General features: G+C 45.7%; 3 protein-coding genes and 1 pseudogene across 3 annotated transcripts; 2 read left to right on the plus strand and 2 right to left on the minus strand.

Moving 5' to 3' along the window:
* Positions 1–11,180: 11,180 nt before the first annotated feature.
* On the minus strand, positions 11,181–14,705 carry LOC146178384 (uncharacterized). Its single transcript, XM_084578217.1, has one exon. It carries the CDS (start codon positions 14,594–14,596, stop codon positions 13,163–13,165), a length of 1,434 nt encoding a protein of 477 aa, XP_084434343.1. The 5' UTR covers positions 14,597–14,705; the 3' UTR covers positions 11,181–13,162.
* A 1,227-nt stretch (positions 14,706–15,932) lies between these two features.
* On the plus strand, positions 15,933–38,204 carry LOC146178385 (uncharacterized). Its single transcript, XM_084579745.1, has 2 exons — positions 15,933–16,143; positions 37,012–38,204. The coding sequence occupies exons 1-2, from the start codon at positions 16,061–16,063 to the stop codon at positions 37,982–37,984; spliced, it is 1,056 nt and encodes a 351-aa protein (XP_084435871.1). The 5' UTR covers positions 15,933–16,060; the 3' UTR covers positions 37,985–38,204.
* On the plus strand, positions 16,025–16,095 carry LOC146178386 (U6 spliceosomal RNA; annotated as a pseudogene).
* A 5,307-nt stretch (positions 38,205–43,511) lies between the features above and the next one.
* Positions 43,512–50,961, minus strand: LOC146178387 (regucalcin-like). Its single transcript, XM_084579746.1, has 5 exons — positions 50,751–50,961; positions 49,001–49,195; positions 48,128–48,340; positions 45,576–45,722; positions 43,512–44,814 (listed from the first exon to the last, which is right to left on the minus strand). The coding sequence occupies exons 1-5, from the start codon at positions 50,905–50,907 to the stop codon at positions 44,621–44,623; spliced, it is 906 nt and encodes a 301-aa protein (XP_084435872.1). The 5' UTR covers positions 50,908–50,961; the 3' UTR covers positions 43,512–44,620.
* Positions 50,962–55,032: the final 4,071 nt, after the last annotated feature.

Consider the following 55,032-nt stretch of genomic DNA (forward strand, 5'->3'; position numbering starts at 1 on the left):
ATTCCACTCATCCACTCTCGCGTCTCCGTCTTTTGCACCTGCTCCCGGATTTTCGCGTTCGTTGCGTTGCTGGGCTTAGCAGGCGCCGACGCCATGGAGGAGGGTGCCACCTTGAAACGACGCTGTAAATTAGCCGTCCGTCTGGTCCATCGCGTCGATAGTCCCGCGTATATGATGTGCACCAACGTTTGGTGCGCCAGATTCGTCTCCGGCAACCGAAGGAGCCTAGCCTCATAGTTCAGCTTCGCTACAGCTTCACGAGCTGCAAATGAGGACCAGCCAAGATCTCCCTGTACACCCTCCACCGGTGAGCTCCTGTGGACTCCCAGCGCCATTCGCCCTGCGTCCCTCTGCCGTCTTTCCAAGAACTCCCTTGTGCCGGCAGATAAACACAGTGTTGCGTTGGCGTACGTGAGCCCTGGCACAGCCACCATCTTCCACAGTGCACGTACCACCTCATACTTGTTGTACGCCCACAGCGCCTGTCGGCCCAGGGTCCCTCTATCTCGCGCCGCTTTGGCTTTGAGGGCCTTTTCCTGCGCTTTCATGTAGTCAGAGTCACAGCATAGGCGCACTCCCAAGTATTTAGCGGCTGAAGCGATGCTCACCGCACCTCCCTGGAGAGTCCACGTCTGTGCCTGGTCGAGCTCTTCCGCACCCCACACCAGCACAGAGCACTTCGCAGGACTAAACCTCAGTTGAAGCCTAGACATCCCCCTGCCGCAGATGTCCAGCAAGCTCTGCAGTTCAGCGGGTGAGTCCGCCATGACCGCAAAATCATCCGCATACACAAGCGCAGGTATACGCCGAACAACTCGCAGGCCAGCCTCCCGATGTTCCATGCTGAAACCCAGTCCTGACACTTCCAACAGGCGCGTCACGTTTGCCACGTAAATCATAAACAGGAGCGGCGAAAGGGGGCAACCCTGTCGGAGACCTCGCGGAACTCCTATCCTGGACCCTCCTATCGGTGCCGTACTCCCCCCGTCCCATTCGACACATGCCACTACTCCTGTGTACAGCTGTCGTCCACGTCTTGATCGGTCAGCCCGTACTCCTGGAGTAGTTTCCATAGCAGCTCGCGATTTACGCGGTCATATGCTTTCGAGATGTCCAGAAAAGCCACATATAACGGGCTCCGCGTCTGCAGGGCTATCTCGATGCATTGAGTGAGGACAAATAAATTGTCCTCAATGCGTCGGCCGACTCGGAAACCCGTCTGCAGCTCCCCGAGAATCTTCCTTTCTGCCCGGCTCTGGAGTCGCGTCCTGACAATTTGCATCGCCATCCGGTAAAGGACGGGCGTGACGGCAATGGGCCTGTAGTTGGTCAGATCTCGTTTGTCCCCACTCCCTTTGTAGAGTGGGCGGACTCTGCTCAACTTCCAATCTGCAGGAATCCGGGCTTCCGTCATCACCTCGGATAGCATATCTCCCACACGTTCGCGTGCTCTCGGCCCGAGCACCTTGATTAGACTCATGGGAATGCCGTTGCAGCCCGCCGCTGTCCCAGCGTCCACTCTGCCAGCCGCTCGTATCAGCTCTCCGTCTGACGGCGCCTGACGCAGATTGGCTCCAGCGTCGGTGTCGTCCATGGCAGAGGTGTCCGCCGTTTGCCACACGACCTGCCCATCCAGAGCACTCCCACAGCTCCCGTCATCAACCTCTAAGATCGCCTTCCACCACGCCTCCAGCAGCTGCAGGCAGGCTGGACCCTCCACTGGGCCTGTATCTTCAGATGCGCGGAGCTGTCTCTGAGGGGCCGTTCTTCTTCCCTTCTGTATGTAGCGCCAGAAACGCCGAGGGGCCTGCCTGCCCGCTTTCTGTAGGCCCTCCATAAAACGCTGATCGAGGTTCCTGATCTTTGTCTGGACCATGGCAGCCGCCTCTCTTTTGCAAGCCAGGTACTGCTCCCAGGCTACCGTCACTGCTCCTTGATCACCGCTCTGGCAGATATGGCGATGCCTCCGGCTGGCCGCCCGTCTCTTTTGGATGGCCGCTGCTACCTCCGCCGTCCACCAGCCTTTCGCTCCGTGTCGGCCGGCTTTCCGTGCGGGATCGCTCGTAGGAGTCAAACTCGTCCACCCGTAGCTCCAGAAGCATTGCCATCCTTTGCAGTTCGTCTTCCGTAGGGTGCCGGGCTCCCTGTCCCTCAAGCCGTCTGCTGTGCGACTTTACCCGGCCAAACACCAAGCGTATCCGGTTGTGGTCACTGGCCAGGTTCCCACTCCCGTCTTCGTCGATGGTCATGTTATCCAGCGCCTCGTACAGTCCATCTGACATGAGGCAGTAGTCAATGCAGGAGGATCTGTCTCGGGCCGCCCATGTAACCGTCCCCCCGCATTTCTCCGTGAGGTTGACGATAATCAAACTTTGATTCTTCGCCACATCCAGAAGATGTTTGCCATTGGCGTCCGTGCGACCATCAAGCTCCTCCAAGTGCGCATTAAAGTCACCTACTATCAAAATGTCATACTGACTCCGGAGATCACGCACATCCGCACACAAGCAGGCACTGAAAACCTCATTCTGGCCTGCTGGCGCCCCCGACCACCAGTACACTATCGCCAACGCCACAGGCCTATTTGCCACACTACCCGTGAGCCACATATGCTCTCGGCACGACGGTCTTTCCCGAGTCCACTGTTGGGAATCCATCCACAGGCACCCTAGTCCTCCCCCTCGCCTTTCATTTGCTTCTCGGTTGCAGCCTTCCCACCGCAAACCTGGCTCCGTGGGAGGTGTTTCCGCAGCCCTAAGGTGGGTTTCTGCCACCGCGAACAACGCGAACTCGTTGTCCCGCATTTCCTTCGCCAACTCTGCCCACTTCTGCTGCCTTCTGGCTCCTTGCATATTCAGGAAACCGATCCTGAACTCGCTGCTTTGCCGTTTGCGACGAGGGCCTCTGCGTCGTTTGCGGTGATGACATTTCATGCCAGGGTTGCCTATTTTGGCCAAAAACAGCCGTCAAGCTTGGTGGGCCGCCATGTTGGTCCCCAGCTTATGAGTGGCAGGCTTTGTGTATGTAGAACCACGGCTGGTCTCGAGGGGGAGCGCGCGCGCTCTCCCTCGAGACCGGCCGTGGTAGAACCAGGCTAAGGTGAAAGGAGAATTTGGTCGCATTAGCTGATTAGGAACTTTAGGTGCTTTTTTTTTTAAATATCCCAGCTTTGTAATTAAACCAAAATGGCATTTCTTAACAGGACGTATCGTTCGCTGGCGCATTGTTTTAATGCGTAGCATTAGGCGACCGATGAGCGTCGTGTACACATATGTATACAGTATCGGCAGTAGCTGCATAGCTGTTATATTTTAGCTACAATACCACATTTATTATATCAATGGAAAACTTATGTCAAGTATATTTGCACTAACGTTGTTATTGGTACTAATTATAAATAGTTAATTAGTTGACTGATTAAAAATTGAACTGCAGGTTATAGCATTGTCTTAATTGTTGGCTGGCCTACGTCGAGTATAATTGCACTTGACAATGGGCAAGTCCTAATTAATTACCATTATTTAATTACCTGTGATGAAAAATTGAACTTTAGGCTTTTCAAGTCATATATCACAGGATAACTTATATCTAGTATGATTGCAATATACAAATTGCCGGTCTTTGCTGATAGCTGTCGATCAGTTAATTGTGATTAAGAATTGAACTTTAAGCTATAATGTGAAGTCATATATCACGCAATGGCTTATATCTGGTACTATTGCAATACCACTATAGCAATACACTAATTGACGGTCTTCGTTAATAGTCGTAGGTTAGTTAATTGTGATTAACACTTGAACTTTGGTCTACACTGTCTCATCACGGGATGGCTTATGTCGAGTATGAGCACCTGTCCTTGTGTTTGCCTCTTCTTTGTGGATCGTCTTTCGTTTGCGCTTCAATTTACCTTAGGAACTGTGCAAAGTAGTCCCACATAATTGGCGCATCAACGTTTGGTAGTTGCTGCCTGCGCAGATAGCTGTATTCATTCTTCTTGATTTCCACTAGAATGTTATTAACTCAAGTTATTTCTCTGACCCACTCTGAGCGCTTCCTAACTGTTAACGTTACACCTAGCATTTTTCAATCCATAGCCCTCTGCATTGTCCTCAACTCTTAAGCAGAACCATTTTCGTTAGCCTCCACATTTTAGCACCATAAGTGAGTACAGGTAAGATGTAACTGTTGCAACTTTCCTCTTGAGCCATACTGTAAGCTGCTAGGCATAATCTGTGAATACTTGCCAAATGCGCTCCATCCCAATTTTATTCTCCTAGTTATTTGATTTCCCTTTTATGGTCTACCTGCCCTAAGTAGACATCGCCGACCACTTGTGCTTCGCTACCTATTGTGAACTGCTATTACTTAAACATTACCTTAGTCTTCTGCATATTGATTTTAAAGCCTTCCTTCCTGCTATTCCTGTCCAGATCCTGTCTAGTGCAGAAAAACAGAGAGTCTGCTGTGCGCTGGAGCATCTAGATGGACACCCGTTGACTGAAACCAAGATTCTAGATCACTGGCCGTGGCGATCGTCACGGTGAAGGCCTCCCGGGCGCAATGCTCTGCTTCATGAAAACCATGGGCCTGATCGATAGGCTGTGATTTTGCTGTGACGTGACTATAATGACTTCACCCATCCCTCTCTTTCCCATCACTGTAAATATACACTCACCCCCTTCCCCTAGTGCACGGTAGCAAACTCGTTTCTTCTACTGGCTAAACTCTCTGCCTTTCCTCTTCCTTCCTTCCTGTCTAGGTCATCAATCATTCTTTGCAGTTCATCCCTTGAGCTACTTAGCAGGGCAATATCATCAGCAAATTGCAGATTGCTGAGGTATTCTCCATAAATCCTCATTCATAATTGCTCCCATTCCAAGTCTCTGAATACTTCCTGTAAGCAAGCTGTGTATAGTACTGTGGAAATAGTATATCTAAAAGGAAGATAATCTAGCTAAAAGGAAGATAAAATGCATCTTTGGCAACAATTTATTAGGTTGGATGAGACTGCAGGTCTAAAACTAATAATCAGGTCAGTTGACATCTTCAATACTCTGTGCAGTAAGTAGGAGCAGAATTCATAGGATAACAGTTAAAGTACTTAGGTGTAGACTTCACATCAATTAGAAAAATGTGGCCCACCATACCCAGGAAATATATCAATCATCTCACAAATTAAAATATTTGCTGTCTCTACAACATTCCCATCCTTTGCTTGGCATGCTGTCACCATTAAAAAACATTATGTATGTTTTGTGTATTACAGATTTTGCCACAATTTATTTTATGTTAGTCTTATGCAGCTTTTTCTCGTTTATGCAACCCTAATTTGTTTTCCAGCATAATTTCTATCATTTTTCTTTTCAACATTTTAGGTGCTGTGGCTGTCAGTGCTGAGGTTTTACTGGGATCAATAGATGAGCTGTATATTGAGTGTAAAATTTGGCGCTCCGTGCCATTAACACTAAATGGGCTTGTTGCTCATCTCTATAGTATTCGAAATCTCATAGATAGCAGATATCATCCTCACACTCCTCTAGCTTACCTATTTGTATACTCCAGTATTGCTTCCAGGAGCCTCGTTACAGGGCTTAGAAGCGAACCCCTTGGGCCATATATTTTTCACAAAGACTGTACTATGCATGCTTGGTGACATGACAGGTGCAGTAGGCCAGAATCTAAAGGTGTTCAAAACCTTTTACTACTATGGTTGAATGCGAAACTGATGCAAATTGAGCCAACTAAGGAAAGGACGAGAAAATACAATTGACTTGGTTATAATTACATGTGTGCTATGAATACCCCCCCCCCCCCCTCCCTCCCCTCGCCCCACCCGCCGTCACTTCTGTCACCTATAGGAACCACCGCATCTAGAGAAAGAATTCATCAAGGTACTCAAACATACACATTACCTATGTGTCACAGACCCATAACCATGTTGTGAGTGTTTTACTTTAAAAGTTTTTCTGCGTGCTAGCGGAGCAGGCAGGAGCACTCCTTTTTTTCATTCCTAATTTTCAATCTAACCAACACCTGCTAACCAGTGCATAAGCATGCAGCCATTAAGGGCAGCATATGTTGCATGCTATTTTCGCAACGAACACATACTTCACATACTTTCTAGTTTAGATTTCTGCCTCTTGTGTGGTAGTCAATGGCAAAATAAATTTCAATGACAAAAGGGCAGTTTTGGTGAAAAAGTGCCAAGGCATCAAGCATTTTTTGTCTGCACAAGGTGTCTTCAAAAACTCATTTGCTATGCACTCCACCTCAAAAAAGCCAAACACCAGTCTGCAAACTCACTGGAATCCTGAGCGTGGCTAGGAGCACAGGGGATTAATCCCTGCAACCGACATACGCAAGGCCAATGCTCAGACCATTATAGGCCACAACTGCAGTCGTGGAAGTCAGCAATAGCGCTGATCAAAGTGGCCAATCACTGGTGCCGTCAAGCCTTAATTATGTGCCACAAAATAATGATAGTGCTAAGGGCTGTCTGAATGCTACTATTGTAATCCTGAAACAGACTAAAGCTTGCTTTGCTAGATGATACTAGTGCGTCCACTGTATGCAGCTATCAAAGTAGAGATCATAATGAGTTTATATAATTTGAAATATGTGAATTTCCACACTGCTTGAAACCTAGTGCATCACAAAGGTATGCATGTACTATAAGGTTTTGCGTATTTCCAACCTTGAATGCTAGTTATTAGAGCCCTTCAATATTTTGAAGGACTCTGCTAGACTAAGCTAACGGCCTCGTAAGGAAAACCTCATTATCAATTCAGGTACTGTGGGTGTGCATGAAGTCGCGCGCTGCTACATGCCTCCCATTTTTATTGTGGAAGTACTTACTTAGCCATGCCGCCGCTTTTATGTTCAAAGGAACAAGAATGCAGCCATTGCTCCTATCCTTCAGTTTGCCAGAGAAAAAGAACTGTCAGCAAAAATGGCTAAACAGTGAATAGCATCAAAACATGCAAAGGTATGAAGTGTTTGATAAAATGAATGGCAGTGAAACAAGAATACAAACAAGAAAGGGACACCACATTGCTTCTGTCAAGCTTGTTGCATAGCCGTTCATTTCATCATGCACCAACTCGCCCCCAGTCCGTTAGTATGAAGTGTTTCTTTGTCAGGCAGTGTTGGTCATGACTGCAAGAGCATATCTTTGTGATCCTTGTCTCATAACAAATTACCTCTACTACTGAAGAACAAGTCGGTTAATATGCTAATGTTCTGGACAACCGAAAATCACAACTTTCATGTTGTGCTAATAGAAATTTAAGGGCTGGGTGGAAGGCAAGCAACGTTTCCCTCCCAAATGAGAAATTTTCAATAAATAAGCTATAATGGCTGCCACACCACTTTTCCAACAATAAAGGTTTCTTTTTAAAGAAGCACATCATGTAGAAAGGACTGTGCATTTTTTGCAGTTTCCCATAATTTCACTACTGGCTTTGTTTTGAAGTACAGCCACCCACAGACAAGATGAATGACGGAACGCGTGGCCTGGACTGCTGTCAGTGCTACGAAGCAGTGAGAGATAATGCTCTTGGTAGGTTTACGGTGGCTGACGATAGCTGGTGCGCAGCGCGCTTTGACAGATTTTTTCCTTGTACCTGATCGCCACATGGACAGAGAGCTTGTTACGGTGGCTTTTCTGCACTTTTTTGCTCGCCGATACGGCCCCAAAGGCCCCGGCAATGCTCTTTGCAGTTTTCTTATCGCAGGAACCAAACATTGCGTGCTAAGCTGCTGCAGCTCACGCCCATTGCGAGTTTAATACAGATGCTGACAACGTAAAAAAAAATGTTTTCGGCTCTGTGATGCACTTCCAAGTAAAGCCCTTACATGCCAAAACTTCGGACAATATTAAAAATGAGAGATCCAACGTTTATTACACTTTAGAACTTGGATCATCTTTTATTTTAGTAAATAGTTTTGTTAACGTCATGTTTTTGAGTCTTTCTCTATGAATTATTTACGTGTTTACACTCCACGCACGCCCTCTCTCTTAAAGAGAAAATAGTCCGGCTTTAGAGCGTGGGAAGGAAAAGGGTAGGAATATTTGTCACCTAGGTGAAAAAGAAAACAAAAAAAAAAGCAACAAGCACCTCATAAAACTCAATCTAAAGCTAGCGGCTCCACCACGAGCACTCTTTACTGCATGCGCTTCAGCAGTGATTGATAAAGCCAGTCCACCAGCTCTTTATGTCCGCCCACAGAAGCTGCCACTCCTCTTGAATGGCAACTCAGAGCAGGCCCGAAGTGGTGGAACTGGAGCCTAAGCCTGGAGAGTCTTTCTTTCATCATGCCCCACTTGGTCACTGTACCTGCATTACGGCATTGTTGTCCAGAAAGGCTTGCGCTCCTCTAGCCGTGTGTATTGGAGCGCGATCGTGTTGAAGCCAGAAGAAGCTTTCCGGAAATGGCCCATCCAACACATATGGCATCAAAACATTCTCCCCGATCTCGATGTATGCCTCCCCTGTCATCTTGCCTTGAGTAGATGGGTCCCAAGCACTGTTAGTTCACAGCACCCCAGACATTCACTGCTGTGCGCCCGCTCGACAGCATGTCAAAGATATATTGCTCCTCATAACTGAAAAAAAGAAAGCGAGCATTTTTTCCACTCAACTGGTATAAAAGGATGCATCAAATGCATACCGGTAGTTTTCAGGATGCCAAACTCTCTGCCACTGGTCTCATCACGTGAAGAATGTTGATTCATCGCTGAACAGGATGAACAACCAGTCTTCTGGAGTCCATACTTTGTGGTCCTCTGCGAACTCCAGCCACTGATGGCGGTGCGCCGAGTCAAGTCGCGGCTTTGCCGAGGTGGCCCGGTTTTAATTTCCATCATGGAGACTTCTCCGTATGCTTTCCTCGCTGACATGTAGGCCGAGCTCATCGCAGATTTTTCGTGCCTTGAAGGATGGATCATTAACTGAAGCCACGACAACCACAAGATATTTGAGCGTTGTTACGATATACGATTCATAAAGATTTATGCATAAAGATATGGTACACAGGCAAATCATTTCCTAATATGACCTAAAGATTGCCCGCAAAAGACGGTGCGGCGGCAGTAAAAGCCTAAACAGAATATTCCAAAGTGCAATAGCCACTGGCATAGGGCAGCAAACTCCTTCAGAATTTATCCCTAGACACTTCACACTGATAGCAAATGTGTTCCTAGTTAGCTTAAACAGCAAGCTTATTTTTTTTGCGCTCACAAGTTAGCATTTTCTCTATTACGACATTGCATTATTATTTGAAATTAATTGCATCTGTATCTTTTCATGCTCAGGAAACGCGCAACTCTTTTGCCACGCCTTGTCGGAATGTATGATCACCATAGCAGAATAGAAAAAGCAGGACACCAAGGTAAATTGTTTCGCAAAAGAAAACTGATGCGCAGTGTGGAGAAATGACGAAGAACTGGCATAATCTCATGCAACAAATTTATTTCCTGCCAAACCTTACTGGCAGCACTAGCTACTATTGGCCCTGCTGCTTGTTTTTGACGTTCTTAGTAAGACCTGTAACCTTATGTGGAAATAACTTGGAACCGCATCGCCCTTCTTGCAACATAAATGCTGTTATGTCTGCAGCATTCGGTCTAAGCTCGCAAGGGGCGCAAACAACTGCATGAAATAAATCAGCTCAACATTTCATGTCAGCAGATCCATTGCCATATACTTTCATGAATGAGCCACTGTTGCTGCATGACAGGGCATTGTCCTTTTTCAGGATAAAAATGCCTCCAGGTCCGTAATCCTCCAATTACATAAAACCATCAATTATCATGCAGGACAGAGAGCTGGCCAGGAAAACTTTATCTGTTAACTTCGTAACCTCACCTCAACATGCAACTTTTTGCTGCCTTAAACTGCATTCGCCCTTAGAACCCCCTCCGTTAATCTTACCAACAGCTAAATGTCCACCACATTACATGCCCCACCCAACCCACTGCTTGTTCTTGATTTCCGCTGGCTTATGGGGTTTACTAACGACTGAAAGTGACTAAGGCTATGACGTATCCAGTAAAAAAGCGCTCTAAATAATTTTGATCAGTTGCAGTTCTTACATGTCCGCTGACATTTCACAGTACACCAGCGCTTTGTGTTTTGCTTCCATCGAAACAAGGTCATCACGGCTGGTAGTGGTATTACAAATATTAATGGTAAAATATACAAATGATGGGCATGACTGGGATCGAACCCGGGTCCCCCAGTTCAGTAGCCAAGCACCCTAACCGCTAGGCTACCATGATGGAACTGATTTTCACTAGGGTAACCAAACAAAATTACTTTCTCTGAACCAGACTGCCTCCTGCCCACCTTCCAAGGTTACCCTGTCATTCTTCTTTTCATAACACCACATGCAATGCTCTCGATTTGTTTTGTGAACTTTGCATTTCAAGCTTTCGCTTTAGAATGAGAATGGCTTTCAATACTCTCACAGCGTTCCAAGCTCCACCAGCTGTCCCTAAATTGTCATTGTCTTCGTTCACTGAAGATTTGATGGGGGAATAGTAGGCAAACAATGAGAAGCTCCTCTTGCAGGAAGAATTCATGCAAAATAGTGCACATTTAAAACTCGCCATTCCTTCTGCCTATGAATATTTTTTAGTCTTCAAATCATAGTCTTCAGACCAATCTCTTTAAACTTAACGGCCGCATTGTCATAGCCACTGCTTCACACCCTAGTATCTTGTTGACAGCAGAATGGGCTCTTAACCTCCTATCTCCGTCACCTTGAATATAGCATTGCAGCGGAAAGTGTATGCGGGACTGAGCAAGATAAATTATAAAATGCGGTTGCTAGCGTAGATAAAGTTTCAGCTCCAGAGGTAGGCACAATAAGAATGCAACCATTGTATGATTCTTTTGAGAAGTATCCCCAAACCACTATTCACAGCTAAAAATTAACTGTATAAAGAGAAGAATATAATAAAATTACCAAAATTACGGTAGAACACTGATTACACATGTTTAATATGTCAATGTCACTAATATAGTAAAAACATAAGAAAGGAGGAAAAATGACCTATATTTGAACAAGCTGCTGGAATGCGGAATCACACTGGTAAACCAGGCTGTGAAGTAGAATGCCATACTGAGGTTGTAAATGCACTTTGCTTCACAGCACAAGGACTGTCAAGCCAAAAGAGATTGAGATTTTCAACACACGTTGTGTTTTAATTATTTGCGTCCCATCAGTGCTGCAGCATGCCTGCCAACACATGGATGCAAACATACGCAAAACAAAAACTGAACACTGCTCTAGAACTCCACAACAACAGTGGGTATTTCATAAGGTGAACAAATATGTAGGGAAGCAAAAAACATGTTGCTAAACCCTCAAAATAATAATAAGATGGCACACATGAGACATAAAAACAAATGTAGTCAAACTGAAAAAAAAAAAAGGGAACTTTTCATAAGCATTCCAACTAACTACTCCTCAGGAAATCAGTCTAATAGCCAATTCTTAATTTTCATCAGAAGCTTGAGCTGTAGCAGGTCTTTGCAAGAAAACAACAAATGCAGTTAGTACAGACTGAACCACTCTCTAAAGAAGGCTAGCCGGGGTGTGGCAGAACAAGCAAAATTTCTTGACGGCAGCTGTTGGGTTCTGCAGACAAAATTCACAAAAGCGAGCTCTGCCAAATAATAATGCAAACCATAGAGACACAAGCACTGTAGCTCAGACTTGGCACCTGCCCTCTAGTGTTTGCTATCAGATTGTATCACAGACGTTTTAAACATGTGAAACTGCATGGTAGCTAGATCAGAACCAAAACATAACACCATAAAACTGTACTTGCCACTCCAAGCAACTGAACAACATGAAGAAGACACAATAAACCTTGCCAACAATCAACACTCTCATACTAAAAAAAGCAAACGGTGGAAACTGAACACAATGTGACAAAGCTAGGTTGCTGGAATTATTAGACACAATAAACACGACTCGCTACAATCTAGGAGCATGTACATAAAATATTAAGCACACAGTGAACACAACAGAGAGAATCAGATTGTTCCACAGTAGGTATAAATGCCCAGTTTCTATGACAGTCCTTTGTTCAGTTGAAACTGTGCCATGCCTCATAAAATCAACATGCAGAAATCTGCAACAAAAAAAGCTTCGAGCAATGTATTGAAGTAGACCTGGTGTCCTATTCCAAGTTTGTGTCACTATCAAAGGTGTCGCTATCTCCCTAATTCAAGTCATCTCATTGGTGGAAACACCAGAACCAGAAGAGGTAACGACATCCAGCTATGGTGTTTCAGCCAATCGGATGACTCAAAGTCGGACATAGCGACCCTTCGGATAATGACGTGAACTCGAAATACACACCCTGCTGATACAACCGAAAGAGTAACCTTGTTCCATCTCCGATTGAAAGCACACATCAATAGCAAAGTCCTCTGGGCAGTCGTCGAGGGTAATCACTGCATGTACAAAGGACAACAAAATGCAGGAGAACAGCTGCCAAATAATGACTGTCGTAATAAAATATGCACATGAATTGCAGAATGATACTGCTATGTAAAGACTAATGATAGATTGTTATCAAGGGTATTCCATACCAAGTAAAAATGTCCAGCATTTAAGGAAATAATACATCACGAGAAAATATTAAACAATTTTCAAAGCTGAAAGTAAAAAGTATATGAACCCATTGGTTGCCCCCCCCCCCCCCCCCCTTTTCCTTACCCTCCCACCATTAGAAACAAAAATTATTTTGACATTATTGGCTGAAACTGTAAGTGCCTCATGCAGAAAAATGAAACAGGTGACTCAAAAGTGCTGCCAAAAATCAAGAAGTAGCATAGATGCAAATGAGCTCTTTACCAATGTCTTGCAGATGATGGGCCAAATGCTATGATGAACAAACCTGCACAGCTTCAATCAGATTTCCATAGTGAGGGTTTCTATAATCGTATCAGACAAAGGGGCATAGAATTTAGCTAAATTTCTGGTCTTACAATATGGTAGCCACTGCAATGTCAGTGCAAGCCATCTATAGGACAAAAAGCTGCAGTTGCCTGTGGATCGAAATGTGGTTGTGTGCCCAGCTTTTCGACTTACAAGAACTTCCCAGAACACCTTTTCTCCAACTCTGGAAAATGATCCCAACAGCTCTTCACTCGACAACAAAACGGACCTTGAATACATTGCCCTTGACAAAACCACCCTGCAACATATGTGCAACTGACACACACTTGTCGATGCCAACACTGTCATTCTCTTTCTGCTTCGGCCGCTTCAAACTCGTGTTTGCAGCATTCTGCATTTCCTCGACATTCATCTCATCGCTGAACCTGAATGTCAAATCTCTGTGGCGGTTCTTTGAGTGGAGTAAAATGAAAGAGCACTTGCGGCTGAATGGCCACTCAAGTGTGTTGTCATTGGGACCTTTCAAGATCCTCATGTAGAGACCGAGAAAGAGGGCCGGGCCACCCAAGTCATGGAATTTTCCTTCGAGCTTTACCCTGTACCCGCTCTCACCGACGATGAGTGGCTGACTCGTAAATACTTGCAGAGGCGCATTACGATACTTCCGGAAAGGCTTGACCTCCCAGTCAAATGTGAAGAATGCCTGTGGAGTCGTATCAGGTTCTGCATTAGCTGCATCAGAAGTGGATTCGGCTGCTTGTTCCTCTGACGCACCATTTTCGCTGTTCGCCGCAGGTTCGGAGGGTGACTGATCCCGAGAAGACGTAGACGTGTCAGCGGCTGTCGCATCGCCGTTGACAACCGGCGCCGCAGTCTCTCTGGATGGGGACGACGCAGTAGCAGCCTGCTCGACCAATTCGACATCGGGCTGTTCCTCCTCCTGTGTGGTAGTGTCTGCAGCAGCAGTGTCCACAGCAGCCGTGTCCGGCCTGGAATCAACAGTCGCGCCCGCCGCCGCCTCGACTTGTGGTTGGTTGCTGGCCGCTGATGTGCTGCTTCCACGGGCGCTATCGCGCAGCATATTTTCGAGGCGGTTGGTTGTCGTCAAGACGACGTTCTCGAGGTTCTCAATTTTGCTCAGTATCGTGGACAGGTAGCTGTCCGCGTCAGATCCACCTCCGATGTCGGCCGCGCCGGCCGGCGCTCGCGCCAGCTCCGACGTCAGTACCTGAGTCAGGCAGCCGCTCCGCAGGTGGGCCAAGACGTTGAGTCTGGCGACGGGCTTTTTGCATGAGCGGCAGCGCACAACGTGGTGGCTACACTCGGAGTAGTAGTGCTCGACCATTTCGGACACCGGCCCGACATAGTTGCAACCGAACGCTTTGTTGAGGCAGTAAGACTTGCAGCCGCTCACGTAACCCTCTGAAGAAGAGTCACGACTCACGCTCCCATGCTCGAAAGTCTGTTTGTCGAACGGACACACGACGACGGGCGAATTGAGCATCAGCTCGTTCATGCACGTCGGGCAGAAAACGTGGCCGCACTCCAGACTGAATATCATGTCGGGTACAATGCCGCAGATGTTGCAGATACGGTACACGGGCATGGGCAGCAAGAACTCGATAGTTTTCCAATCTATTTTAGCCGAAAAGCCAACGCACGTATAGGAATGGCTCGCCATTTCGCACTTCAACGTTTTCTTTGACTTGACAACCGCACACAAACAACGCGCACGCCCGCTCTCTTTGCGCAATTTGATTCGAGTTTTTTTTCCGCGGTGCGTTCTTAACAGTACAAAAGTACGTTGAAATCTGCGCAAGAATACATGACGTCATAGCACCGCTCACACAAGTGCACAAAGCGTGTTCTTTCCACCTATATTCCTAGACAAAAACACTTAAAAGAACATACTCGAACGCATCAGTGTTTTCTGCTTGCCCAGCATAACACATATTTTTAATAATAATAAACAAATAATATAAAATAACTTCAGCTGAGGTGACTATAATTTATTTAAAATAACTTCTCTAGAACTGTGTTATTTACACATTTTTAAATTTAGTTTCGATTTCTGTTATTTTCTTGTGAAGTTACGAACAGTGTTTTCTTTTTTTTTTTACCCCCTCCTTGTAGCTTTTGAAATACCGCAGACGTGTCCAATTTTGTTCGAATATCGTAACGCTTTTGAAAAACAAGTGTAGAAAGCGACACGAGACACTGGAGCGCTAACTATCGATTGGAATTTTATTGCAAAGAACAAACATAATTCACACATAAAAACAAAGCTAAAACCAACAAGCCAGCAATGTTGCAATCGTATCTGTGGATAAACGTGTTACATATCTGACACGAAAGGTCTTTTCTCTCTCTCTCTCTCTCTCTCTCTCTCTCTCTCTCTCTCTCTCTCTCTCTCTCTCTCTCTCTCTCTCTCTCTCTCTCTCTCTCTCCCTTTTTTATTTTTACAAAAATTCCTGCTCTTTTTTAGATAGCTTCACCGTAGGGTCGCTTACACATGTCTATTTTCATGATTCGATGCAGTAAGCCTCCTTTTTGTTGTGTCCAATGCCAAATTAAATTTCCATGCAGTCAAATTGCAAAGCTTATGCTATGAGTGGGATACAACTCAAGCTTGCAGCAAACCGCGAACCACAATTCCTGTGCGATAGAAATAAAGCTCTACTTGGTGCTTAAATTATATGTTAGCTATCGTACCAAGTTTGTATGGCCGAACAGAATGCAGGAAGAGTAGGTACTAGGGCTTGTTGGTACATGATCGAAAGGAACAGGAAGAGTTTTCAAATTTACGCGCGCTAAGTTCATTGCTGCGAATCCTACAAGAGGCCACTAAAAGTTGTGAAAAAAAAAAAAAAAAAACAATTGTCAGATTAAGGCAAACAATATTTATTTCCTTAAAAGTTTATAGAATAAATCAATATTTTGAATAACAGTCCATTGCGAAGAACGTTTAGAAACTTATAGATTTGCAGTATTTGAAAAATAATGAGGTGTTTGAAAGAACACGTTCTATAGGTATATAATAAAGGCCACTGTTAACGGTTTTAACCAAACTGTGATTTTCCACCCATAAATATTGCAACACTAGCATTTTGCATACAGAGAAGATTAGCATGGCCCCTTCGCAAGGATGACACGCAAAATCGTGAAGCGTTCCACATTTTTTTTTTTTTTTTCCACCTCTAGTCACGACTACACTTCTATCGAAAGGCAGTAAGTATTTCACGGTTCCCCGCCTGTCTAGCTTGCTTGTCGCAGGCAAGCTTGCAGCACTTGCAGGGACCACTTCAAGCCCTTGTGTTGGCCTCGCTTCGATTTTTACAGACTGTTGATGACTGTTCATGTTACCTTTTGTTACCGTTACTGTTTTTCGTGCCTTTTTCACACTGAGCGTGCTTGTTGTTTCCAGTGATGTTTATCTGTCATGGTTAGCTAGAAGAGAACACATGTAATCATATATTAGCTGGACCATCTCTGCTTACAGCTGTATTCGTTAAAACGAGACCTCCTTCCCTTTTTTTTATTTTTCGCCACCATGAGCACAGCATTTTAGCAAAAGAGGCTGCTTCCTAGCCATCTTGGTCATATCTGCTGTCAGACTTGCGCTTTCTCGTGCTGGTAAAAATAATAATGGTTGTGGTTTCCAGCAATGTTCACTCAAATCAACGCAGAACAACGTTCGAGTACAGCTCACCTTTTCTCCCAACATTAGCCTTTTTTTCTTTTTTTCTTTTCTTCTTTTTTTTTTTTGCGTCGCCTGTGAGTTGCTGTTTATTGATAACCTGCGTGTGTGCTGGTCATATATTTCGGCGTTACAGAGCTTGCACGAGAGGTTTTGGGGCAGCCAGAAATTTGTGGACTGCAGTATAATTAGAAGTGATGAGAGAAGCAATGAATTAGACTCACTGAAGGCTCTGGAGGCCACATTGCTATCATTGAAATGTTTGTCTCAAAAGGCTGGCAGCAGTGGTCTGTCCAAGAACAATAGTGTGCCGCCTGGCTGGAGCCTGCATCAAGTGCCTCCAACTGCATTGGAACCTGTTCAAAGTCTTGCTGATGAATTTGTTCATTCCTCATATTCATGCAACACCAGTTAAAGCAAGACTGCAGCTGCCTTTTTTGTCAGCACATTGTGAGCCTTCTCTTTTACCTCGTGATCTTTTGTTGGCTCTTTCAAGCATTGTACACATCATAGCTGCAGCACACGTAACTTACTGCATCAGTGATCCGCTCCAATTTGCCTGCCCACTTTCGCATACTAGTTGCTATGTTTTCCGCTTTATTCCTTTTGTGAGGAGCTACAGATACTTGCTTTATTATGTGCTTTTTCAGAAAATGTAACTAATCATCTTCAGTGCCCAAATAATCACTGCTATTTTTTTATTATTCAAGTGTAATTTTACTTTTATGTAACAGTCCCTGAAACACGGTCTTTTAAGGAAGTGATACAGAACTGACCTGAACTCAAGTGTAGCAATACAATTAATTATGTGAAATGAAGAGCATTCATATTTTACTTCCTTGTTTGCAATGTGGTGGTGAGCAGGTGGAAGCTTTATTATATACAAGAATTATGTAGCATATTATGCAATGTGTGTCATTAGACTGGATAAACATTCATATTTTTTTAATGCTTATAGTGTGATTTTAATGTACCAGGACTTAGGGTATATAAGCGTATCATGTTGCTTTCATCTGCAACAGTATGTCCATTTTCTTAGCTTGTACAGAAATTAGCAATATCTTTGTGTTTGCGGAACTCACTCTTTTTTTTTTTTTTTACTCATTGTTGGTGGTCTTTCACTTTAAGAAATTTTCACTTTCTCCAGTAAAAATACCTATGGCCACATTGCAGGCAAGAGATAATGTGAAACTAGTCTTTTTTTAGTGAGTAGGCTGAATGGACTAGCCACAGAATGACCACAGCAAGAACACACCTAGGAAAGCACAAATTTTGCTAGCAGATTTCCATTGTTGACATAGCTAATGGAAAGGATGCATTGATTTTCACACACTTAGGAAAGCACACAAACTTTTCTGGCAGACCTCCATTGTTGATATGGCTAATGGAAAGGATGCATTGATTTTCACAAACGTCCTTGGTGTCAATTTTGCTTGGGATAATTCATTGAAGAAATAAGTTGTTTTTGGGAAGTGCGATGCTCGTTTGGCTCTTTGATGGTACACATGCATCCATTCAAAGCAACTAGTGCCCCTTACTTTAATGTGCAAAGCCGAGCAACCGATAGAAATCCTCCTCAGCAACGGTTCACACATGTCTGTTATCATAAAAATTTGACTGCATCGTGGTATTGACATTTACATACTACTCAATTTATTTATTTCATCATGACCGTGTGGCATGAAGACGTGGTATTTCAGTGTATTTTAATAATGAGATTTGGCCATTATGATGCTGCAGCAAATCAATAAACACGAGTCTCCTACTAAAATTCAACTTTTGGGTCATGCAATTATGCTTTATACTTTGTTGATGAACATGTTTCTAATCAAAACCTTGTATGGACATTAATGACAGGCAACTTCAACCTGCCACTGATAGACAATACCCCTATGCCCACTCTCAGCTTTCTAAACAATTGATTTTAAATATAATGCTGATGTACATCTGTCTTGATGCACATGTCTTGATACACATTGTAAAAGAACTAACTCATTTAACTGAAGAAAAGGTTTAGTTTAGTTCATAGGGTTTAATAAGTGACTCGGGTTATGAGTGATGCCATAGTGAAGGACTCCCGAAATTTCGATCACCTGGGGTTTTTTAATGTGCACTAACATCGCACTGTGCACTGGCACCTTGCATTTTGCCTTCATCGAAAAGCGGCTGCTGTGGCCGGGATTTGTAAAGTGCCCTAATTGCTGAGTGTACCGTGGCGGGGTGTAAAGAACTGTATTTTAGACCCATTCTTTGTGAGCCAATCATAGAATGTGTATGTTGTGTGTAGATGAGGCTATCTTTGACTATTAAACTAAACTATTTATGTGGCGGGGTGTAAAGAACTGTATTTTGGACCCATTCTTTGTGAGCCAATCATAGAATGTGTATGTTGTGTGTAGATGAGGCTATCTTTGACTATTAAACTAAACTATTTATGTCCTCTTGCAACCTGTTTCAATGTCTGGAGCAAAACAATGCATTGGCCAACATTATGAAATATTCCAATCATTTTAATGTTCATCAGTTGGTACTGGGTGAAATCTGAGGGCCTGACATTGAGACATTATGGCAAGAACTTGATGCTTTCATTGATTTGACTGTTCTGCAAAACTTGTGGATTGACCAACATATTTACTTGAAACATCAAATAAAACATGCGAATGGTAGAAAACTGCTTGTCCAGATGACATTCAGAACCTTCAAATATGGCTTTGGGAAGTGTTGTTTCTTGTACAACATAACTGTGCTGAGATATATTAAGACTAATCCTGACAGGTATTGGCGCTATTTAAACAGCAAGGGCAGGAGCATAGAGAGAAGCTTAAACTTCGCAGCGAGGTCATAATCAAATTGTAAACAAAATGAACAAAAACACTCCATTTTTGTTGCTAATAATGACATCGTAGACCATTATACCCCGCCATGATGGCTTACAATCAGTAATTATGGTGCTCGACCACTGTTAATTCCCAAGGATGCGAGATCGAATCCTGACCTCGGCAGCCGCTTTTCGATGGAGGCGAAAAGCAAGGTGCCCATAGTCAGCGCACGTTAAAGAACTCCAGGTGTTCTAAATTTTCGGAGGCTACACTATGGTGTTTCTAATAGCCTGAGTCGCTTTGAGACATTAAACCTCACAAAACAAGCAAGCCCGTAGATCATTATAAACCATACCACATTTAGTAGTACTTCTTGAAGCTACTGCTGCTACTCCGGAGCTACTATATTTTGTTACTCTTAAAGATAGAAAACTTTAAATGGCCCAAAAGCTGTAGTAAATGCTTTCTTGCATCAATATATGCCAGGTCTGTCACTCATGCTTGTTGTCATTTTTCACTTGTCTCTAACTTATAGTGCAGCCCAAGCTATCTGATGACTGGTTTGTGGCTTGTATACTGGCAGTTCGATAACTTAGTTCTGTGGAAAAATGCCATCTTATTTCCTTTACATCTTATATCTTAGAAACAATTTCAGTTGTGTCATGATATATATACAAGGGGACAACAAAAAAAAAATGAACTTATCTCTTTTTGAACCTATTTATTCACATTTTAAGCACAAACCTTCAATCTCCTTCACAGTACTCTCCACTTACACTAATACACTTGTCTAATCTTTGATTCCACTTTTCAAAACATTGTTTAAATTCATTTTTTGTGATGCTTGACAGCTCCTTTGTCGTTTTTTGTTTTTTATTTTTGCCTCCATGTCAGCAAAACGCTTTCCTTTCATGTGTTTTTTATTCTGGTAAACAAAAATTACAAGGGTTCAACGCTTTTGAACCAAATATTGAGCGAAAGCACTAGCTGCGGGTGACCGAGCGTTCTTCTCTTTTTCTTCTTCCTCAGCCCACATACAGTGTTCTGCAACTTCATCGAACCCCCGTTTGAAAACTTCTCCCGCCTCAACCGGAGGCTCATGTGCGCAGAACCTGCGCAAAGCTTGCGAGTTGTTGTCCCCTTCTTTATGAGGTAAGTTTGACCATGGTGCTTACTTGGTTTGGCCACGCATGATGAGAAACCAGAATAGCCTGTAACGAGACTGAGGAGCAGAAAACGCCAGCGCAGTTTTTCTAGCAAAAGGCAGCTGTGGCTTCATCTGGCATGGCTGGAAGAAAGCGCTGCGGTTCAAAAGTGCCGAGGCAAGCATGGCACATTCTTGTAATGGTGCGAGATGGCGCCACTGCTGCCCTTCGGCAGAAAATTTACATTTGCGTCATTTGCTTCTCAGTCTCGTCGCAGGTTGTTCTGGTTTCTCATAATGCGCGGCCAAACCAAGTAAGCACCATGGTCTTTACCTCGTAAAGAAGGGGACAATAACGCGCAAGCTTTGTGCACAGTTTCAGTGCTAATGAGCCTCCGGTTGAGGCGGGGGAATTTTTCAAACGGGGGCTCGATAAAGTTGCAGAACACTGTATAAAGCCCCACTTTAACCAAGCCGTATGAATGTGCCTTAGTGGCCTATAGGGGTAACATGAATACCAGTGACCTAGCAGGCTGATTCTGACATAACCGTCCCATGTGAAACTAGAGACCCAAATTGGCAGCTCCTGCCAACCCACATATAAAGCCCCACTTTAACTAAGCCGTATGAACGTGCCCGACGCCGACCGCTTGAGTTGGGAGCCCATCTCTCGCTTTTGTGTCACGTGGGGTGTGACGTCAAAACAGCTACATACCTCTCCCTACCACCCAATAGCGAACGGTCTAGTTGAACTGTTTAACTGCACGCTTAAAAAATTGCTTAACCGCATGTGTCAGGAGAGGCCGGCCGATAGGAATCGCTACCTGGCTCCACTCCTGTTCGCATACCGAGAAGTACCCCTAGAAAGCCTTGGCTTTTCCTCATTCGAACCCTTATATGGGCGAAATGTGTGTGGACCTCTGGCTGTACTTAGAGAGCTTCAGACTAATGCAACCATCCCTGACGAGTTGCGAACTACATACGAGTGTGTCCTTGCTCTACGGGACAGAGTGGAAAATACCTGTAAACTTGCCCATGAAGGGCTGGAGTGCGTAAGAGAACATTACAGCTGCTACAACAAAATCAAAAGCCGCAAAACTTTTACTCAAACCGGGAGAGCAGGTTATTTTTCCCACAGAGCACAATAAGCTGCTCATGCAATGGAAGGGGCCTTTTTCGGTCATCAGCCGCAGGGACAATGTTGACTATGAAGTGGATTTGGGCAATGTCACAAAAATATTCCATATCAACATGCTAAAGAAGTACCAGCAAAGGAAAGATGATACCATCGTGGCAGCCGTTGGTACAGTAATTTCGGTAGAAGACACGCTAGAGAAATAGAGCGTCCTAAGCCCTTCCAGAGAGTCTTTCACTGATGTACACATTTGCGAGAGACTGACCAGCATAGAGCAGAACGAAGCAAAGAAACTTCTGCAACAGTATGAACCCAGTAAACCACTGTACGTCCATTGGACATTCGACGTACATTCGCTCTCAGATATACGAATGTCGTGGCAGATCCGCTGACCTCTGATGAATCTCCCACGGACGTCTCGACAGATGTCCAAATGAAACAGATCTCCCATTGACATCCTGTCGGATATCCCCAGCGGACCTACAGAGGATTTATGCATATGAAGCTTTCTGTCCATTCATAAAGCAGGCCTCAATGATCACAGCCAATAATATCCAGTAATATACTATGGGCTCACTATAAGCCCACAAATTGCAATAATTTAGGATACATATGACTATGCATATCTAAAAGAATCGAGGCATGATAACTGCAGCCTAATAAACCGGGCTGGGGACATAGGCTTGTATAAAAGCCCATGGGATACTCAAATTCAGACGCACCCAACCATGTCAGATGCATACCGCAGTGAAACTAGTGACTGCAAAGTCGATTCAAATAATTTTATTCATGGCATATTAAGATTTCCTTTCGGTGTTAAAAATGGTACATGCTCCAACAGAAGCTCCATGCAGTGGGATGGTTGATGTGTGCAGACAATATTCTCACTGTTGAACTTTTTAGTCTGAGATGGGATGTTTCTCTGAAAAAAAAAAAAAGAAGAAAAGCATCAATGAAAGGTTAAGAAATTTTTAAGACAGTGATGAATATGTTATTGAAAGATGGAACCCGCTATTTCTGTAAATTTCATACCACATACCAATGAAACCTCATGGCATTACATAAGCATTTACAATGCACTATAGTATACAAAATAAAATCAAGCAAGCAGTAAAACTAGTATGGCAATGCCAAGTACTGCTTGCAGAGGTTTGAAGAAAGGAAAAGAAATATTGAGAGGTAATTTTTTCTAATTGATTGTGAAGAAAATATAACAGCTCACTCCTGTTTAACAACTTACTAATAATAGGCATGCATTGCCTTTAAGCATGCATGCTTGAAGGCAATGTGAAAGCCTCGTCAAGCCTCCAGAAGGCTTTTTGCTTACACCCGCAGCATTGTGTATGCCATGCTGAAATAAAAAGTAGCATAGTAAATACTACCAGCACTAACCAGTACTACATAGTAAAACTAGCATATGGTTTTCAGTCAGGGGTTGTAAGGCTGAATGCTTTCAAGATGGCAGTTTTACTCTGTAGCAGGTATTAAGAAAAATGTGTTAGAAGCTGATGCTCCTGTTCAGAAGCTGTCTGCAGCCCTCTGATAGGCAAGGGTGACCTGGGCCATTTAGATCCTGTGCACTATACAGTTGAATCTCGTTAGAATAGGCAAGGGTGACCTGAGCCATTTAGATCCTGTGCACTATACAGTTAAATCTCGTTAGAAGAGACACTGTTACAAGATACACTCGGTTATAAGAGACAGTTAAAAATGGTTTGGTTGGTTTTCCTATGTCTGCCATGTTAACAACATTGCATACAAGAGACGTGGTTACAAGAGACACTCGGTTACTAAGGACAACTTTTTCAGGTCCCTGGAGTAATTCTTCACAATTTAGAAGAGACACAACCCAGGTGTGCTCATGCAATGAAGCTGAAGCGTACCAACTCATACATGATGAACTTCAGATTCTATTAGCTCAATTCTGTTCCATATCAGCATCCTTTTTGTTGTATATGTCAGGAACTGAGGAGTGCTTCCCCATGACTAGAAAGTCAAAACAACCCCGCTGTTTCAGCCACTGGCATCGCATTACTGTCACCTACGGGCCCATATATGGTTACTGTGGAAAGCTTCCTTGAAGATGAAGCTTGGGCGAGCGTCCAAGAGACTGCTGAGGTACCAGAATCTTTTGAGGAATTCGTATCTGCAGATGTGGATCTTGCGTGCTCCCGAAGAGCTTACAGATTGCAATTCTCGCACAAGTAAATGGCACATGTTCTACAGAAGATGACTATGAGGACATTACAGATAAAAAGTGTCAGCATCTGAGGGTGACGAGCATGTAGGAGTACTTCAAAGGTATTAGAGCAACAAGAAGGCCTGCAAGGTGAAGTGCTTTACCTCCAGAATTCGGGAAGGAATACACTCTGCACTCACAAAAATACATACTAGTATGAATAACTTCTTTAAGCTTTCCTGGACAATTTCCTGTTAATGTGCGCGAATGCATTTATATGCTGATGCACAGTGCACTGATCAACATAATGCTTTTAGAATTTTTGGTTACAAGAGACCTTGCTTACAAAAGACATCTTGTTCGGGTCCCTTGAGTGTGTCTTGTAACGAGGTTTTACTGTAATAGAAAACTGCGCTCCTACATTCCCCCCCCCCCCTTCCCAAATTGGTGGGGTCAAGAGTAAGAGCACACATTTGTTATAGTGCACAGAGGCCAGAGGTGCCAGGATTGGGCCAGGCTGCCTTGCTCTTGGATATGCTGCAAACGACTTCGAGAGGGAGTATAGGATTTAGTGGAACATAAAAGAACATTTTACACTGGACACTGTTCATGTATCCAGATGTGACAGGCAGGTGTGCAAGGACTGCAACATCCCATGGATCACATATTTCATCAATGGCTGCCAGAAAGATCAGTACAAAGTTATAGACAGGAAAAAAACCAACTGTCACTAAAACCAAGGGAAGAATAAGAATATTCATACTTTCCAATTTGCAGTGTTAATGGGGAAAGAATATTAATTATTTTATGGCTGAAACTTGATTGCTATTTTATGGCTGAAACTTGATTGCTTAGAAAGCAAACAAAAAAATAGTCACATGCTGCCAGTAGGGTCCGAACCCACAACCTCATTCAGTTTAGCATATGTAGCTGGAAGAGCAAGAGTATATATTTTCCGCAGTTGTAAGGTAGATGCAATATAACCCGAAGCAACAGAAGATTATTTCTTGAAGTGCAATATAGCTTTGGTTTATGGGGTTTAACATCCCAAGGCGGCTCAGGCTATGAGAGACGCCATAGTGGAAGTCTCCAAACATTTCGACCTCCTGGGGTTCTTTAACATGCACCGACATTGCATATGCAACCACCGTAGTCGAAATTTGATCTCACATACTTCAGTACGGCAGTCGAGCACCCTAACGACTGCACCGCTGCGGCAAAACTGAAATACAGTACATTGTTTCCCAAACACACTACAAACACATACGTTCTCGTAAAAAGTCTGCATTGTGCAATGCAGACGCTATAGATATGAGCACTCTGAGAGCCTAATAAAAACTGACAGATTCAGTCCATTTCTTGCCATACAGTCGCAAGTTATCGGCAGTTGGTATGAGTACACTGCACTAAGCTAGACATTCCCCTTACTGCATACTGCAGAAAGTAAAAAAAAAGTGCTGATTATATGAGGGAAAGGAACCTGCATTACAGTCCAAACTTAACTACACTCTTCTGTTTGCTAGCACAGGTCAGTCACCTCCACAGCACATGCTAAAGGAATGAAGTGAGGGAAAGGAACTTATCGAACGCACACATGCAGCATACTAGCAGATTTCTTGATGCCGCAAAACATGGCCTTTGTCAGAATTACTCGGTATGAAAGGTTCATTGATGAATAACAGATTGTGTGGCTCGGTGCTCAATACACAGAGGACAAGCTGTCGGGCTAGTTGGTTTTCCATTAGTTTCAGCAGCACATAACAGGACGAGGACAGAGCATGGAGAAGCACATGAGACAAAAAGCACTGAATCAGACTTCAAAGAAAAAAAAGGTATATGAAATGAGGTCATGTAAAGGGTGCCAATGAAATTAAGGATAGAATTAGATCTAGAAGACAGAGAGCCCGAAGAGATGTGGACTGATGTTCGTGATATAATACAAGAAGTTGCTACTAAGGTAGTTCCAAAGCAAAAGAAGTGCAAGAAAGCAAACTGGTTATCTGAAGAGGCTTTGCAAATAGCTGCGGAAAGGAGGATGGCAAAAGTTATGGGGGAAAGAGAAAGATACAAGGTTCTCAATGCGGATTTTCAGAAAATAGCAAGGAGAGATAAGAATGCCTTCCTGAACATACAGTGCCAAGCAGTTGAGGACAACAGCCAATTAAGGAACACAAGAGCTCTGTATAAGACAATCAAAGATATCAAAGGAAGCTTCTGTGCTAAGCTGGGCGTGATAAAGGACAAACAAGGCAAGGACCTCACTGAAGCCTCAGAGATAAAGAAGAGGTGGCAGGAATACACAGAAGAACTGTACAAGAAGGACCCGAATGTGCAAACCCAACATAAGACGGTTGTGATTACTGATCTCGAGCCGGGCATCCTGAAGAGTGAAGTTGAATGGGCCTTAGCCAGCCTTGCTAAGAACAAAGCTAGCGGAATTTATGGCATTCCAGCTGAGTTGCTTCAAAACCTCAACCATGACGCTGTTAACATTCTGTATACATTATGTCAGAAGATTTGGACAACCCTGCAGTGGCCACAGGATTGGAGGAGGTCAGTTTACATCCCCATTCCAAAGAAAGGCAGTGCCAAAGATTGTTCCAACTACCGCACGATCGCGCTTATTTCGCATGCTAGCAAGGTGATGTTGAAAATCCTCCAAGGTAGGCTGCAGCAGTATGTGGATCGGGAGCTTCCGGACATGCAAGCTGGGTTTCGCAAGGGTAGAGGAACTAGAGACCAAATTGCTAACTTTCGCTGGATCATGGAAAAAGCAAGAGAGTTCCAGAAACCCATCTAATTCTGCTTTATAGATTATGCGAAAGCGTTTGACTGCGTAGATCACAGCAGATTGTGGCAAGCTCTCCAAGAGATGGGAGTTCCAATTCACCTCATCTGTCTCCTCAGAAACCTGTATGAAGGGCAAGAGGCCACAGTCAGAACTGGGCATGGTCTTACTGATTGGTTTCCGATCGAGAAAGGAGTGAGGCAAGGCTGCATACTGTCGCCCTGCCTGTTTAACCTATATGCAGAGTGCATCATGAGGAAGGCCGGTCTGGACGAGTCTTCAGCTGGAGTGAAGATTGCTGGAAAACGTATCAACAACCTTAGGTATGCGGATGATACCAATTTAATGGCAGAAAGTGAAGTGGAACTCAAGAGACTTCTGATGCGCGTACAAGAAGAGAGTGAGAAGTTTGGGCTTAAACTGAACATTAAAAAGACGAAGATCATGGCGTCTTGCCCTATCAAGTCCTGGAGCATCAATGGACAAGAAGTGGAAGCTGTGACAGATTTTCTGTTCTTGGGCTCCAAGATTACCTCGGAAGGAGACTGCAGCCATGAAATTATGAGATGCCTGCTTCTGGGAAAGAGAGCAATGGTTAGCCTTGACCGCCTAGTAAAGAGCAGAGACATTAGTCTGCCAACCAAGATCCGTATAACTCGTGCTATGGTCTTTCCAGTTGTGATGTATGGATGCGAGAGTTGGACTGTGAAAAAGGCTGACCGCCGAAGAATTGACGCGTTTGAATTGTGGTGCTGGCGAAGACTCTTGAGAGTTCCTTGGACTGCCAGAAGATCAAATCAGTCGATATTGTCGACCATAAACCCTGACTGCTCATTGGAGGGTCAAATTTTAAAGTTAAAGCTCAGCTACTTTGGTCATCTGATGAGAAGAGAGGAGTCGCTGGAGAAAGATTTGATGTTGGGAAAGGTTGAGGGTCGCCGGAGAGGGGATAGGCAGCGAACGCGATGGTTAGATGGCATCCTCGAGACACTGCAGATGAAGTTATGTGATGTTAGGAAGATAGTGAGAGACCGGAAAGCGTGGCGTGACGTGGTCCATAGGGTCACGCAGAGTCGGACACGACTGAACTGAACTGAACAGATAAAACCACAAATGAATGCAATCTGTACTTGAGAGGAAAACAGGCTGTGCTGGCCCATTCAAACTTGAGCTTCACGATCATGGCCGCCTCCAAACTTTTGTGTGTCAGCTTATTATGGCATTTGTTCAAAATGGGGAATGCTTTCCATTGCTATCACATTTCTGAAATTTTAAACAACTATGAAACTTTAATATCATTGCTGCACTCTATAAAATAGAATGCGGTGAACACACTTTTTGATGTCTGCGGATAAGAACAGCGTCGATATCAGCCGCCTTAAAGATATAAGGCTTTGCACAGCCTGCTGTTAAGCGCATGGTAAAAATAGAATACAAAATGAATAAAATCATGATGCTGTGGTATAAAGTTCATGACTATCAGAAAAAGGCCAATGGTTGTTGTGAATGTGCAGTGTGGATGTTCGAGCGTTAGCTTTGACAGCAAAGAGGTTTTGAAGTACGTTTTTTTGTTTTTTCATCAAGAAACCATTAAAGGAAAATCCTCCTCCGGAAAGTCTCCCAGAAAATGTGGCGTCTGAGTTGTCGGTGTTGGCATTGAAGATCACAGGCACGGCAGGTGGTAGTGCGAGCGATGATAAGGCGATCGGACTTGAGCGACCGCATGACGTAGTTAACTCGGCCGCATACGACCACACCTTGCAACACCGCGCTAACGTAGCCGCTTTATCTTTACGTTTCATTTGTCACGACAGCGTGCCATCCGGGTACCTCGCAATAGCGTCAACTGCTAAACGCGACGGATATCAGCGTTTTGTTTTTTTGTTCATTTTTTTCTTTCTCTTCTGGTCGTCCGCACAGGCCACGCACGCATCGAGTTGCGCCTCTGAAAAGCTTTCTACCTTCGTGAAGGCAGCCCCCCCCCCCCCTCCCCCTGAGGACACGAAAACACAGCTACCCAAACTCATTCGCAAGCGACTGACGATCAAACCACTACCAAAGAATATGCATCCTTCTTACCACGAAGGAAGGAGAAAAGCTAGGATGGCAATAGCTCTACACGAAAAATACGTAACGAGCGAAGGAGCTGTCTATGTTGACGCGGCAGAATACACTACAAGCGGAGCGTTTGCACTGGCGGTGGTGGACATGCACGGGCAGCTGCGGGCATCAGGGTCGGTAGCTGTGGCACTAGCCATAGCTAGCACCGACGCAAATACATTCTTCTCCGATTCTAAATTTGCTGTCCGTAGCTTTGCGGGGGGCAGAATCTCAACTGCGGCGCAGAAAATACTGAAACTGACCAGGCAAGCATAGAAATTGAGGTGATATGGGTGCCGGCTCACTCGGGGAATCCGGGAAATGAGGCGGCCCACAACATGGCTCGAGGTTTCGTCAACGGATTCGGTGGGTCCTTCGTATCCATGGGTTACTCCAAGGAGGGGCTGGCATCTTTATCACAAGTCATTACAGATTGGAACGGCACAAATTTCCACCGCCTGACAAGGCACATGAGACCGCTTGGAGAAGACTCCAGACGAGATGCTTTCTTTATCCTCAATTAGCAAAAATGTACCCGGAAGGCACAGGAGACCGCTTGGAGGAGACTCCAGACGGGATGCTTTCTTAACCCATATCTATTAGCAAAAATGTACCCGGATGACTTTAACCTCGCGCGCAGGTTCTGGGCGAAACAACCAAGTATGATCACATACATACTATGGCAATGTAAAGAAGAACCCACCGGAAGATCTAGTACAAATTCCTTCTCTTGAGCGATGGGAGGCAGTTCTGGTCAGCTCGGACCCGGGCATTCAAGCCTTGGCCACCGAGTGAGCCACTAAGGTCGCCGCCAGCCATGGACTGGAGGCCATCTAGAGCGGACCGTCTGCATCTGCATTTTGACGAAATAAATATTTCCCAATCCAATTAGTTCTTTTGCTGGTGCAAGTCAGCCCAATAAAGAGTTTATTCAGTTTAACTCCAATCTCTTCATTTGCTCGTTTCGGCATTGTCACCAACACGTGACAACATGTTCATACACTGTACTATAATGTTCCACACTTGTTTCAGAATTGTTTCAGACAGCGTACCGCAATCGGTTCTTAAAGGTAGGCTTATTTACCCGATGCGAGCGCAGGAAAAAAAAGCAAGATTTCGCTACTCATCGCAATGTTATACAATTCCCTTCAATATATGGGGATACTCAAGCCCCGCCTTTACGGACATGACGCGACAGTGTTACGTAACAGTGTTAATGACTCCCATTTGCAGGACCATCTTGCGGATCCTCGTTCAAGTAGAGGCTGTTTAGCTACTTGCTTAATTAATCTCTCATCCTTTAATTTCTATTTTAATACCAATTACCGCGCGTATAGCATAGAGTCCAAAGCTACCAATTATGTGAAACGCCATTTGACAAGGAAAATAAAGTCCTTCTTTTATGAAGTCGTACGAACCCTGAGTGGCCTATAAGTTAACGTGCCCGACTTGGGATCGAAGGGTCTCGGAACGTTCATTTTACCCTCCGATCTCAAAGGAGTACCCCAGTTGGTAACTCCTGTTAAATCCGTCATGTCACGTGTCCTAGTGATGTCACACAACCCGCCGACCAATCAGTGTCCAGTCATATGTTACCTGCTAACTACAAACAGCCAGAGTCCTGCGCGATTTTTCGGTCAGAACGTTACACTAGCGCTGGTGGTGTCCCAAAAGGCTAAATGTGCCTAACAGGCGGGCTTGATGACCCGCCTATTTCACCTCGCCAGATAGTGCGCGCTGTGACTGAACGCTCCGCGTGTGCTATTTCGGACAATAACAGCTGATCGCCCACGACGGTCGTCAGTGTTTTGTACAGTGTGCAAGTGCGTGAGTAGTGAACAGTTGCCTGGACGCAAAGCTATTGAGAAGGCCCGCCCGATGTGTCGAGGGCTCAGTGACCTAAGACATTTGCGGGTGGGCTTCGGGCAAACTACTGTATACTGTACCATAGTCTATATTTATTTATTTATTGATAGCTCAAAGGTCCCATTTAAGGGGTATTACATGAGGGAGTGGTTGACGAGTACATGAATCATTCGATGGATGATCTGAAGGTTGATGGGTCGGAATGAAGTACGACGGTGTTTGCCAAGTCACTCCAGTCCCGTGGGGTGCGAACAAAAAAAGATGACAGATGCGCAGATGTCCGGGCAGGTGGAGGGTAAACGGTCTTTTCATGGTGCGTGCGGCTGGATGTATGGTGGGCGGGGCTGATGACAGACTTGAGCAGGGAGTGATGGTAAAACTTGTGAAAAAGGCAAAGTCTAGCAATTTTGCGTCTGTGCGCTAAGTTAGTAAGGTGCGCATTTTGTTTTAGTTCAGTGACACTTACATGATAGGAATAAGACGAGTATATGAATCTTGCCGCGCGATTTTGTGTTGCTTCTAGTATGCTGGAAAGGTTATTTTGGTAAGGATCCCAGACAGCGCATGCATACTCTAGTTTGGGACGAATAAATGTTAGATAAGCTAGTAACTTTACTGATGGGGGAGTTGCGCGCAGTGTTCGCCGAAAAAAGCCGAGCACGCGATTAGCGTCGTTAGTTACCTGCGTTATATGATGGGACCAATTTAGATCGCGGGTTAAATAAATGCCTAGGTACTTATTCGTTGATACAGCGACGATTTCGGTGTTGGAGATAAAGTATTTTGATGATGGCAGGGAGCGACGACGATGGAAAGATAGTAATGATGTTTTCTTCGTGTTTAATCACATTAACCAATTATTGCACCAGGTTGTTACGCTTTCGATGTCCAGTTGAAGAGTTTGGGAGTCATTGCTATTAATTATAGGACGGTAAATAACGCAGTCATCTGCAAACATCCGGATGTTAGAGCGTATGTTAGATGGTAAGTCATTTATATAAATAAGAAAAAGCAGAGGCCCCAGGACGGTGCCCTGAGGAACGCCGGACATAACAGATGTACGTGAAGATGAATATTTATTAGCTAGAACAAATTGTTGCCGGTTAGTGAGGAAGTTGCGAATCCATTCTAAAACAAAGGAATTAAGGTTCAGGCGGGTAAGTTTTAATAAAAGCCGGTTATGAGGAACTTTGTCGAATGCCTTTTCAAAGTCTAGAAACAGGGCGTCAACAGGAATGTTAAGATCAATGTTAGAGCTTAGGCCGTTAATGAACAATGTTAACTGAGTGTCGCAGGATAAACCTTTGAGAAAGCCGTGTTGACTGGGGTGAAAGAAGTTGACCGATACTAGGAAATTCATAATATGAGAAAAGAGGACATGTTCCATCAACTTTGAAGGAATGCTAGTGATAGATATGGGTCGGTAATTATGACGTGAAGATGAAGAACCCTTTTTTGGAACTGGAATGACTTTGCCCACTTTTCAGTCATGTGGTACAACACCTGATGACAAAGATTGTTGAAAGATATGAGATAGTATGATACTAGTAATATGCTTCGTGTTTTTCAATACCTTTGCATTGATGCCGTCAGTGCCTGCTGATGACGTTAGTTTTAATGAGTTTATAAGTTTCAAAATACCGTATTTCTTTTATTTTTACCTACCCTTTTCTTTCTCCCTATCGCTCACCTCTTTGATTTACTCTACCTCTTCATCGCTATCCCTTTATTTCCGCCGCCCCAGTTCAGGTGCTTCAGATAGCAGATACCGGGGCTGGCAAACGTCTTTTCTTTCCTTTTGTATACACAATAAATAACCACCACCACCTCCGCCCTAATCGCCTCGTTAACGGCCATCGCTGTGTAGTGCTTGGCCACCACCTCCTACATGACTACACTAATTAACTCCCGGTCCTCAGATCCCAGCGGCTGCAAAGGAACTGACCATGGTGGCGGTCAGACTTGCGACGCGGTAGAGGGTGGCCCCAAAAATGCCGCCTGAGCGAAAAATCATGGACATAGCTTTGGCAGTTGACACGGCCAGCCACTGTAGTTGTGCGACGCCACGTGACCACGCGGTATGGCCGATTTGGTAATAACTCCGACTTCTCATTTCATAACTGTAGGAAAGGGGAAGTGAACCCCCCAGGACCCTTGCATTCCGAGCCAGGCATGTCTTAGGTCAGACATGCACGTTCATACGGAATTCACGAATAAGCCCTGACAAATTGCCCGCTACCCTTCCCGTTCCATTCGACACACACTTGCCATGCACCACGTCTGCAAAGGCAAGGAATAACGCCCCATTCTTTTGTACATTTTGTAGATGCGAGACTATAGACGCTACGATCGCTGGGAAGCTCACACAGCCGCTATATAGTTCGACCAAAAACACGGGACTGCATGCCTCTCGCGTAGATTGGAGTATATCTCAAACCATGTGCTCAGAAACTGCAGCGTCCAGCTCATTCCAGATTTTTTTTTTACTTCATTCCCCTGCCTTTGTCTCCCAATTGAACAGGGAACGGGACATTCTAGCCAATATTTGGTTTCGACAATTTTTTTCGGACATACCGTATTCGCTCGATTCTGTCAGCACCCTTTTTAAACAATCACTACGCCCAAAATGAAGGAGGATGTCTAGATTTAAAAAAAAAATCTGAAATTACCCCCTCCTCCCCTTCTATTTTTTCGAAGCGATATCTCGACGAGACAGGCGCAAGGAATAACATGTTATTCGTGAAACAAGCTTTTAAAACGTCTTCGGCAAGCACGATTACAGTTCGCTCGAACTTCAATCTGTAGCTAGCCCCTGTGAATTCATTCCGTCTTTTATTACGGCTGTAAAACAGTGGGCAGAAAACAAAGAATGTACCCCCGCGATGCTCGTGAAACCTGCCGAACGCTGCTGAGATCCACGGCAGTGCCACATCTCTCCTTCTGCTATTGAGGCACTCTAGTTTTCGGTGCTCTGTGCCACCATATATGTTGCGCAGTACCAGAACGCAGCAACATATAAAGCAGGGAATCACTCCACGGATCACGTGGAGGCCTGGCTCTACGGGGTTGGGACTGGTACTCCCCTGATGGGGCTGGAACAGGTGGATCACCGCCGCTTGCGGTGGGGCTAGCCTGCCACAAAATTTTTATCTGTTGTAGGCCGTCATTGCACCCGCCACCATTTCGGTGGTGGACGACGGCTGTTGTTGCGGCGTGTCTGTCCCTTCCTCTTCCTTTTTTTTATATCTATTTTCTCTTCTGTCTGCACGAGGCAGCGGAAGTGGCTCAGCTACAGAGCCAGTAGCAGGCCCGTGCATTTTCTTTTCCTTCTTCCTACAGCCACAATAACAACGGATCCCATGCCAACGTGAGATTTCGACCGTTGCGGCTTGAAAAAAAGAGTAAGCAAGTGTGCTTTGGCGGCCTTGAATGCGCGCTCTTCCTCGCAAAAAAAGAGAGTGCTAAGATCCATATGCAAACGTTTTGCATTCTTTGTGAAAATAGGGAGAGGGGGTGCTAGAATTGTGAAAATACGGTATGAAATTTTTTTTTCTTCAGTAAGTACAATTCTCCTATATTAGAAGTGTAGCACGACAACCAAAACACGAGCGGCAAAATAAGGTCTTAGCCGTTGGACTAACGCACAGTTGAAGCTCAGAACTAACACTAATTGTTTTAATTTTCATGTCACAAAGGCACCCAAGTTGTGCGACTTAATATTGCTTGCATTTCATCTCCAGAAGCTAATAAGTCGGCATTTTGCGTTCACATCTCAGTTATTTTGTTTAATTTGTTGCTTATGAGTAGCTTGCACTTCTGTGCAGGTGAAGTTGAAAAGTGATAAGCCCTAAATAAACGAGATCCCAAAACTCCAAATGCATGAGGTTTCGTTTAGTTTTTGTTCTGTTAGTTATTTACAGTTGTTTGCCTATAGAGCAAGTAAACTTCCAATACACGGCCACTCTCTAGGCGCATTTTTAAGCATGCAGCTTCGAGAAAAGTTTCAAGGAAGGTTTTGCGCTTACATTTTCCATCCTATTTAGTGAATAAGTTTCTGCGTCCCCTAATCGACCTATGCACTGTGTTTGTCATCATGTTATTAACGAACTGCACAAAGGCTTTTTTATTGTCACAGAAAGCAGGTGATCGCACGAGAAACGAGTGCACACAATTAGGAAAGAAACAATCACGTCACGAGATAAGCACAGCCGCGTTCCGGATGATGAAATCCGCAGTAGAGACAATAGACTCTACGTGGTGTGAATCAGGCATGCTTGGAAGCTCATCATCATCATCATCTCGCGGCCAAAGACGACAATGAAGATCTGGTGACCGGCCCAGCGCGTGGACTGCGTTCGATGCAGAAACACAACGGCTTCAGGTGTACTCCGGTGTTCTTTCATAGGTCTTCGCCTTTATAGGTGCACCGAATCATGGCCAAGTCTAGCGCTGTTACAACCGACATATGGAAAGGTCAGTTAAACTTTGACAGGGCGTGCACGTCTTCAGCGGCTCGGGGGAGATGTTGGCTCATCGATGACCTGGTGGCGTGGAATCGAGTGCTTTATGAACTCGAGTACGCCCTTGTGGAGGATTGTCCAGGAAAGCTCAGTCTTCGGCACTTGCCGCACGACGACGTGGACGAGCTCAGCATTGACGCCGGTCGAAAGGCAGCCTTCCTGATCTCATGGCTCGTCGAACATCATGGCTGCATCGAAGAATTACGCCTCTGGTGCACCGGTTTCCCCCACGAAAATGTCCCGCAGGACACGCCTATCCCTATTCGTTTGCGGCCAGCTCCCGGAAGAGGTATTCGCTGCCTCGAAGTACAGATGTCCGAAATGAACTTTTCCAACAAACCGAGTCTCTATTGCTTGGTGAAGGAAGATATCGATGCACTTAGTGGTATCGAAGAGCTAAAGTTATTTTCCTGTGATTCAAGGCTGGAGCCAACGCTGGTCAGGCTGGTGGAACACAACTGCAATTCTCTCAAATTGTTCGAAATGGTCAACACAAAACTGTCGAGACGTATGGTGCATGCCTTGCAGCGTCTCGAAAAGTGCGAGTCGATGGTGATTGGGCTTCGCAGAAGTGACGATGACACCTACTCGGATACAGATGCCTTAACTCGGCTAGTACAAGGTGGGGTCGGTGTTAAGAAGTTGAGCATTGTTCTGTCCGGAAATTCCGATTGCAGCATCACGGGCCTAGCTCAGGCCGTGGAGGCCAGCGCAACGCTGACGATGCTGGAATTGGCTATGTTCAGCGATAGGAGCTCGCCAACAGAGCTGTTTACTGCTCTCACGGTGAACGCCAGTGTGAAAGTGGTGCGAGTTCACTTTGTCAACCTCGATGTAAGCTGTGCAGAAGCCTTGGCGCTGGCATTGTCTACCAACTCCTGCCTTACCGACATGCACCTTCATGGTACTGTCACCGACGACTGCATGATCCGAATGGCAGGTGCCCTGTCACAAAACACTACCATGACAAAGCTGCAGTTCACCGTAGGAGTAGAAAGCGTGAACGGCGTCATAGCCCTGTGCCAAGTGCTTCGAACCAACAAGACGTTGAAAAAGCTGGAATTTCCAGTGTTCGACGCTTCCGAGACAGACAGGTATGTGAGCAGATGCCGCAGCCTGCTCATTTATTTTTGGAGTAAATTTACAATTACGGGCTTTCACAACGATAATTAGGTTGTCAGCAGTGTGTCTTGCAACTCGCTTGCGATCGGCAAAAAGCGGCCTTCAACTATCTATTACTGCACTGTCAAGGAGCACTTTTTAAGCCCGCTTGTCGGAATCTGTCGCGAAATAAATTAACCTTCGGCATTCACATACTTCACTAACCGAAAATGTGAGGCGTGCTCTCCTGAGTACGAACATAACGCATGACTGCACACCACGGGGCCGACTTATTTGTTAAAGCGAGTCTGTTGGTGCCACCGAGTTGTACCTTTTCACAGCTAAATTATTTGTCTATATAGCGAGCGCTTACTTAGACCATCTCATTTAGCGAACTGTAGTTCTTTTTATCCACGAATGTATAATGTATAAGGTACACTCCCTACACCCTTTACTTGATCCTTTCGATTACGCAAGCCAAAATGCTGACATATTTGTCTATAGTGTTCGTGCTCTAATTCTTATTGTATTAACGCTCGTTAAAGAACCTTCTAGGGCGGAAATTAATCTTGATCACCCCACTACTGTGTGGTTTTATGACGCTACACAGTTTGAGGATGTCAAACAGCAAGCATGAAATGCCGATTCTTCTCAGTGCATCGATTGCATCTTTTTGCTTCAGGTGATAGCATAATTCTGGGTGCTTGAATAACGAGCGAAATGCGTGCTGTTCCTGCTGCTTTTCAGGAAAGCGTTGGCAAAAACGTTGGCGCATGGTGATGGCTACAGACGAGTGCTGCTACCGCTGGCGGAGCCCGACCTTCCTGTGCTGTCCACTCTCCTGACCTGCCCAGCATCATGTCCCGAGGAGCTTGACCAGGTTCCAATCTGCAGCGTCACTGAGGCTAATCTGCAGCTTTTCCTCGACGCGCTAAACGCGCCTACGTGCCGCGTGCAGATGCTGAGCGTCTCCATCAGTGAGGATCCGGGGCCAAAGATAAGAGCGCTGGGACGAATGCTGAGAGCTAACCGATCCATCAGGCGGATGTATATCATCATGCACAGCGACGCAGGCCTGTTTCTCAATGAGCTCCTGGACGCTCTGGAGGTGAACAAAAGCGTATGCGAACTGGGGATTTCAAGCGGCGCTATGCAAATGGAAACGGTTGCAGCACTGTCAGATTTCTTCTCCCGCAACCGGACAATCACAACGTTCCGGCTGTCCATCCTACCGATGGATCTGGAGCAGTTTGAGCACCTGCTGGCTCCAGGTCCATTCGCGGAGGTGATGTCACTGGGGATGGTAATGAATCCGGTTCTTGTTGAATTCGACGGAGCCGCCGGATATCAGCTTAGCCGCACTTCCTACTTAATATTCGAGACGTTGCGGAAGAATACGTCTCGCCTGAATCGGGCTGTGGACTTCGTTCTCTTGCGCAGCAAGGACAGGGTGGGAGCGCAGGCTTTCGAGCTCTTTTTCGGAAGACCCTGTCTCCTTGAACACGTGATGAAGACTTCTGGACGAACGGAGTGTGAAGCACTGCTGGCAATAGCGTCAGCGCACAACTTTTTGCTGGACAACTACTTAACCATCGCTGGAGTTGTCATGCGGTCTGTTGTGTGCTACCCCAACGACAAGGCTACTCAATGCGATGACCTCAACGCTGAATGTTGGCGTGAAATCACTCGCCATCTGAAGGTATCTGACGTGTTAAGCTAGCTTTACCTGCCTCGCTTTCTGTTCCAAAGCCTGACTCGGTGGTTTGTGAAGGCTGCGCTCATTGGTGGTCTTAGTGAACAGAACATGATTGGCGTATATCCTATTTTCGCAATAGTACAGGCCCGTTTGTGACAGTGTGGGTGTCTTATTTCAAATGTTCTTCGTTATCGCAAGCCTAGAACGGCAACGCAGCAAATTGTAAAAAAAAAAAAAAAAACAAAAAAAACAACAACAAAGGGCTACCTCTGATGCCTTTAAGCCAATATTAAATCCTTGAAAACTGAGTCAGCCTTTTTTCATCATTCCTGCGTTTCCTTTGCTCTTAAAAGTAGAAACAATTGAATAAATTTTTGTTGCATTCTTTCCCAAAAATCGCTGCTTCTAAACCCTCTAAACATTGCATGTCGAAATAAATGTATATGCTCGCTTACTTGCCAATAAGCTTCCATTTTTGTTAATGCTCTGGCTCTGAGGCTAGCTTAACCCAGTGGCATACGTAGAAGCATGTCTTAAATGTATATAAACATCAGTATTTCTATGAGATTGAAATTAAGTAGGATAGCTTTCAAATCTTTTTGACTTCTCTATTTCTAGAAAAAGGTTGCCCATATTTGTTTCTATACTTTAAAAAATTACCAAAATCACAAAAATGTTTCAAAATTTGTTTTCGTGCCAATGTGACGACCCGACTGTAGTTGACAAGAGGCGGACTGTACTCTTACTTCTGCTCACCATTGCCCCTTCCCTTGACTGTGACCTTCGGGTCAACGTTCAACGAGGTAGGCGTCGCCCATTAGCAGGCATGCTTACTCTGTTCTCCATCGTACGCGAAAAGACGGCGGGTGCTCACAAAAGGATGCGGCTTCTTAGTGAGACCACTTCCCACGAAAGGGGCGGCGACAAAACCCCCTTTGATGAGCCCGCCGCTTGAGAAAGAACTGCGGCACCGCAAATGGACCGGCGACTTTCATGGTGAAAAGACTTTTGGGCACCTTGGTGACGGGTGAGAGAAGAAAACGCCGGCGGGACGAGGAGGAAGAAAGGATCCACGGTTTGGGGTTCCAGAGAGTCGAGCTCGAGAGACGACAGAGGCGAGACGTGGATCTCGCAACGACACGTCGTCGACGACGCCCGCGCGAAGACGACCCTGATGAAACCGAGAGTGAACTGACCGATCCCGGAGACTTCAGTCTCGGGCTCCTGCTTGTCTTTCATGCCCGCCTGCCAGCCAAATTCCTCGACTGACCGCCGCCGACATCGACGATATCAGCATCCCTGGCGAGAAACCATACGACAGGAGCGGTGAGCCACTCGCCATTATACTGTCGTAAACCCCACCAACTTGTCTCTCTCTCTCTCCGAGCTTCGGTACGGCCCCATGACTAGATCCGAGACCTTTGGAGGCGGTTGCTGCTTAAACATTCCGAACCACATAGGGCCGTCTCACCAAAATGAGCTCTAGTCACACGGTACGCCCGCACTTGTTGAAAGGACGCCTACAAACGAAAAAAAAAAAAAAGAAGTGCTGAAGTGTGTGTTTCATAGCTTGGTAGATTTTAGTTGACATAAGTAAGGTAGCTTCATCAGTTTTCATCACGCGAAGCAAGGGCTGCGGATGTGTACCATGATCCTCCGAATAATTAAGGCGTAGACTTAGAAAAACTTCCATGGTGTCAGCCTCATGCAGATGATTAGTTTGGAGGGGGCTTGGATTGCCGGTTTAAGCTACGAGTGCACTATGAACACATATGCTTCTAGGTAGGCCGGATGGCCGTGTATAAGACGTGGTTGCTCCTCCAGCTTCTTCCTCGGGGCTGTAACTCTTGCCCGGCTTCTGATGGGTGCGATGGTTAGGCTGTGTCTGGTTTGAAGGCTGAGTGACTATGGGCTTGAAGGGCTTGGATGTCTTGTTGGTTGCGAACTCTTGCTGACTAGCATCCTTCGCGAGGGGAGGCAGCTCCTGGCCCTGCGGGGCCGGGACTGGTAGGCCACCGTCGCTTAATTGCGGCGAGGGCTAGCCTGCCATCAGATTTGTATCTGTTGTAGGCCCACAATGCACCCGCCACCGCTTCGGTGGTGGACGACGGCTTTTGCGACGCGCGTCTTTCTCTTCTTCTTCTCTATTTTTCTTTCTGTCTGCACGAGGCAGCAGAGGTGGCTCAGCTACAGAGCCATATCAGGCCCGTGCATTTTCGTTTCCTTCTTCCTAGAGTCGCAACGACAACAACAAGTCTAGAAGAGGGCGAATACGGGAATCGGCACGTGATGAATGGAAAGAAACCGCTACTAAGACGGGACAGGAGAGCAGACAAACACAAGCGCATGTGTTTGTCTGCTCTCCTGTGTTTGTCTGCTCTCCTGTCCCGTCTTAGTAGTGCTGTTTCTTTCCATTCATCAACAAGAAGTCGCCTGCACCTTCTCTGTAGCTGTGGATTTGGAAGCCTAGGGCTGTCTTCAAGGCCACACTAAGAACGGCGCGCACTGCTTTAAACTCCGTCTTGTTTAGTAGACGATAAGGAAGGCTATAGGCAGCTCGCCTAACTGCTTGTTCTTTCACCAAACGATGGTGTCTTCTTCCCTCCTGCCTAGTTGTCTCGAGTCGGGTCTCCATGCCTACACTCTTAATCTGGTTCCACATAAAGTTCCAATTAGTAAGTGTAACTTTTGAAGAAAAGCTCCACTTATATATGTGGGGTAGCGTTCCAGATAAAAGTAGGGTGTATATGTGCAACGACGTTCCCGTTAAAAAAAGTTTTATGTGAAACATACATGTAAGTGAAACACCGTTCCACATAGTCTGGACGGTGTCGTTTCAACCTATCTGATATCTTCTCTTTACATCGCTGCCCGACAGGGGTGTCCAATTTGCTTGATGGCTATTGATGGCTAGGCTATTCAGTAGCTTCATTGCTCGAAGTCACTGCCCGGCAGGAGTGCCCAACTTCTGTCATGGTTTTTCTCGATGGCTGCTCAACATCACTGCCGAGAGAGAGAGAGAGAAAACTTTTAATGAGCATAATAATCAGTAAGAATTCGCAGGAGCTGGGTGGTCGGTGCCCCTAGTCCATGGCTCCGCTGGCAGCAGCTGACCTGCGGACTAGCTGGATAATCCAGGCTTGCTGGTCCAGGTTGTCGCTGGTCAGGGCCGCCTCCCACTGCTCGTGTGTCGGGCATGGCACTAGTAACGTTGGGTCAGGTTTGTCCTGGCATTCTCAAGAGATGTGATAGAGTGTGGGGCTTGCACCGCACCAAGGACAGTAACAGGGGAGACAAACGTGCTTGACAGTTTGGTGGTGTTGTTGCGACTGAAGGAAGAAGGAAAAGAAAATGCACAGGCCTGCTACTGGCTCTGTAGCTGAGCCACCCCCGCTGCCTCGCGCGGACAGAATAAAAAATAGAGAAGAAAGAAAGAGAAGAGGGAGAGAAAGACGTGCTTCGCAACAGCTGTCATCCACCACCGAAACGGTAGTGGGTGCAATGACGGCCTACAACAGATAAAAATGCGGTGGCAGGCTAGCCTCCGCCGCAAGCGGCAGTGACCTACCAGTCCCAGCCCCGTAGGGCCAGTAGCAGCCACCTTCAATCAATCCCCTCGTGTGCAACCACTACAGTTCTGAAGCGAAAGCTTCACTACGTCAGGTAGTTCGAACTGTCAGGTATGCACAGTTCACCTTCAAGTTACCTTGACAGACACTGCGCCTTGCATTTATTATAAACCAATTTACAATGGAAGCGAAACATACGCTATCTTCGTGTGACACTAATGGTGCATTCGGTTGGGGGGACGAGAGCAGAGGCGCCGAGCAGTACAGAGCAGTACAGGAGCACGCGGAGCGAGGGTGTAACTGTCCTCCAACGGGAATGCTCTCTGCGTGTCGAGAGCAGCGCGCCACGACCATGTGGCCTCATTTCTCTCCCCAGCATTTTCCACCTGCCCGCAGTGGCGGCAGTTGCAACCCGAGGAGAGGCCAACGGCCCGTGTAGAACCGCTTGTTTTGTATGGTTTTGTTCTCAAAGTGCGGCGATCTGACTCCTTTGGCCCTTTCGACGCCAGCAATTACTCTCAAACATGCATACAGCACCTGAGCATTGCTTTCCGCTCGCCGACGCCGACGCTTTGCAGCCGCCATTTTGAGCGTCGCCGACTCAGGAGAAAAAGAAAAGATAGCCCGGATATGACGCTTCATGCGCCCGCTTGTCTAAGAGCACTTTCGAAGTGCTCTCGAGTGCGCCTGCTCTCCCACTCGAATTCGCCATAAATTGGCCCTTTAAATAACCTTGACCTAATTAAGTGTGGGTGTCCATGATTTCGTCCTGTTCTATACTGCTCATTCCTCTCCCCAAAACCTAACAAAACCAGAATACCTGCGCCCCGCCGCGGTGGTGCAATGGTAAGATGCCCGACTACTATGCCGCAAGTATAGTGCCTAGAATATACTAGGCACTATACCGCAAGTACCCGGGCTCGATCCCGACCCCCGGCGGCTGCGAAGAGGCGTCCGTGTGCTGTGCGATGTCAGCGCACGTTAAAGATCCCCAGGTGGTCGAAATTACTCTGCAGCCCTCCACTACGGCTCCTCTTTCTCTTTACAATTTCACTCCCACCTCCTCCCTTCCCTTACGACGCGGTTCAGGTGTCCGCTGAAACAAGTGGGGCAGATACTGCGCCTTTCCCTTCCTGTGAACCAATTACTATTATATTACCGGAGTACCCGCCCCGCTGCTAAGTGGTAGGACGGCCGACTGCTGGATTCGATTTCGACCGCCGGCGGCGGCGTTTCGATGGAGGCGAAACGAAGAGGCGTCCGTGTGCTGTGTGGTCATTACTCCGCAGCCATTCACTACGGCTCCTCTTCCTCTCTTTCCACTTTCACTCCCACCTTCCCTCCTTGCTTCCATCAGAAATCAAATTATGCGAGATCCATCCATATTATCCGCCTTGCGCTTTCGACGTAATGCACTGTACAACATGAGGCAGCTTATTCAATCTACCCTCTGTAGGAACTAGGTATGCCACCTAAACAGTGATGTACTTAATCTCTAACTTCCATGAAACAATTTAGACCTCCTGGGAACGTTAAAAAATACTTCAAATCATACATGCTGTGCTCACATTCATGAGTATGTTGGGTCTTCTTTCATGTCAAAAATGTATGCATCTTAGAAAGCTTGCGTGATGGTGTTGTTCATGTTTTAAACACTGTTTATTTTCATGAGCATTTGTATGACAATTTAATTCATCACTTGCACTCACCTCCCACTGTATTCATGACAGGGTCCTCGTCAGGCAGAGGGCACCTGCATTTTGCCTTGTTATCCAAGACCAATTTTGTCTGAAAGAATGTTCCAAATAAATGAATGAAATAGTAATTCACCAGACTGGAAGATAAGTCACGAAGAGAACACTTCTCTCTGCGTTGTTGTACATGTATAATAGTAAGAGTCGGACTTGTTGGTGGCTAGTATTAGAATGCATCATGAAACCGCGCAAAAAGACGAAGGACAGAGAAGAAAGCGACGAGACAAAGCGCGGAACTTCAACTAGTTTATTGCCACAGTGCGTCACATTTTATACAATCATCAAAATCACAACGTAACCTAACAAACGATCATCACGTCGCACTGGTGCGCAGGCGTGTACGAGACATCATATTATCTAGATACGCAAACTCTTTTACTGATAAGTTAACCGAGGTTTTGCTGACACACGAGCCGGATTCTTTCTTAATACAGTAGGCCTCGTACACTTCTCTACTAAGTTTTGACGCGAGCTTCTTCAGGATAATTGTCTCACGAAACCGAAGCGTGCAGCCACAACAGTGGCGACAATGGTCAACCACATGTCTTCCTCCCACCAATGCGCTAACTCCTGCGTGGTGCTCCTGAAGTCTGACGTTTATACAACGTCCAGTTTATGCGATGTATCTTTTGCCACATGACATAGGTATTTTATAAACTACTCCAGTTTTGCACGGGACAAATCTGTTTGCATGCTTAATGCTGCATTCCTCTTTGTGCCCTCCCTGTACCTTATTGCATAGGCCAGCCAGTTTTTGGGGTGCGGTGAAGACCACCGGCATATTGCCTTTCAGAGCCACTTTTTTCAGTCAACGCGATATCTGGTGGAAATATGGGGCGTTTCTTCCCTGTGGCGGTGCTCAGATACACCCCTAACTTCGCTGGCAAGGACCTCTAGCACAGCGGTAATTACCTCTGAGGGAAAACCGGCACTGGACAGCCTTGGTAGCTGGAAACCCACACTTTGAGGCATTTCGTGGTTGCAGTACTTGTTCAGAGCAGCACGCTGGCAGTTTTTTGCAATACCCCTTTTTACTAGCTTAGAATAAGCTGACTGATGGCTTAAAATAGCTTTTTTTGAGCGGGGCTGATACCTCCAACACGCTAGGGTTTCGCTAACAACAATACAGATATCCAAGAATTGCAAGGATCTTTGCGTTGTAAGGATTGATGGCGACTACTGGAATGAAGTAAGACAAACGGCATGCCTTGCATCTCTATTTTAGAAGCGCACTTTCTATTGATTTTGACAAAGGCAATGGAGGGCCATACCAATCACATCAGTGTCGTGCCATAGTGCGTAAGAAGACGGATGTTGTCAACCATGTGCCTTTCGTGCTATCCGGCAAATTCGAAAGGAGCCCTTCCTTTGATGCCTAATTCGGTGACTTGGAAGAGGAGGCCGTCCTCGGGTCGCGTGGCGTCGGGGAAGTATCTGGAAGACGTGACGTACAGCGTTTCGTAGTTCTTGCCACCGAAGCAGCACGACGTGGTATACTTGGCCGGAAAGCTGATCTTGGTCAGGATTTTAGCTGCAATGGAGACGACAACAGAAAAAAAAAAAATCCCTTTGACAGGGTAACTGTGCAGCACGTTTGTCAACGTCGTAATATACAACTTGGAGTTGTTAAGGAGTAGATAATTTTCTCATTCGGAATTTCTTCGTAGTCTTGCTTTTTTGGTCACCCATCCCATCCTTCTTTTGGTTTCTCCACCTATATATATCGAATGTACAGATATTCGGAGGTCGTGAGTCCGACTCCCACCATCGGCGCTTTGTTTTTTTCTTCCGCTTTGCATTTATATTCTTTCTCCCTAAAAATCATCACAGGACTAATTCTGGTCAAGAACCACTACAAAACAGTAAAAATATAATATTAATAATAATATCCCTATGCGTTTACCTTGGACATGTAGACGGCTGGCGCCTGTAATTATATATATATATATATATATATATATATATATATATATATATATATATATATATATATATATATATACACACACTTGTAAGCTAGGATTACATGCGCTCGTGAACTGTTGTATGTGTTTCTTCCTGTGTCCTGTCTAAGTTATTGCGCATTTCTCTTATATTGTATTACATGCCTCTAGAGAATATTCTGTGGGTCATCTTCAAACTTCGGGCATAGTCTTTCTAATAACCTGGCTAGCTGTGCATTCGATGTTGGCAAAAAAAAAAAAAAGGGGGGGGGGGATTTCCTTTCCCCCATCCCTTTGCGTGCAATAAATGCGCCATGAGTATAACACCGAAACCGTGCCTTTCACTCACCCGTCTCTGGATCAATCTGCACCACCAAGCCGGTTGAGAAGCAAGTCAGCCAGATCTTGTCGTTGACATCGATGGTCATACCATCGGGATATCCTAGCTCTGGGTAGCCAGGAGTCACCCTGAAGTCCGCCAAAACGCGTCTGTTGCCTGCAGGTGAGTTTGCGTTCAGATTACGGGGTATCGATGAAGTATGCACCTGCTTTGAAAATATGCCATGAAAGGACATTGTAATAAGAAGGCTTGATATACGTGAGCATTTCGACAAAGACCAGTTTGGTTGCAAGGCAGATAAAGAAAAGTTACAGAGCTTAGCTTAGTACCTTATAGCTTGTCAATCAGCGTGAGATGTTGAGAGCGCCGCATGCTGCTCTGCTGCAATAACGACGGAAAAGCAATGCCTCGATGTCGACACTCGCTGAGTGTACACACTGAGTGCTGGCGCGCTCTAGTAGCGGGCTTTTGGCAACACTGCGAAATACCGTCCTTCCAATGGGCGGGATATGATACTTTTATACGCGAAACGTACTGCTCTCGTTGTACCGAAAAGCTAAGATTGAAAAGGGGCTTACAAGGACGAGTCCGAACCCTGGCGGAAGAAACATTTGGGCGGCTCCTCCATGGCAGCTGCAACCAGAACTGACCTGATGCGCATTTCTTTATATAGATAGCGCGAGTTCAAACTGTGCATCAAGAGTGGAAAAGCACGCCACTGGATGTGTGTGTGTGTGTGTGGGGGGGGGGGGTGACATATTATATCATCATCATCATCATCATCATCATCATCATCATCATCATCATCATCATCATCATCATCATCATCATCATCAGCCTGATTATACCCACTGCAGGGCGAAGGCCTCTCCCATATTTCTCCACTTAACCCGGTTCTGTGCTAGCTGCATCGACTTGACCCCTGCGAACTTCTTAATCTCATCCGTCCACCTAACTTTCTGCCGCCCCCTGCTACGCTTTCCTTCCTTGGCGAAGAGAGGATAACCGATGGTCACTGAGGGTTACAAACTGGCATATTATATGTGTAGTGTTAATTCATTGATTGGGTGCTGCCGCGCTCTTTGATAGTGTGATTGGTTGACTCATTAAATTACTGAGTATTTACTTGTGATTAGTGAACGAAGCGGCGTCGTGTAGACGAATAGTCTCTTATGTGTGTCGATGAATTTAAATACGTGTGATGGAAGCCGTGGCTGGTACTACTGCGGCATCTTCGTCTGACATCGTGCCAGTTGCTGGCGATAGTGTAGGTGATTCGTTTTATGGTGTACGTGTGTTCATGTAGCGGTGTTGCTCGACTACCAGCGAGACTTCGTAACACGGATGCCGAGAATTCTGGCGGAGAAGAATGCTCGGTGTGAGGCATCTAGACGGTTAAAATGAAGAGTGAATGCCGAGGTACAATCATTAGAAATGGTCCAATGAATGTGCACGCGTTTACTCTTAAGGCGTCCTCTTAATTTTTTTGCCGTCGCGGCAGAGTTGCAACTGCGATTCGGTTGTTCTTCTCTCACCACACGGCAAACCTAAGAACGACGGCATATTTTAGCAGCAAACGTATTCGTGACGAAGAAGTGCGTTTGTGTGGCTGCTTTAAACAGTCTCTCCCTCTCATACGCTTTGCTGCGGGTTCGGGAGAAGGGGCATAGGTCACCGCGCTTTGTTCTCTTGTGAGTCCAACCAGCCTTATACGAGCGACCCGCGGATGGGAAAGAGTAGGAGGTGGTGTTCCTCTCCACCAATGATACGGATCCACATGGACCGGAACCAACAAAACTCCCGCTCACACTGCTGTTTCTGTCGGCGAAGGGTTTGCTTTTAATTTTCTGTTTTTCATTTATTCCTTGCTCCAGGCGCCGCAAAGAAGCATGTATGTACCTTGCAGGCTGGGACACTACAAATCTGACTCAAAGGTGGCCTCACGGCATTATTCATGCATTTTTAACATATGGCGTAGAGATGCAAGTGGACACAAGGTACGATGACCACCAAGGACCTAACGAAAGAGCAGTGGGCGACCCAGTTGTAAGGGTCCAGTCTGAATGAGCAGCGTAGTCTAGTAGGGTCATGGGTTCACGTCTTCCTGGACTGAGGAGGCTGCCCACTTGGCGCCGTAATGGTGGCTGCCAAATCATTGTCATCGTAATACCCTTTTTTTAAGCCCATTGAAACTTCCCTTCAAGCCCTGCATTTTTTGCATTTTACCCCTTTAGGAAAAATGCCACCGCGGCCGCAGCAGGAAGTGCGGCCTTGCGCTCGACGTTGGAGCACAAATGACAATATAGCCTCCGTTGCGAGCGACACCTACAGAAATAGCACATGAGGGAAAGTACGGCTATGAGCCAAGCAGCCTGCCTTTATTTTACAGTAACATGAACACATAGCAGCACCGAGCTTAAGTGCGGCTCACCTCAGCGGCCCCTTAGCAAGAATTATTGCCTGTATTTCATTTTTCTTAATAAGCTTTCTCGATCAGCACCACGCACGCCGTTATTCGGCACAAGTGAAGATCGAAAATTCGTTCGTGAGAATAAACCTACTAATTTCACCGGAGGCCAGGTCGAAGTCGAAGGCGTACGTCTTTCCGGGCACGGAGTCGTTGTAGAACATGGTCTTGTTGTCGGCCGTCCAAGTGATGCCGTTGGACAGGGAGATGTTGTCGAGCTTGTGCTTCAGCTGCCCCTTGGAATAGGACCAAAAGTTGTTTTTTCCCTGCCCCATGCCTTCAAGGTCAACCTTAACTCCCATTGTGCCTGGAAAGGAAAGTCATGCGAGTATCATAAGCAGGAATTTTATGTTGCGCGTGCATTATTACAAGATGTGACGGCGGCAGCGTAGTGCAACTAAGAATTCTTTCCTGTTCCATTTGGCACCGCCCCTGATTAGACATCTACTTTGCCAACGTATGGTCGTGTTGCACCAATTGCTATTTTCGTTTTTGCTGTGTCCCATTGTATTGTTTTTTTTTTTTTTAATTTACTTATGTTGGTATACATTGCATAGATTTCATCGACTGGTTCTCTTCCGAACTACAAAATTAATTAGCGCATTTTTTTTTGTTGTCACGCCAGGCTATACCATACAACTTAATTAACCTCAGAAGGAGTGAAAATCCAAATGTTTTTGTACTTCCATACTCTTTTCCTCCTTCGTCGACCACGTAACTATAGCCTTAATGCGAACTGGCCTAGAATTATTGGGGGCCTATGCTTGTGTGTACAGGACTAAATCTAGCTATTCTGATAGCGGGGCACTGGCGTACCCACCAGGTGACTATTCGCTCATATCATTATTTGCCACATTAGTTAGCCATACTTCATTCAAACTAGGTCAATTCCAAGACGCCGATCATTCTTCGCACTTGGAGCAGCAATCTTTGCAGTTCTGACAACTAAATGCTCCAACTCCCTCACCGGCCCATAGGCGTCCGACGGCGTCGCACTTGCCGTCGTTGATGCGCGTGGGCACCGGCGAGTCCTTGTCCAGCATCTCGGTGAGCAGAGTCTTCTGTTTGGTGTCCATGTCCAGCCGGTAGACGCCGTTGCCCATGCACACCATCAGCTTACGATTGTCTTCGGCGTACGGGATCAGGTTGCCGATCTCGTCCTCTGCTCATGCACAGTATTAAAAGTCTCAAATGTACAAAGATAACGCGTACTTTCTCAGCAGAGGCTACAGCGAGGTTTGAAAGAGTGATGTACGCGTGATTGAAGAGGCCGCGGTAGTTGCTTCAGGTGTTATGAAGTGAGCTTACATTGTACTGTGCACAGAGTCGATAGATAAAGAATGAAGAAGAATCATTATAAAGATTGCTTAGCTTCTGGTATGTAGGTAGGATGCCGCGCTGCTACAGACGTATTCACATCAAAATGCGCTGCATTATAAGCATGATTGCATAAGCTGCATTATAAGCATGATTGGGGGAGAATGAAGAGCTTGATAAGTGCACTCGATGGAGGCCAATAGACTGGCGTAAAAGGAAAAGTGGGGAAATGCTAGACATTTTTCTGTCGAGGCAAAGATTGAATGAGTAACAATTTAGGCATGAGGACAGTTTGACGGAGTAAAAGAAGGCGTCAAAGTGCATCGGTGTTTGTGCGAAAAGCGTACACGCTGGAACAGTCAGGAAATTAAACGTATTATTCCTTTTTTAGGGGTGGCTTCAATCTGCCATGTTTTAAAGACATTGAACGATCGCTTGCATAGGAAAACAATTTCTGCCTGATGTATTTCGCTATGGCAAAAAACTTTTGGTCAAAATGCGCAATTTCTATGGATTACACCTTACACATCGTTGTTACCTGAGCTTGAGTTCGTACGGAAAGGGAAAAGTTCATGGTTGGCTGACTCTCTGACAACTTTCTACATCGCTCTGGGCCTGACACGGTAGAATGCTCCCATAGCTGGCATGCTTTTAAACTATCCCCCGTGCAGACTGGTAGACGACGCCTTAAGAGGGTATCATTTCAGAACATGTTTGATAAAACTAAATAATGCCACCAGAATGGTACGCATTCAGAAACAAACTGCAGACTTGGGTGGCGGTGCTTTTTGGTTAAAAGAAAAAGAGATGTATTTGAATTTCAGGACAGGCTTTACAGGATTAGTTCGTGACATCTAACACAACTCACAGTGCAACCTAACAGTTATCAGAACAACATTGCAAATATAAAAGGACTTGTTCGCTGTTAATTTGGTATTTGAAAGCAAAGAAAAATGCGAGACAAATTCTTTACTTCAAATAAAGGGATTCCAAGTGCTGTATTATGTGCACAAAAATAGCACTATTGCATTGCTCCACAGAAGCAGTGGTTAGACGAGATTTTAATTGTCTACCCTACTCTGTTTTGTAATAGATGGCGCTTGAAGCTCACTCTCTGTGAGAGGGGAATGCAATCTCGCGATCGTTCGAAGCGTTAAAGAGTATTGAGCCTTATGTGCGCACACGTGCGCACTGATGCCGGATGCCCCAAACAATAAGTTACATAACGCAAAGGAAGTATGAGAATTCACTCTATCTGGCCCCAGCGCATGTTTTCGGGGGACGCTAGACCTTTCATATACGCGTTCCAATTTGCCTAAGAAAAAGGACTATCAGGATCACCTTGTATTCTTTTACGGCTTCCAGTTGGCATGGATGAAAAAAGCAATAATTGGTCTTACCCAGCCGGATGACCTCCGTCTCGGTCCTGGTTTTGGGGTCGTAGCGTACCACTTCGTGGCCGTGGGCATCGTCGAAGAGCAGCGTTCCGCTCCGCTCATCCCAGTGGGGTCCCTCGCCCAAGATGCTCCTCCGTTTGCTGGCCACTTCTACCTTCATCGTTAATACGACGGGACGAGACGAGCTATCAACGCCAAGAAGAGTACAGCGGCACTCTGTGGAGTGGCGACAGGCGGTGCAGTGCTTGTTGAAAAAAAGAAAAAGGGGAGAGACAGGGGGCTCTGGGTGACAAAGCGGCGTGTCTTGTGATAAAACTCCCGGTTAAAATTATGCAAGGGGCCCCATATCAGTCCTTTGGGATTTCTCCAGCGGTATGGGTAAAGGGGCCGATGATAGGCGCAGTGGCTCTTATGGAGACTTACGCACTTGAATGCTGCCTCAGATGTGCGTCTATTCAATTTTGCACGTCTTGAAGCGTCCTTGACTGCGTCTGAAAAATTTGTATCAATGTGCGCAAATTCATTACCATATGGCAGAAAGTTATAGTTAGCATATGGCCTAACGTTCGTGTCCAGCTCTGTCGAATTGATGCATTAAACTTACCACCAACTAAGCAAGCTGAAATGAGAATACTGCTTCTATTTTGTGGCTTTCTCAGCTCCAATTTCTTTTCATGGTGCATGAACTAGGTTTATAGCATAGCTTATTGCGTGGATGTATTTAAAACAAAGGACAGGAGGAATAAACCCGATGCCACAAACTGCTCTTTATACCCTCCAGAAGTCAAATAGAGAGCTCACAGACAGCTGCTATTTCGAGCTATTGAGTAAACAAATGATTAAAAGGCACACATGTTACAAAATAATTTTGTGCGCGTAGTATGTTAGTCAAGGAAAAGCAGGATATAGTAAATTCTTAACGTGCAGCTGTACGTCCAATATTTTCATCTCAAAAGCAAGCACTTCCTATACTGTAAATAAATAAAATCAACTATTTTAAAAGCGGTGAAGCATATTCTTATTTGCGGTGAGTCATTCAGTTTAAAAAAGGTGCTCCCTCGAGCGTTTGCTGTTAAGGATTTCACAATTTCTCTCCTGCAGTGTACCTTAGTGTGGTGAAATCGAAATGGCTACTAATGAGTACTGCAGTGTACAAGCAGTATACAAGGAGCGGTTTTTCTCGACAACCACTTTAGAAATAATTTGTTTTGTTGCTACGTTTTCTGGTTGGACAAGGCGTTTCAAGGTAGTGAGAGTCTGAAGGGTGTGAGTGAGTGAAAAAGAGATGGCTTCTCCCCATCAAACAAGCTATAGTATCCAGTGAAAGCGTCCACACATTGACTGTCCACACCTACTTAAGGACTTTCCAACCTAATTTTCGGACCGCCGTGACGTTCTCGGGCCAAATCGAGGGTGGACCGCCCATCCCGGTCAGCGGAAGTGCTGTTACGACCAAGCATCCGCATTTGCGCGCTCTATTGTTCGCCTGTGGGCATGGATAAGTTTTGTGAATATGTGGTGATGGTCCAATGGCTCTAAGTGAGCCTGTTTCCAGGAATTCTGTTTTTGTAAGCCTGTTTTGCTTTGTGGACAACCTGCAAATGCCAAATTGACCCTGTCAAGAGAACGTCTGGAAAAACACAAAGAAACGTCCCCCTGCGGGAAATAGCAGGAAGTGCTTTCTTTCTTTTGTTCACCCTTCCAGTCGAGAAGTGCTATCCTCCAGTGATGAATGCCTCCTATCCAAAGGAGACGACAGAGTGACATGTTCGCTGACGTGCAGGACAAGAAAGGAGCATGACTCATACGGCCATTAAGTGATTTCCCGGGAATGCAGGAAAGATTTGCAATTGTCGAAAAGGGACAATGTTGGGAGCCCTATGCGGCGCCACGTGCACTCGGGTTTCTGAGAAGTAAAACCCCTTTTCAGAACCAGCCTGTGGTTTCTTTGTTGAAGAATAGAAATGTACCTCCTCTCCTCGCCGTTCCCAAGTTTTTCCCGCCAACAAGTGATCACGCCCAACGAATGAATGCCGGACCAGTCAGTGCTTCAGACCATCAGTGCAGTGATGTGTTCGATTGGATGCCGATACCTGAGGGGCGTGCCCTGGATTTGGTTGGTCAACATCTTCAGAGAGGGGCTGGACATAGGGGGGTTTTAAGGACGCTGCAGAGCACGAATGTCGCTCTGGGCCCTGGGTAAACGGCTCATCCAGTCGCTTCTCGCTATGAACTCTTAACGCTTGCCATTTTGCTGATGTACCCTTCTTTTTCGTGTAAATAATCTTGTAAATAAGTTTCTCAAAGTGCCATTAAACCTGCTTGTACATATTTCACCAACTTCGAAGATTCAATCCTACTTCAACCCCGAGTCTCTGCACGCTACCAAGTGAAGGCCGGGTCGACGTAGCCCCAGCGTCACGACAACTGGTGACCAGCGTTGGGATCTGAATCTACAAGCCACAACAACTGTGACCAGCGTTGGGATCTGAATCTACAAGCCACAACATCTGGTGATTGGAGGTGGATCTGAAGCTACAAGCCACAACATCTGGTGATCGGAGGTGGCATCTCAAGCAACAAGCAGGCGCAACAATCGGCCAACAAGAGGGCAGCTCGGAACATCGATCGCATGTGTGGGTGAGTGCTTGGCTTTCTTCTGATGTGGACCAGGTTCTAGAACAGGGTTAGAATTTAGAACTGGTAAAAAGTGTTGAAACGCCTTTAGGTTTGGTAGTTTGCACTGTTGTTTTGGAAGTAGCCGACACTCGGAGCGATCATGGACCTACAAAAGCTGCAGAAACCGGAACTGTTGCAATTGTGTGAGGAATTGGGAATTGATACAAGTGGTTTGGAACGAAAACCCTTGATTATAAAGGCAATCACTGATCTGGGAACCGATGATGAGGAGCTCAGTGAAGCATGGAACCTCATCGGTCAAAAAAAGGAGCAGCTCAGACAGCAGAAAGAGCGGGAAAAAGAGGAAAAGAGGCGTGAGCGTGAACTTGAGAGGGAAAAAGAGGAAAGGGAGCGCGAACGTGAGTGGGAAAAAGAGGAAAAGAAGCGTGAAAGAGAAGCAAAAAAGCTGGACCAAGAAATTGAGCTCCGGAAATTAGAACTAGAGTTGAGCAAGAGGTCGGGCAATTGTCCCCAGCTAGCGGTACCTCTTCTCAACAAGGAGGCAGATTTCAAGATGCCAAAGTACATGCAGCCATATGTGATATCAGGGGATATCGGTCTGTATCTGGTTAACTTTGAGCGAACATGCGAAAAACTGTCCTTCCAGCGAGACACGTGGTCTCAGAGATTATTGACGGTTCTGCCCTGCGAGGCAGCGGAGGTTGTCGCGCGGCTAAGCAAGGAGGACGCGGACAACTACGAGAAGGTCAAAGCTTGCCTTCTGAGAAAGTATAGGCTTAGCGCCGAGGCGTTCAGACAACGTTTTCGGAACGCTACTAAGTCCAGGGACGAGAGTTACCCTGAATTCCTGTACAATTTAAGAGTAAATTTGGGCGAGTGGCTAAAGAGCACTGATTCCTACAGTGATAGGGACGCTGTAGTCGAGCGAATTCTTTTGGAGCAGTTTTATAACTGCCTCCCAGAAAAAGAAAGAAATTGGTTACAGGACCGAGGCGACATTAAGTCGGCAACTGAAGCTGCCGAAGTCATTGAGGAGTACGCTTCGCGCCGACAATTCAGCAACCCAGCAGTGGATAGGCTCCGCAATCCCAAGTTGAGTGTAAATAACCGTCAGAAAAGGCACTTTGCTAGATTTGCAAACGAAGAAAGGAAGGCTTCTTCAGGCAAACGCCCTAGAAAGGACGGCAGTGAGAAAAGTGGGGAAGTGACCAACGCGCAGAACACAAAGAACAAGCTTGGGGCTAGGAAGCCGCTCACATGCTTTAGGTGTAATGAGCAGGGTCACATTGCCGTCAACTGCCGGAAAGAAAAGTTTGCTTTCTCGTATGTCAGTGACTGCGATGAAAATATGCAGCTTTTGGAACCCTACCTGCATGACCTAGTAGTCAACGGGAAGCCTTGCAAGGTACTGCGCGATTCGGCCGCAACGATGGATGTTGTCCATCCGGCGTATGTGTCGCCCTCCGACTATACAGGACAGTGTGCATGGATCCGCCAGGTAGTGGAGGAACAGAGTGTGTGCTTGCCAATCGCGAACGTGGTCATCGAGGGCCCTTTCGGCGAATTAACAACCGAGGCTGCCGTTTCAGGAAAGCTTCCTAAGTGCTATCCGTATTTGTTCTCCAACAAATCGGACATGCTGCTG

This window comes from Amblyomma maculatum, chromosome 9, assembly GCF_055883805.1.
Source record: "Amblyomma maculatum isolate TAMU_Amacu chromosome 9, ASM5588380v1, whole genome shotgun sequence".
NCBI lineage: Eukaryota > Metazoa > Arthropoda > Arachnida > Ixodida > Ixodidae > Amblyomma > Amblyomma maculatum.

Excerpts from the sequence above, each read along its gene's own strand:
- LOC146178387 (XM_084579746.1), bottom strand. The coding sequence starts at position 50,907 with ATGAAGGTAGAAGTGGCCAGCAAACGGAGGAGCATCTTGGGCGAGGGA. Across the intron at positions 45,723-48,127 it reads CCTGGCCTCCGGTGAAATTA|GCAACAGACGCGTTTTGGCG; the intron begins GTAGGTTTATTC and ends ACTCACCTGCAG. Across the intron at positions 44,815-45,575 it reads GCAGATTGATCCAGAGACGG|CTAAAATCCTGACCAAGATC; the intron begins GTGAGTGAAAGG and ends TCTCCATTGCAG.
- LOC146178385 (XM_084579745.1), top strand. The coding sequence starts at position 16,061 with ATGACACGCAAAATCGTGAAGCGTTCCACATTTTTTTTTTTTTTTTCC. Across the intron at positions 16,144-37,011 it reads TACACTTCTATCGAAAGGCA|GAAAGCGTTGGCAAAAACGT; the intron begins GTAAGTATTTCA and ends GCTGCTTTTCAG.
- LOC146178384 (XM_084578217.1), bottom strand. The coding sequence starts at position 14,596 with ATGGCGAGCCATTCCTATACGTGCGTTGGCTTTTCGGCTAAAATAGAT.